The sequence below is a fragment of the Stomoxys calcitrans genome, chromosome 4 (assembly GCF_963082655.1).
Source record: "Stomoxys calcitrans chromosome 4, idStoCalc2.1, whole genome shotgun sequence".
NCBI lineage: Eukaryota > Metazoa > Arthropoda > Insecta > Diptera > Muscidae > Stomoxys > Stomoxys calcitrans.
Window position 1 is genome coordinate 152,214,584 of NC_081555.1, and position 72,089 is coordinate 152,286,672.

Consider the following 72,089-nt stretch of genomic DNA (forward strand, 5'->3'; position numbering starts at 1 on the left):
CTACTTACAAAATCCTTAATTTTTTTTCCATATCACTCCCCTATGTTGGTTAAATGTCTGGTATTGTGTATCCACTTAAGTAGCGGTATCTGTAAGACGCGAAAGTCGAGCAATGACAAATGAAATGCTTCAACGTCTCATCATATTCCCCGCATACCCTACACATGCTCTCACTTGCCGCACCGATTTTACATAAGCGAGCTCGTAGTCCTATGTGTCCCGTTATGATACCGAGAGCTATACTGACCTTCTTCTTACTTCCTTTCAGTAATATCCTTGTCTTCTCAGGATCAGGATCTCCCCATAGGGGGAGACCCATGCGCATGCATTCGTCGCCCAAGCACGCATTCGTCGACCAAGCACGCATTCGTCCCCCAAGCCCTTAACTCGAACTGCGTCTACCCGGAAGGCTGTGGGTTTATTAACGGCATTTCTCTGTCCTGCACCACCAAATCGTTTACCCTATCATTCCCCCTTACTACGTTATGGTCGGGCACCCAAACGATGCGGATTTTGCCATCCTCAGAGAATATTTCTCCCATATTTGTTTGTTTGTTTGTTTGTTTGTTTATTGATACCAGACATCACAAGATAAAAATCTTATAAGTGACGATGCCGGTTTAAGGAATGGATTACATCGAATATGTGTTAAAAAAAATATAAATAAAAAAGTAATTATATTATAAAATTTATCATAAGAGAATTTTTTTAGGAATTATACTTTAAATATAGTGTTTGAAAATTGTTTTCTTGAAAAGAGTAGCATTACTTATGGTTTGGATGTTGGATGGCAAATTGTTCCAAAGACGAATACTGTTGATTAAAAATTGTTTTTCAGAGTTTGAGGTTCGGAAGCGTGGTAGAATGATTTTTAGTCCTCTGCCAGATCGAGCAAAATGGAGATGATCATAAAGATATTTTGGCTGCTTAAGATAGATTATTTTTTGCAGTAAAATAACGCATTTCGCTTTGAGGAGGTTTTCGAAACTAATGTCGAATATTTTGTGGGCGAATTGAGAAATTCGGTCTCTCCTTTTCTTATTAAATATGTAGCGAGCAATGTTATTGTAGCTTACTTTTAGTTTGTTGAAGTCTCTCGAATCACAATTTGCGAAAATTTCACATCCATAAAGTAGAGTAGGTATAAGGTAAGATTTCGCTAAAAGCATACGTACTTGAAAAGGTGTAGAAGTCCGCACAGACCACAAACTTCGCAGCATTCCTTGAACTTTACCAACAGCTTTGTTTATATGATTAGTCCAAGTCAGTTTGGAGTTGAATATTACACCAAGGTTGCAGGATGTATCAACAGTTTCTATTACCGAGTTGTTCAAAGTAGCTCTTACAGGAGGAATCTGGGTGGTTGATCGTTTTAAAATTTTCATCAGTTTAGTTTTTGACGGATTTAGACAGAGACTATTTTTACTCGCCCAGTTCTGGATTTCATTCAGATCGCAATTAATATTATTTATACATGATTGTACGCAATTTGGTTTAGCGCTGGAGAAAAGCTGAACATCGTCAGCGTACATTTGCACATTACAATGCATTGGAATATCAGGTAGATCATTTATGTATACAGAAAAAAGTAAGGGACCAAGGATAGAGCCCTGCGGAACACCTCTAGGTACATCAAGTGCCGCAGATGTTGTATCACCGACATTGACGGATTGACGGCGTCCGGTAATGTATGATGAAATCAGTTTACAGGCCGGTTTGGAGAAAAAGAAAAGTCTGTCAAGCTTCGAGATAAGAATATCATGGTTCACTGTGTCAAAGGCTTTACTGTGGTCCAGTAAAACCAGAAATGATACCATATTATTATCCATATTTTGTCTCAATTCTTCCACAACGTCAATTAATACAGTAGAGCAGTTTCTTTTTGTTCGAAAACCAGATTGTCTATCATTCAAAAGACCTCTGAAACTCAGGAAGGCATCTATTTGAGTATTTATAATACGTTCCAAAGCTTTAGAGAAAAACGGCAGGATAGCAATCGGACGGAACTCTGAATTCTGTTTGGGTATCGGTATAATTTTTGCCAATTTCCAGTCTGTTGGGAACGTTGACTTTGTAAGAATGTTGTTATAAATGTGTGTAACAAATGGAAGTATTTTCGGCAGTACCAATTTGGCAAATCTAGGATGTATGCCATCAAATCCCATTGCGTCAGACTTTATGGTTGCAAAACTTTGTAAGACTTCTTCGGGACTAACACATCTAAACGAGAATGTGTCTTCAATCTGTGCTGTAGAAATATTAGAATAAGTGTTTGTGCCAGGGTCCACAGTATTTATTTTCAAAAAGTTTTCATTTATCTCATCTAGGTCAGAGATAGAAAGACAATCAGTGTTGGTATTGGATTTCGATCCAATTCCGATGTTCCTTATTTCTTTCCATTTTCGCTTACTATCAATTGCATTTTCGAATTTCCTTTTATAGTACTGCTTTTTGGACTCGTTAGTCTTTTTGAGCACATCTCTTCTAGCGGATTTAAACGTGTCATACAGTGTAGGCAGTCTATAACGTTTCCATCTTTTATATGCCAAATTTCGAACGCTGATCAAGTGCTTGATTTCAGGAGTAAACCATGGCTGTTGTTTTCTGTTAGTATAAATGACTTTGACAGGAACGCATGTGTCGTAAATTGAGCAAAGGTTATGATTTAGGAAGGAAACTTGTTCGTCAACACCTTCCATATAGAAAATCTCTTCCCAAGGTACTTCATCTAAACTTTGATGCAGAAGTGGCCAGTCAATGTTTTTGAAGTCGCGATATGTCGATGTACAAACAGTGGGATTAATTTCGAAGTGGTATGTGACGAAAAGCAAATCATGCTTGGAGAATGCGGGGGCATCTAGCTGATTGTAGAGAGATATTTTGGACAAATGGCTGACAAAGAACACATCTAGCAGACTCGCGTTACTTCTTGTGAAGTGAGTTGGTGCGGAATCATTCACAGGAAGTAGCCCTAGGGTTTGCATTGAGTCGGCAAGACAGCGCTCAACAAGCAAGTTGCTATTAAAATCACCAGCTACGATTATATTGTCGTACTCGATGGAAATTATATCAATAGTTTCTATTAATTCTTCAAAATCTATTGATGAATTTGGTCTGTAGACGCAACCCAGCAGTAATCTTTTCTTGTCATCAGATAAAAGTTCCAGAAATAAGTATTCAATGCGGGAAGAGCGGTTTGACATACATTTGAGAGAGCAGCTTATACCATGTTTGATATATATAGCTACCCCGCCGCCATGAGTATGACGATCCGCTCTAAACAGTTTGTATCCCGTAACATGAAAAATGCTGCTATCGATTTCAGGATGAAACCACGTTTCAGATATACAAATGGCGTCGATGTCGGAGTTAATAAATGTATCGCGAAACTCATCCATTTTGTTATTTTTATATTAGCCGATCTATCGTTTTGACATCTTCAGCCCCTGGAAGCCGAAATTTCTGTCCGATTTGGCTGAAATTTTGCACATAGTGTTCTGGTATGACTTCCAGCAACTGTGCCAAGTCGGGCCAAATAAGTGTATATCCTGATATAGCGCCCACATAAACCAGTCTCTCGATCATCCTTGTTGGGTTCCTAGAAGCTTTAATTTTTAAGAGTAATCGTGCGATCGGTTTGCATCAGGTCATAGACGGATTAAGACCATATTTCGTACGTATGTTGCAGGTCATAAGAGAAGTCATTGTGCAAAATTTCAGCCAACATCGGACATTGCAGAATAACAAAGTGTCCGTTGGCGTAAATGACCAAATAGAAAGCTCACTTAGCCTCACAGCTGTGGTTGCAGCAATTTACCTCGCCACAACATCCAGAGGCATTAAGTGTAGCATAAAATTCAGTGCATCAGATGGTGTCGTCCTCAGTGCGGTGATGGACTTTTGGAGCGCCGTCCACCAGACCACTGTACCCTATACCATTGTAGGTCTGACAACTGCAGTATATACCTGTGCATGGCACGCGGTTTAAACCCCAAATTTTTGCCAATGGCTCTCTTGCAGGTGTATAGGGCAAAAGTTTCCCTTCTCTCCCTTTCCAAAATGCTATCGTCATCATACAGCTCGTGGTTCATACGTCGCGTATATTCTCCATTAACGCCAACTGGTCCATATATTTTACGAAGAATCTTTCTCTCAAATACTCCAAGCACTGCTTCATCTGCTTTCACAAGTACCCATGCTTCAGAACCATATAACAGCACGGGTAGTATGAGTGTCTTGTATAGTGTAATCTTCGTCTGTCAAGAGGTGGCCTTGTTTCTAAACTGCTTACTTAGTCCAAAGTAGCATCTGTTTGCCAGTATTATTCTTCGCTTAATCTCAAAACTGGTATCATTCGTTTCGTTTGCGGCGGTGCCGAGCGGTAGATAAAGTTACTGACTGTCTCAAAGTTGTGGTTCCCAACTTTCTCCATTTTCTTTATCTGGTCGGTTATGCAAGGCTTTTTGAAAGTTGAAACCATCCATTTCGTCTTATCTCCATTTACTGCCAGACCCATTTTCACTGACTCTCTTTCGATTCTTTCAAAGGCTGCAGTTACTACTTCCGGTGACCGACCTATGATATCGATGTCGTCGGCAGGCGAGTAGCATGTGTTCTCTTGTGACTAGTGTGCCATGAGGTTCCAATCATCGGGTATGCGTTCTTCTAGACAGATTGTGCAGATAAGCTGATGCATACGCCTTATCAGCGTGTCGCCCACGGTATTAAATAGTTCAGCGGGTAACCCGTTGGCTCCTGCTGTCTTGTTGTTCTTTAGTCAGATCACTGCTACTTGGACTTCATTCTGGCTAGGAGGTAAACATTCTACATCATCATCAGGGATTGGTTCTGCGGTATTCTCCGAATAAGGATCCGAATTAGCTATGTAGAAGGGCAGAAAGAGTCTTGGAGATGGCAAACAACTAGACTGAACTTAGGGGTTTCATAACGCTGCCTGTTCACAAGGAAGACGAAAGTGGCCCAATTTGACGCACAAAGTTTCATCAATAGAATGATTTCGATATCTGTCAAGGTCAAATATTTATGAGCGATCTTGGACAGGAAACTTAATTGGAAGTGTCACCTTCCGGAGTGTACGGAAAATGCCCATAGGTTTTGGGCATTGAAATTGGGTCTAAATCCGAGGATAGATCACTGGCTCTACAGGGGCGTGGTGAGACCATTACTTTCTTACGCCTCATTAGTTTGGTGGACTGCGATGCAGAAAAGGTGCAACATAAGGATAATACAACAGGTTCAGAGAACAAGTTGTCTTGGCAAAAACGAAGCGATGAGAACCTCGTGCGCTAGAGCACTGGAGACGACCCATAAACATACGGATTAAGAGTGAGGCAGCCACTGCGGCTATGAGACTATGAGGCGATGGGGAAATATATAAAGGATAGGAGTAGGTCAATCCGTTGCGGTAAACAATTCAAGGTTTCCGATCTGATACTTGACACTTGAGGTCGAGTGCGAGACAATGCTGGCAGAGGCACAGTTATGGATTGACGGAACACTGGTATTGCCATCTGGAAGATCATGCTACACAAATGGATCAAAGCTAGAGGACAGAGTGAGCTTGTGGATCTACATTGAGAACCCTGTTTTCGACAGTAAGCTGGTCATCAGGGCAATAACAACCCTAACAGTCTTGAAGTGAAAGAAGGAGATTAACGCATTGTTTGAGTGTCGGGCTATAGCAAAGTAAGCAAAGGAAAGGGGAATGAAGGCGCTGACAAATTGGCAATGCAGGACGACAATAAACTTGATTAACCCGAAGCCTTTCAGGTCGACGTGGTCCGACGACGAACGCGCATATTACACTGTGGAACAGCGGAACTGTACGATAATCCTATGTTCAGATCTGGATTGTGTGACGACGAGCTGACTTTTGCAAAATAGATGTGGCAAGGGGGAAATATGATGAGACTTTAGAGATTTTCCTATGTCATTGCCCGTCTTTCTAACTGGCACCGACACTTAGGTGGGGACACAATACCAGACATGAATCAACTTAGGGTGGTGGCATGGAAAACGATTGGGGATTTTGTAAGTTACACGGATTTCCTGGCTTAGGTTTTATCTTTCGAGGTTTAGTGTTTAGAGCGCCCAATAAGCCAATTACTGGCTTAGGTGAATGTGGCATAGTGACATGAAGCGGATAAATATCGGCACCCTCTTACAATGTGTCTAGCTCTATATTTGGGTGGTGTTGTGGTGGTGGGGTGGCCCTATAGACACTTTTCCCGAATATTGATAACAGGTTTGTGCTTTACTCCCAAAGGCCTTTCATTTGAGCCCCATATGGCTATGGTCGTAAGTGTGTCCCCTTTGGAGGAGGTTTTTGGGGAGAGGCGGCCCCACAAACAATTGGTCTCATATTTGGATATCAGATTCGAATTCTACACTCAAATACCTTTTATTTAAGCCCCATATTCCCATGGTCAGTAAGTAAGTCCTGTTTGGGGGAGGTTTTGGGGAAGGGGTGGACCCCCAGAAACATGGTCCCACATTTGGATATCAGATTCGGATTCTACTCGCAAATACCTTTCATTTGACTCCCATATTGCCATGGTCGGTAAATATGTCAGATTTAGGGGTCTATTGGGGGTTGGGTGGTGTTGTGGGGGTGAAGTGGCCCCATAAACACTTTTCCCGAATATTGAGATCAGATTTGTGCTTTACTCCAAAAGACCTTTCATTTGAGCCCCATGTGGCTATGGTCGTAAATGTGTCGCCTTTGGGGTAGGTTTTTGGGGAGAGGCGGCCCCCCAAATACTTGGGCTCATATTTTGATATTAGATTCTAATTCTACACTCAAGTACCTTTTATTTAAGCCCCATATTTCCATGGTCAGTAAATAAGTCCTGTTTGGGGGGTGTTTTGGGGAAGGGTATGCAGAATGCGACTATGCCCTTCAACTAAATTTATTAAGTATACATTTTTCGCAGAATCCATGGTGGTGGGTTCCCAAGATTCAGCCCGACCGAACATAGCACACTTTTATTTGTTTATTATAAGTTCTTTTATCAAATTCTGTCCTAATTATACCCTTCACCATAGGATGGGGGTATACTTATTGCATCATTCTGTTTGTAACTACTCAAAATATTCATCTGAGACCGCATTCTTAATCGTCGTGACATTTTATGTCGATCTAGCCATGTCCGTCCGTCTGTCTGTCGAAAGCACGCTAACTTTCGAAGGAGTAAAGCTAGCCGCTTGAAATTTTGCACCAATACTTGTTATTAGTGTAGGTCGGTTGGGATTGTAAATGGGCCATATCGGTCTATGTTTTGATATAGCTGCCATATAAATCGATCTTTGGTCTTGACTTCTTGGGTCTCTATAGGGCGCAAATTTGGTCCAATTTGACTGAAATGTTGCACGTGGTGTTTTGATATCCCTTCTAACAAATGCGCTATGTATGGTTTAACTCGGTCCATGTTTTGATATATCTGCCATATAAACCGATCTCGGGTCTTGACTTCTTGAGCCTCTAGAGTGCGCAATTCATATCCGATTGGAATGAAATTTTGCACGACGTGTTTTGTTGTGATATCCAACAACTGTGCCAAGTATTGTTCAAATGGGTCCATAACCTTATATAGCTGTCATATAAACCGATCTTGGGTCTTGACTTCTTGAGCCTCTAGAGATCGCAATTATTATCCGATTTGCCTGAAATTTTGTACGACGGATCCTCTCATGACCATCAGCATATGTGTTTATTATGGTCTGAATCGATCTATAGCCTGATACAGCTCCCATATAAATCCATCTCTCTATGTTACTTCTTGAGCTCCCAAAGGGCGCAATTCCTATTCGAATTGGCTGACATTTTACACATAATTGTGGTCCAAACCGGACCATATCTTGATACCGCTCCAATGGCAGAGCAAATCCTTTCTTATATCCTTTTTTGCCTAAGAAGAGATGCCGGGAAAAGAACTCGACAAATGCGATCCATGGTGGAGGGTATATAAGATTCGGCCCGGCCGAACTTAGCACGCTTTCACTTGTTTTCCACTACCTCAAATGTCCCAAAAGTTCATTGCCTGCTTCAAGGGTGCTTAATGAAGAAATTTATAGAATTTTTTAAATCCACCTTAATCATAATAGATAACATTTTTCTATTGATTACAATTTTAGACAAGATTAGATGAAAGGCTATTTCTAAGCAAATTTATGAGGCAACCACCTATCATCATCACTCTATTAAAAGATATGACTTGAATAGTTAAAAAGTATCACTATATATGAGTGTAAATGCGTATATTACCCCACTTATCAAAGCAGTCTACCCCCTAGCTTTAACCTAACACTTTTGTTCTTTGATAGAATCTTAAAAAAAAAAATTTATAGAGATTATATGTCTGTATTGTTTAATACTAAGAAAGTATTTGTCAGAGATATGACAACATATGACGTTTTTGTTTTCGACAAACGTGAGTGATAAGACTTTATTTCTAAAATGTGTTATTCATTTTAAGTCATTTATACAGAATTTTAAGTTAATGAGAATTTTCAGTGTGTTTCATTGACTTCCGTTTCCTTTGAAAGTAAAAGAATTCGTTAACATTTTAAAAGTCATTGCTTTATTTTTGGAACTCTGATATATTAGATATGAAAATATCAATGAATGATATGAGTTTGTTGCAGTATGCTAAATTGTTATTTTAGTTATTTGTAATGAGTAAGAATGCTTATCGCAGGCCACCGTAGCGCAGAGTTTAGCATTTCCGCCTAAAAGGCTAAACGACTGGGCTCCTGGCGAGAACATCGGAAAAAATTTTTAGCGGTTGTTATCCCTTCCCAATGATGGCGGCATTTACGAAAATTTAAGATTTTTCTTTATTCGTAGGACTTAAGCAATAAAAACTAGGCAAAGAACCAAAACTTTAAAATAAATATGGTATTATTTTATTAATTATATATTATTTAATTAATTATATATTATTTAATTAATGCTTTAAATTAAATTTTCTATTTACTAACGAACATGACCATCCGTTGCTAATTTTTATCGCTGATTGATTTATATTTTGTCTTCATAAATTTTTAAATTTAACTTTGGCATCAGTGAACAAGTAAGAGCGTGCTAAGTTCGGCCGGGCCGAATCTTATATACCCTCCACCATGGATCGCATTTTTCGAGTTCTAGGCGAGGTATCTCTTTTTAGGCAAACAAAGAATATTGAATAAGAAATGTTAGAGATATTACCCGCACTTTAATTATAAGAATTTTATATTCTTGTTGTGCGGGTGTAAATAAATAAATAAATTACAAAAAAAAAAAAAAAAAAAAAAACAAGTAAGAAGGCGTTAAGTTCGGCCGGGCCGAACTTTGGATACCCACCACCTCGGGTATATATGCAAACCACATTTCGTCAAAATCCAGTGAAAATGCATACCTTATGCACCATAGCAGCTCTATAGATATCATCCGATTTAGACCAAATGCTTATAAGTACAAGTCATTGTTCAACCGAGAGATCGGTCTATATGGCAGCTATATCCAAATCTGTACCGATCTGAGCCAAATTGAAGACAAATATCGAAGGGCCTAACAAAAGTCATTGTCCCAAATTTCGGCGGCATCGGACAATAAATGCGCTTTTTATTGACCCAAAACCTTAAATCGAGAGATCGGTCTATATGGCAGCTATGTCCAAATCTGAACCGATCAGGGCCAAATAGAAGAAAGATGTCGAAGGGCCTAAGGCAAATCACTGTCCCAAATTTCAGCAAAATCGGATAATAAATGTGGCTTTTATGAGCCTAAGACCATAAATCGGAGGATCGGTCCATATGGCAGCTATATCCAAATTTGGACCGATCTGGGCCAAATTGACGAAGGATGTCGAAGGGCTCAACGCAACTCACTGTCCCAAATTTCAGCAAAATCGGATAATAAATGTGGCTTTTATGCGCCTAAGACCGTAAATCGGAGGATCGGTCTATATGGCAGCTATATCCAAATCTGAACCGATCTGGGCCAAATTGACGAAGAATTTTGAAGGGCCTAACACACCTCACTGTACCAAATTTCAGCAAAATCGGATAATAAATGTGGCTTTTATGGGCCTAAGACCATAAATCGGAGGATCGGTCTATATGGCAGCTATATCCAAATCTGGACCGATCTGGGCCAAATTGAAGAAGAATGTTGAAGGGCTTAACACACCTCACGGCACCAAATTTCATCTAAATCGGATATAAAATGTGGCTTTTATGGGCTTATGACCCTAAATCTGAGGATCGGTCTATATGGCAGCTATATCCAAATTTGGACCGATCTGAACCAAATTGACGAAGGATGTCGAAGGGCCCAACGCAACTCACTGTGCCAAATTTCAGCAAAATCGGATAATAAATGTGGCTTATATGGGCCTAAGACCCTAAATCGGCGGATCGGTCTATATGGGGGCTATATCAAGATATAGTCCGATATAGCCCATCTTCGAACTTAACCTGCTTATGGACAAAAAAAAGAATCTGTGCAAAATTTCAGCTCAATATCTCAATTTTTAAAGACTGTAGCGTGATTTCAACAGACAGACGGACAGACGGACGGACATGTCTAGATCGTCTTAGATTTTTACGCTGATCAAGAATATATATACTTTATAGGGTCGGAAATGGATATTTCGATGTGTTGCAAACGGAATGACAAAATGAATATACCCCCATCCTTCGGTGGTGGGTATAAAAATGCATACCTTATGCCCCATAGCAGCTATATAGACATATCAAACGATTTAGACCAAATGCTTATAAGTACAAGTCATTGTTCAACCGAGAGATCGGTCTATATGGCAGCTGTATCCAAATCTGGTTCGATCTGAGCCAAATTGAAGACCAACATCGAAGAGCCCAACACACCTCACTGTCCCAAATTTCGGCGACATCGGACAATAAATGCGCTTTTATGGGCCTAAAACCTTTAATAGAGAGATCGGTCTATATGACAGCTATATCCAAATCTGAACCGATCAGTGCCAAATTGAAGAAAGATGTCGAAGGGCCTAAGGCAACTCACTGACCCGAATTTCAGCAAAATCGGATAATAAATGCGGCTTTAATGGGCCTAAGACTCTAAATCTGAAGATCGGTCTATATGGCAGCTATATCCAAATCTGGAACGATCTGGGCCAAAATGATGAAAGATGTCGAAGGGCTCAACACAACTCACTGTCCTTAATTTCAGCAAAATCGAATAATAAATGTGGCTTTTATGGGCCTAAGACCTTAAATCGGAGGATCGGTCTATGTGGCAGATTTATACAAATCTGGACCGATCTGGGCGACATTGACGAAGGATGTCGAAGGGCTTAACACAACTCACTGTCCCAAATTTCAGCAAAATCGGATAATAAATGTGGCTTTTATGGGCCTAAGACCCTAAATCGGAGGATCGGTCTATATGGCAGCTATATCCAAATTTGGACCGATCTGGGCCAAATTGACAAAGGATATCGAAGGGTCTAACACAACTCACTGTCCAAAATTTCAGCAAAATCGGATAATAAATGTGGCGTTTATGGGCCTAAGACCCTAAATCGGAGGATCGGCCTATATGGCAGCTATATTCAAATTTTTACCGATCTGGGCCAAATTGACGAAGGATGTCGAAGGGCCTAAGACAACTCACTGTCCCGAATTTCAGCAAAATCGGATAATAAATGAGGCTATTATGGGCCTAAGACCCTAAATCGGCGGATCGGTCTATATGGGGGCTATATCAAGATATAGTCTGATATAGCCCATCTTCGAACTTAACCTGCTTATGGACAAAAAAAGAGTCTGTGCAAAATTTCAGCTCAATATCTCTATTTTTAAAGACTGTAGCGTGATTTCAACAGACAGGCGGACAGACGGACGGACATGTCTAGATCGTCTTAGATTTTTACGCTGATCAAGAATATATATACTTTATAGGGTCGGAAATGGATATTTCGATGTGTTGCAAACGGAATGACAAAATGAATATACCCCCATCCTCCGATGGTGGGTATAACAAGTAAGAGCGTGCTAAGTTCGGGCCGGGCCGAATCTTATATACTCTTCACCATGGATCGCATTTGTCAAGTTCTTTGCGCGGTATCTCTTTTTAGGCAAACAAAGAATAATGCATACGAATTGTTATGCTATTTGAGAAATATCAGGTTATAGTTCGATTCGGATCATAATTCAATTGAATGTTGGAGACCATAGTATCAGTCATTGGGAAATAATTCAGTCCATTCCGGTAAGAATTACGCCTTGTAGGACTCAAGAAGCATAATCGGGAGATCGGTTTATATAGGAGATCAGTTTATATGAATGTGTATATTGAAGGTCATGGCAGAAGCCGTTGTTGAAAATATCAGCCAAATCGGTTAAGAATTGCGCCCTCTAGAGGCTTAAGAAGTCAAGACCCAAGATGGGTTTATATGGTAGCCATATCAAAACATGGACCGATATGGCCCATTTGCAATCCTACACAAATAGGAAATAATTGTCAAAATTTTCAAGTTGTTAGTTTTACTCCCTCGAAAGTTAGCGTGCTCGACAGACGGACGGACGGTCATGACGAACAAGGATATATGTATTTATGGGGTCTTAGACGAATATTTCGAGGTGTTACAAACGGAATCACGAAATTAGTTTACCTCCATCCTTAAAATAAAACAAGTAAAAGCGTGCTAAGTTCGGCCGGGCCGAATCTTATATACCCTCCACCATGGATCGCATTTATCGAGTTCTTTTCCCGGCATCTCTTCTTAGGCAAAACAGGATATAAGAAAAGATTTGCTATGCTATTAGAGCGATATCAAGATATGGTCCGGTTTGGACCACAATTAAATTATATGTTGGAGACCTGTGTAAAATGTCAGCCAATTCGAATAAGAATTGCGCTCTTTGTGAGCTCAAAAAGTAAAATGGAGAGATCGATTTATATGGGAGCTGTATCGGGCTATAGACCGATTCAGACCATAATAAACACGTATGTTGATGGTCATGAAAGAATCCGCCGTACAAAATTTCAGGCAAATCGGATAATAATTGCGACCTCTAGAGGCTCAAGAAGTCAAGATCCCAGATCGGTTTACATGGCAGCTATATCAGGTTATGAACCGACTTGTATTTTATTTGACATAGTTATTGAAAGTAACAATAAAAAACGTCTTGCGAAATTTCAGCCAAATCGGATAGGAATTGCGCCCCCTAGAAGCTCAAGAAGTCAAGTCCCCAGATCTGTTTATATGACAGCTATATCAGGTTATGAACCGATTTGAACCATATTTGGCACAGTTGTTGGATATCATAACAAAATATTACGTGTCAAAATTCATTCAAATCGGATAGGAATTGCGCCCTCTAGAGGCTCAAGAAGTCAAGACCCAAGATCGGTTTATATGACAGCTATATAAGGTTATGGACCGATTTGAACCATACATGGCACAGTTGTTGGATATCGTAACAAAACACGTCGTGCAAAATTTCATTCCAATCGGATAAGAATTGTGCCCTCTAGAGGCTCAAGAAGTTTAGACCCAAGATCGGTTTATATGGCAGCTATATCAGGTTATGAACCGATTTGAACCATACTTGGCACAGTTGTTGGATATCATAACAAAACACGTCGTGCAAAATTTCATTCCAATCGGATAAGAAATGCGCACTCTAGAGGCTCAAGAAGTCAAGACCCAAGATCGGTTTATATGGCAGCTATATCAAAACATGGACCGATATGGCCCATTTACAATACCAACCGACCTATATTAGTATACCCCCCATCTTATGGTGGAGGGTATAAAAATCCTAAATCGGACAGAACATTCCTTAATAGAATGTTCAGGGTCAAATTTGCATTTGCATAAATGGTGCATGTTATTTTTAATTTCCGCCGCCATTTTTATACCCACTACCATAAGATGGGGGTATACTAATCTAGTCATTCCGTTTGCAACACCTCAAAATATTGATCTAGGACCCCATCTTATATATTGTATAAAAATCAATATGTGTTTGTTTGTAGATTTGTTTGTTTGTGTGTTCCTTATAGACTCAGAAACGGCTGAACCGATTTTTGTTTGAAATTTTCACAGATGGTGCATAATGATCCCGTGGTGAAAATAGGGTACTAAATTTTTTGATATTTGAAGCGGGGGGTGGGGTGGACCCTCCCCCTTTCCCCAATTTTCAGAAACGCCAGATCTCGGAGATGGGTGTTGCGATTTATGCGAAATTCTGTGTGCTCTCATATAGAACCCTAAAAATAAAAATTTTGTTTCCAAATTGCGGATGGGGTACCTAAGGAGGCTGCCCCACCCTAAAACCTACCAAACATATATTTAGACCAATCACGACCATATGGGACTCAAATGAAAGGTATTTAGGATAAGAAAACGTATCTGATATCCAATTGTCGGACCAAGTGCTAGGGGGACCACCCCAAGCCCCAAAACACCCCTAAATCGGACATATTTACCGACCAAGGCAATATGGGACTCAAATGAAAGGTATTTGCGAGTAGAATACGAATCTGATATCCACGTTTCTGGGGGTCCACCCCTTCCGCAAAACACCCCCAAACACGACTTATTTACTGACCATGGGAATATGGGGCTTAAATAAAAGATATTTGAGTGTAGAATTCGAATCTGATATCCAAATATGAGACCAAGTGTTTGGGGGGCCGCCTCTCCCCAAAAACCTCCCCCAAAGGAGACACACTTACGACCATAGCCACATGGGGCTCAAATGAAAGGTCTTTGGGAGTAAAACTCAAATCTGATATCAATATTCGGGAAAAGTGTCTATGGGGCCACCCCACCCCCACAACACCACCCAAATAGTAAGTATTTGCTGACTTTGGCAATATGAGGCTCAAATAACGGGGTTTTTAGAGTGGTACATGAATCCGATATATATTTTCAAAGCCAACTCACTGAGTGGCGGCCCATCCCCCAAACCGGTCACGTTTGCCGACTATGGAAATATGGGGCTCAAATTAAAGGTATTTGGGAGTAGACCACGTATCTGATATCAACATTAGGGACCAACTGTCTAGGGGACGTTCCACAACCATAACAACCCCCAAATAGGACGTATTTGCTCACCAAGACAATTTGGGTCGTAAAGAGAGTGGAACTACATATTCATAGTTTTTAGGGCCAATACCCCAAACCGGACATATTTGCTGACTTTTGCAATAAGGAGTTTAAATGAGATTTGAACACGAATTTGATATCCAATTTTGAGGCCAATGGCAATATGGGGTTCAAATAAATGATATATAGATATATGAGAATAGAGCACGTTGCTGATATATTTTCCGTGCTTAGTAATTGGGTGACCACCCTAATCCCCAAAAACACCCCTAAATCGGCCATATTTACCGACCATGTCAATGTGGTGATTAAATGAAAGATATTGGGGGGTAGAGCAAGATTTAATACTCACTTTCGGGACCAATTTTCTGGGGATCAACCCATTTCCCAAAATACCCCACAAGTAGCAACTTTTTAACGACCATCGCAAAATGGGGCTCAAATAAAGGTATTTGGGAGTAGAATACGAATTTGATATCCATGTATTTAGGGAATCCCAAAACAACCCGCATAGGGTAAAAAATGTTCGACCATGCCAATATGTGGTATTTAAGATTAGAAAACGAATTTGATAACTTATTTTGGGCCATGTGTTTGGGGGACGCCTCATCGTGTAAACTCCCCTAAACCAATGGCAATATGGGGTATAAATAAATGGTTTTTGAATGAAGAGCACGATGCTGATATATTTTCACGGTCAAGTGCCTGGGGGACCACCTCACCCCCGAAAACACCCCTAAATCAGATATCATGAGAGTAGCGGGCTGAAATAAAGTATTTTAAGAATGGAGTACACCTTACATCCAAACTCAAATTCGTAGACCAATAAAGATCATATGGGATTCGGACAAAGGCACATATATTGTTAAATTGTTAGTCAAGCAATATACTATTATCGTAGCATGGTATTTCACTAAAAGCTCTTTAATTGTCGAAAACAAATACTCCACGAAAACTTTTGTTCCATATAAAGTAAAAGAAGGCGCAGCGGAGCGGGCCCGGGTCAGCTAGTAAAGTATATATATTCTTGATCGTCTAGCCATGTCCGTTCGTGCGTCCGTCTGTCAAAATCACGTTAACGTAAGAACGGGTCAATGCGTCAATAATCAAGACGAAAGGAGATTAATATATATAACCGAGGCGGTGAACTTAATGCTTTTTTACTTGTTATATAAAGGGTGATTTTTTAAGAGCTATAGTAAAGTTAAAAAAAAACACACACACAACAAATTTATAAAAATACAGGAAATCTTTATTTGGATTGATAGTACATCCACTTAGTCCAATTTTGGCATACTCTTTCCAACATTTCGGCCGGTATCTCACAAATAAATGCTTCAATGTTGTCTTTCAATGCGTCAATTGAAGCGGGCCCACAAAAAATTGTCTCAAGCCTTTAAATCGCACGATCTAGGCGGCCAATTGACCGGTCCCGAACGTGAAATAAAATGTTCACCGAACTCGCCTCTCAATAAGTCCATTGTTATGCGTGCTGTGTGGCATGTGGCACCGTTTTATTGAAACCCCATGTAATGGAAGTCAAGCTCTTGCAATTTGGGCAAAACAAAGTTGGGTATCATCTTACGATAGCGCTCACCACTCACTGTTACATTACGATTCGCATCATCTTTGAAGAAGTACGGTCCAATGAGGCCACCGCACCAAACTTTGACTTTTTCTGTATGCATTGACAGCTCTTACAATGCTTCTGACAGATCTTCACTCCGAAATCGGCAATTCTGATTGTTTACGTACCCATTGGACCAAAAATATGAGCTTCGTCGTTTAATGGAAGAACCGCACGATGAACTTTCTTCTTTTCTTAACAGAGCACGCATTTTGATAATAAAATTCAACAATTTGCAAGCGTTGTTCGATACATGGTTAAATTATAGACCGAACTAAAGATGGTTGACAGTGAAACGAATCACGAAACGTACGTTTGCTGTTTAAACCAGTGTTGGCAAAAAGATAATAGCTAAAAAACAAGTTATAGTCCGATTCGGACCATAAATGAATGTTGAACATTGTATAAGACATTGTGTAATGTTTCGGCGCTCATATATATTTTCGTCCGATTTTGAGAAATACTGCAATTAAGTGCTCATTTATTAACCGTTACTATCGAAATTTGGTAGAAAGGATTTTCAGTTCATTCGGATTATAATTGCGCCTTGCAGGGGCTCAAGAAGCAAAATCGGGAGATAGGTTTATATGGGAGCTGTATCAAGCATTGATCATGTCATACCATATTAGACACGTTTGTTGAAGGTCATGTGAGAAACCGTTGAACATTGGAATTCGGCCATCGTACTTCACTTAAATCGAGGATGTGTAGGTTATTGTTTGACATCCCGTTCTGTACTTGATAAAGTCTCAATGATTCAGAGAAATTTCTGACGTTCCATTTTCGAATTATAAACCATTTTTTGAATCCATTGGTTCTCATAGAGGAATTATCAGCAGTGCTACTAGAGGAATTGAGGAATTGTCAGCAGTGCTACTTCAAAAATTTTCGAAAAATTTTCACTCTCTTAAATTAGTCTAAATCAATTAAATGGTACAATTTTCGAAGAATGGAAGGCAACTAGAATGTCTATCAATACCTTTACTTCAATAACAATATTGAAGCTTGATCATTTTTTTTAAATTTTTTCAAAAAAAAAACATAAATATCTTATTTTTTGTAAGGATATAATTTTTATGGTAAAAGCAAAATAAGCGATAACAAAGAATATGGAATTCAGACATCAATATGAGTGAGGTACTACGCCATGTAAAACTTCTCTCCAAAGAGGTGTCGCACTGCGGCACGCCGTTTGGACTCGGCTATAAAAAAGATTCCCCTTATCATTGAGCTTAAACTTGAATCGGACTGCACTCATTGATATGTGAGAAGTTTGACCCAGTTCCTTAGTGAATATTTTATATTTGAATTTGTTTTTAACTCCCAGAAGGGGGAGAGATAGACTAGATGAGTAAACCGATAGACTAAATATCACTTTCTGATTCGATTAAGCTGTCCGTCTGTCCATGTTAATTAGTGTACAAAGTACAGGTTACAGTTTTCATCCAATCGTCTTAAAATTTGATACAGGCATGTTTTTCGGCTTAGAGACGGAGCCTATTGAATATGGAAAAAATTGGTTCAGATTTGGATATAGCTCCCATATATTGGGTTGCCAAAAAAGTAATTGCGGATTTTTCATATAGTCGGCGTTGACAAATTTTTTCACAGCTTGTGACTCTGTAATTGCATTTTTTCTTCTATCAGTTATCAGCTGTTACTTTTAGCTTGCTTTAGAAAAAAGTGTAAAAAAGTATATTTGATTAAAGTTCATTCTAAGTTTTTTTAAAAATGCATTTACTTTCTTTTAAAAAATCCGCAATTACTTTTTGGGCAACGCAATATTTAAGTGTTTGTGTCCAGAAATGGGCTTTTATTGCCCCAATTCCGCCGTTACAGCGAGGTGCATATATCCATCAACTTTTGAGTATAGACCAGATTTGACCATATTTATATACAGCTGCCACATAGCCTTGTTTTCCGATTGAAGCCGCATTTTGTATCCAGAATTTACGAAGTTTGGAAGACATCCTTAAACACTCGCACCAGCAGTCACGGTTAATATCAACTTAGGCCCTTTTTCTTAAAATTTTAAGCAATGAAAACCTTTATAACCCCTGGCCCCTTAACGAATACACAGAAACGACACGAAGTGAATTAATTTGGAGTCATCCCGGCGATTTTTTCGGTAATTAATTTGGTGTTATTATGTTGGAAAAACCTACGAAAAATTGAGGTCAGTCTACCAACCTACCAAGAAAATAAAACCTACCAATTTCGGTAGGAACTTACCAAAAACGGCAACACTGCTCTCATATATATATATATAAATATATATACTAGCTGAACCAGGCCCACTCCGCAGCGCCTTCTTTAACTCTCTAAAATCTTCTTAGGGTGGGGACACTTCGCCCTGAATGCGGATATCGAATCCGTGTCATTGTAGCCTATGACGCTGAAAGCGTTCGAAGCCTGGCGAGAACATCGAACAAAGCGGTGTTTTTGCCCCTTAATGTTGGCGAAATTTGCGAGGTACAATGCCATGCATGGTCATTTAAAAAATTTTCATTAATTTTTTGCGCACTGCGGGACGCCGTTCGGACTCGGCCATAAAAAAGGTCTCTCATCATTGAGTTTAATCTTGAATCGGAAAGCACTCATTGATGTGTGAGAATTTGCCCCTTCTCGGTTCCTGGTGGTAATGTTCTTCCTTAGGGAAATGTTCTCATTAGGGGAGGGATGGTACCTCAGACATTTCGACTCAAATATGGATATCAAATACGTACTGCATTTCCAAATCCCTTTAATTTGAGCCCCATATTGCCATGGCCGTTATATATGAACCGTTTGGAGGGTGTTTTGGGGCAGGGGCGGCCACCGGCACTGTGCCGTGAAAATGGATATCAAATTTGTTTTTTATTCCCAACGGAAATGAAGTTCAGTTTAGGGGGTGCTTTAGGGCGTACCCCAAAACACTTGGCTTCAAAATTGGATATCAAATTCGTTTACTACTCTCAAATACCTTTCACCTAATGGTGTCTAATGGCGTTTTTGAGGGGTGTCATGACCCCCTATACTTCGATTTGATTTTGTATGCCAGATTCGAAATCTGCTCTCGAATACCTTTCGGTATTGATCCCCATATTAAAATGAACGTCCAATATGTGTGTTTGGGGAAGTTTTGGGGTTGGGCGTCCCGATGGGTACTTGGACTCAAATTTTGATACCATATTTGTATTCTACTCTCCAATACCTTTCATTTGAATCCCATATTGTCCCGATCGGTTCACTTTTAGTTTTGGATAGTACTTTTGGGGTAAGGGGGAGGGTCCGCCCCCCTCCCGATATCAAGAAATTATATAGCCTATGTTTCCTTCCAGACATACCTACACAATCTGTGAGAGTTTCAAGGTAATCGGTTCAAAAGTTTTTGAGTCTATACGGAACAAACAAACAAACACAAATTCATTTATATATACAATATACATAGATATTGGTTGCCCAAAAAGTAATTGCGGATTTTTCATATAGTCGGCGTTGACAAATTTTTTCACAGCTTGTGACTCTGTAATTGCATTCTTTCTTCTGTCAGTTATCAGCTGTTACTTTAAGCTTGCTTTAGAAAAAAAGTGTAAAAAAGTATATTTGATTAAAGTTCATTCTAAGTTTTATTAAAAATGCATTTTTTTTCTTTTAAAAAATCCGCAATTACCAATATATCGCCCGATTTCAACTTCTAAAATCACAGCAAGCGGATTTATTGACCAATCTTGCCAAAACTTTGTACAACGCTTTTCTCGTCAACAACCACCATATCTGAGAAGTTTACTCGAAGTAGGTTCAGATTTAGGTATATCTCTCATATATATTTTCGTCTGATTTTGCTCAATATTGCCATGAAGTGCTCATTTTGTAACCAATTCTCTCGAAATGTGGCAAGAAGGATTTTGCTATGACTCTCGACATTACTGGTGAATTTCATAAAAATCGGTTCAGATTTAGATATAACTGTCATAAATGTATATCGCCCGATTTTCACTTCAAGAGCCACTGCAAGCTCATGTATTGACCAATCTTGCCAAAAGATAGCACAACGCTTTCCTCGACGATTACCATAATAGCTGAGAGGTTTAGTCGAAATAGGTTCAGATTTAGATATATTGGGTTGCCCAAAAAGTAATTGCGGATTTTTCATATAGTCGGCGTTGACAAATTTTTTCACAGCTTGTGACTCTGTAATTGCATTCTTTCTTCTGTCAGTTATCAGCTGTTACTTTTAGCTTGCTTTAGAAAAATAGTGTAAAAAAAGTTCATTCTAAGTTTTATTAAAAATGCATTTACTTTCTTTTAAAAAATCAATCAATCGCAATTACCTTTTGGGCAACCCAATAGCTCCCACATATATATGTTCGTCAGATTTTGGGTAATTTGGAATAATGTTGTCATTGCTCAACCGTAGTTATTACAGTTTGAACATATTTGCTCGAAATTTGATAGGGATTGTTTAATAAACCATATGAAAACATCCTCCGAGGTCTATCAGAATTGGTTCAGAATTGCAAATAGCTCCCACATTGCCTTTATAGGGTAGGTCTAGGGTATTATACAGTTGGCACCGCCCGACTTTTGTCCTTCCTTGCTGGTTTGATCTGCTTTTATTGGAATATCCCAACATAACGGTTATTGATGGAATATTATGTCCTCCACATAGTTGTACCTGTTGACCTTTTATTAGCTTAACCTAAACCTAATGAACCAAATATTCAACTCATTTTCGATTGTGTGACCTTTTATAACTGCAATGACGTCTACAGCGGCTCTTCAACGCAATATAGGTGGGTGGAGTCAGGGAGTTCAATATGCAACCGCCAGATGGCAATATGACATACATATAACAACAAGATTAATCAAAAGACCGGCATATATGGTAGCTATAGGTATGGATATAGTGGATGTTGCTCATTACCAAACATACTCCATTTCACTTCAACAATTTTATTATGACGGTGGGGTGGGGCTACTAAAGTTACGTATCTTTGATCAAACAATCAGCAACTAAATTATCAACTTAGTTATCAACTTAGTTTGGCCATTGAGCAAGTTTCAGTACATCATTCGCTTTTCGCATTTAAAGAAAAATTTCTCAAGAAAATCAAAGCATAGCGGCAATTAAAACAAAAGTCTTTTCGCGTTCTTTTCTGTCTGATGTTTGTCTTTTAGCTCTTCTGCTGCTGAAGATATTATTCATACATTCAACATCTTGAAGACATGATTGATAAGTTTGTTTGTTGTTTCGTTCCATTTGCTTTCTGTTTAAAGTTTGTATCTTATCTTAGAATGGAAAAAACTGTTTATTTAGTGAATGATTGTTGTTGTGTACCCATTTCATTTCAGTTGAGTATTGCAACAGACATTTCTGAACTTCCTATAGCGGCAATGATGACAATGACGATGACATGGTTCATGTTTAGAGCATTCAAGGTGATGCCCTATTTTCGGTTGATTATAATTGCAACAACTAAAGTTAAAAAATAGAGTTTAATTAAAATTCACTATAATAGAAGCTTTGGATAGTAGGTAAACTTATCATTAACATTGCATTTCAATATTAATAAGATTAAAATTGGTATAATTCATTATTTTTATTTCTTACGACATTTTTGTTTAATCTCTTTGTTTGAGGTTAACAGCAATGAATTTATCATACATTTTACATTAATCTTCCATTACGAAGATTATATGCGAAACGATTTCACGCAATTCAATCAATTTGCGATTTGAAAGTTGATTTTATGACTTTGAGTGTGAAAATCATTGCAATGACATAAAAATCAAGAGATTGAAGATGAATGAAATAATAAACCAGTAAGAAAAGGTAAAAGTCGGGAGGTGCCGACTTTAAAATACCCTACACCTACACTATAGGTACAAAATGAGAGCTATATCTACTTCTGAATCAATTTTGATGGACCTCGGCGGATGTTGTCAGATGTGCTAATTAGCAATCCATATCAAATTTCTGGCAAATATGTTCAACTGTAACATCTACGGTTGACAAGTTACAACATTATCGAAAATTACTCAACACGTGACGAATATATATGGAAGCTATATCTAATTCTGAACCGATTTCTATGAAATTCACCAGTAATGTCAAGAGTCTGGAGAAAATCCTTCCTGCCAAATTTCGAGAGAATCGGTTAAAAACTGAGCTCTTTATTGCAATATTTCTCAAAATCGGACGATCGTTTATATGGGAGCCATACCTAAATCTGAACCGATTTCGAGCAAACTTCTCAGATGGTAATCGTCGAGGAAAGTGTTGTGCAAAATTTTGGCAATATTAGTCAATAAATGCGCTTGCAGTGACTCTAGAAGTGAAAATCGGGCTATTTATATATATGACAGCTAAATCTAAATCTTAACCGATTTCTATGAAATTCACCAGTAATGCCAAGAGTCTAGAGAAAATACTTCCTGCCAAATTTCGAGAGAATCGGTTAAAAAATGAGCACTTTATTGCAATATTTCTCAAAAATCGGACGAACATATATATGGGAGCCATACATAAATCTGAACTGATTTCGAGGAAACTTCTCAGATACTGTGGCAGTCGTCGAGGAAAGCATTTTGCAATATTTTAGGCAAGATGGGTCAATAAATGCGCTTGCAGTGACTCTAGAAGTGAAAATCGGGCGATATTCATATATGACAGTTATATCTAAATTTGGACCGATTTCTATGAAATGCACCAGTAAAGTCGAGAGTCATAATAAAATCCTTCCTACCAAATTTCGAGAGAATCGGTTGACAAATGACGATTTAATTGAATTATTGCTGCAAATCGGACGAACATATACGTATGGGAGCTATATCCATATTTGAACCGATGTTTCACAATTTCAATAGGCTTTGTCTCTAGGCCGAAAAATATGCCTGTACCAAATTTTGAGACGATCGGATGAAAACTGCGACCTGTAGTTGTACACAAATTAACATGCACAGACGGGCAGACAGACGGACAGACAGACGGACAGACAGACAGACAGACAGACAGACAGACGGGCAGACAGACGGACAGACAGACAGACGGACAGACAATCAGACAGACAAACGGGCATAGGTAAATCGAATCAAAAAGAGATTCTGAGTCGATCGGTATACTTATCAATGGGTCTATCTCTCTTCCTTCCGGGTGTTACAAACAAATGCACTAAGTTATAATACCCTTTACCACAGTAGTGGTGTATGGTATTAAATTCTTTAAAATTGTCTATGACAAATTTTGTATTGAATTCCAACAACTGTGTCAAGTGTGGTTCACGACTTTCTAAGTCGATCTAGCCATGTCCGTCTGTGCTTGCATCCGCCTGTCGAAAGTAACGCTAATTTGCGAAGCAGCAATTTTTTATTGATACTTCTTATTAATGCTGGATGGTTGGGATTGTAAATTGGACAAGTCGGTCCTTGCTTAGGTATACATCCCATATAAACCAATCTCCCAAATTTACTTCTTGAACCCCTAGAAGGCGCACTTCTTATCCGATTTGGATGAAATTGGCACAGTGGAATAGGGGAAAAAAGTGGAAATAAATCTGCCATTTTGGAACGGATAGAGATATCTTCATGAAATTTTACATGGTTATAGCTGAGGTGTTATCCAGTTGCGAGGCCAAAAAATACACTCTTCTTAAAAATAATATTCAAATTGAAAATATCATAAAACCAAAATTTCACAAATTTGTAGATGAATATCTTTTTAAAAAAATTAGTAAAAATTTTAGCCATATTTCTGAATGAAAACGACCAAAATCCCGACAAGTACCCCCCTCGAAATCGAACTTCATGTCAATATGGGACAAATATGTCATAAAACATTGGGTCCAAGTAATGGGAGGTCGCCTACCCCCAAATACCCCCAAATGGGCATATTAGGCGACCATGGCTATAGGGGGCTCAAATAAAAGGTATTAGGGAGTACATTACGAATATGACATTAAAATTTGCGTTAGAGTCAAGGTGGCGCTTTTCCTCCAAAAAAAAAATGTCAAATGGGTTATTTGTCCCATTATCACAATATGGGACTCAAATGAAAGGTATTTGAAAGTAGGAAACAAATTTGATATCCAATTTTGGAGTCAAGTGTTTTGGGATACGCCCTAAAGCACCCACTAAACTGAACTTGATTTCCGTTGAGAATAAAAAACGAATTTGATATCTATTTTCAGTAGACAGTGCCGGTGGCCGCCCCAGCCCCAAAACACCCCCAGCCCCAAAACACCCCCCAGCCCCAAAACACCCCCCAGCCCCAAAAACACCCCCAGCCCCAAAACACCCCCCAGCCCCAAAACACCCCCCCAACGGTTCATATTTACCGGCCATGGCAATATAGGGCTCAAATTAAAAGGATATGGAAGTGCAGCACGAATTTGATATCCATATTTGAGTCGAAATGTCTGAGGTGCCATCCCACTTTTCATTATAATCCAGTGAAAAATTCATAATTTATGCACCCATAGCAGCTTTATCGAAATAGGGTCCACGTTCGACACAGATATTGAGTGGTCTAATTAGTACAAGTCATTGTTCAACTTTGTAACGCCAAATATTGTTCTTTTTGGTAACCATATCCAAATATAGATCGATCCGAACCATATACGTCACGGATGTCCCAAATTTTGGCGAAGTCGGACAATAAATGCGCCTTTTATATGCCCAAGACCTTAAATCGAGAGATCGGTCTATATGGCAGCTATATCCAAATCTGAACCGATTTGGGCCAAATTGAAGAGGGCTGTCAAAGGGCCCAACACAACTCACTGTCCCGAATTTCGGCGAAATCGGATATTAAATACGGCCTTTTATGTGCCCAAAACCTTAAATCGAGAGATCGGCCTATATGGCAGCTATATCCAAATCTTGACCGATCTGGACCAAATTGCAGAAAGTTCTTGAAGAGCCTGACGCAACTCACTCTCCCCAAATTTTGGCGAAGTCGGACAATAGATGCGCCTTTAATGGGCCTGAGGCCCTAAATCATCGGATCGGTCTATATGGCAGCTATATCCAAATCTGGACCGATCTGGACCAAATTGCAGAAAGTTGTTGAAGAGCCTAACTCAACTCACTGTCCCCAAATTTTTGGCGAAGTCGGACAATAAATTCGCCTTTTATGGGCCAAAGACCTTAAATCGAGAGATCAGTCTATATGGCAGCTATATCCAAATCTGGATGTCGGATGGCCAAACACAACTCACTGTCCCAACTTTCAGCATAATCGGATGATAAATGTGGCTTTTATGGGCCAAAGATCCTAAATCGACGTCTTTCTTCAATTTGGCCTTGATCAGTTCAGATTTGGATATAGCTGCCATATAGACCGATCTCCCGGTTTTAGGTTTTGGGGCCATAAAAGGCGCATTTATTATCCGAAATCGCTGAAATTTGGGACACCGAGTAGTGTTAGGCTCGTCGACGTCCTTCCTCAATTTGGCCTAGATCGGTCCAGACTTAGATATAGCTGCCATATGGACCGATCTCTCGATTTAGGGTTTTGAGCCCATAAAAGGCGCATTTATTGTCCGATTTCGCCGAAATTTTGGACAGTGCGTTGTGTTAGGCTCTTCGACATTTTTCTGCAACTTGACCAAAATCGGTCCAGATTTGAATATAGCTGCCATGTAAACCGATATCTCGATTTAAATACTTGGCCCCATAATAGGCGCATTTATAATCGGATTTCACTGAAATTTGACACAGTGACTTATATTAGGCTTTTCGACATTCGTGTCGTATATGGTTCAGATCGGTTTATTTTTAGATATAGCTTCTAAAAAGACCAATATTTTGTTATACACAATTGAACAATAACTTGTACTTATTAGTATTTGGTCCAAATCGGAACAAATTTTGATATAACTGCTATGGGGCATAACGTATGCAAATTTCTCCGGATTTTGAGTAAAGGTGGTTTACATATGTACCTTAGGTGATGGGAATCCAAAGTTCGGCCCGGCCGAACTTAACGCCTTTTTACTTGTTCAAATTGAATTTTTGTTTTGAGAAAAATGCTATTTTTCCCAAAGATTTGGCATCGATGCTATCTATTGGGTTGCCCAAAAAGTAATTGCGGATTTTTCATATAGTCGGCGTTGACAAATTTTTTCACAGCTTGTGACTCTGTAATTGCATTTATTCTTCTGTCAGTTTTCAGCTGTTACTTTTAGCTTGCTTTAGAAAAAAAGTGTAAAAAAGTATATTTGATTAAAGTTCATTCTAAGTTTTATTAAAAATGCATTTACTTTCTTTTAAAAAATCCGCAATTACTTTTTGGGCAACCCAATAAATTCAAGGTAGTTTACGCTAGCCAAGCTTTAATATCTATTTCTTTCATTTTAAGCGCTAGAATTGCTATACAAATTGCAAATCTTGATGAATTTTTTTCCATTAACTCATAAAAAAATGCATATTCGCTTGACCGAGAAGGTGGTCGGTAGCAATACCTTAACATGCAAATCCAAATTGGCCCATGAACATTCGGCAAACTCTCATATATCAATTAGTGCTTTTCGATTTAAGTTCCAGCTCAATAATAAGAGGTCTCCTTTTCTATAGATAGGTCCGAACGGCGTGCCGCAGTGTAACATCTCTTTGAGGAGAACTTAAAACATGGCATAGTAACTCACAAATGTCGCAAGCATTGAAGGGAAAACCACCGTTTACATTTTTTTTCAGATGTTCTCGCCATGATTCGAACCGAGGTGTTCAGCGTCATATTCTGACATGCTTACCTCTGTGCAACGGTGCCCTTATAAATCTAGCGTTTTAAAAACACTTTCAAGGACAATGCTGGACGACAGTTAGTTACTGACTCTCATTTTCGCAAAGCCCTTTCTTGCAATATTGAATTGAAAGGGAGAGGATCCCTTTCAATTGAAGAAAAAAAATATTGAAAAAATATTTTTATTGCAACTTTGTGTACAATTACAATCTGCTTCAAACCCATCGACTCTAGTGAACATGCTCATGTCGTCTAAGAGTAATTCTGCTCAAATTTCACTGCAGGAAATGTTATCTTATCAAAATAGAGTACGACAATATTATTTCTTCAACAGCAATTCAACTCAAAACTAAAAAATTAAGTATGGAAATGGAAAAGTCGGGCGGAGCCGACTAAATAATAACCTACACCACTGTGTCTACATACTACGATTAATACAAAGAACCTACTTTGAAATCTGGTCAGACTCTTATGTTGCATACCTATCGAATTGAACTTTTTAAGATTTTCTTACGGCAGTTTAGTTTAGTGGTTACTACAGCCTTAAAGGTCATATTTGCCCATGAACATTCCACTAAGGAACAGGGGCAAACTTCTCACATATCAATGAGTGCAGTCCGATTCAAGTTAAAGCTCAATGCCAAGGGACCTCCTTTTAATAGCCGAACCCCAACAGCGTGCCGCACTGCGACAGACAAGTATTACATTGCATAGGGCCTCACAAATGTTGCCTGCATTAGGAGGGGAAAACCACCGCTGAAAATTTTTTTCTAATGGTCTCGCCAGGATTCGAACCCAGGCGTTTGGGGTCATAGGCGGACATGCTAACCTCTGCGCTACGGTGACCTCCTGATATATATGATAGCTTTATCCAAATCTGAACATATTTTGATGAAATATTGTACACATACTTGGTGTCCCTCGTAATTACGGGATGCGTCCATAGGTTGCGGATAGTGGAAAGCTCCATTTTTATGCGGAGTAGCTGCAAATGCGGCCACGGGCAGTCAGCGATTTTCGAGAGGAGAGTCTCAGTGAGGAGTCACGTGGCGCTGGCTCTTAAATAAATACTGAGTGCCGAGATGACAAAACGAGTTACTGGCGCCTTCAAATTACCAATGGTCTACATCAGCGTCTTTTCCCAGGGTAGGGGCCTCTGGAGGCGAGTGTCGGATCTTGAAGCAAGCGGCTTTCAACAACGAGGGATACATGTGCGATCCCACAAAACCCATGCGGTTGAGGCGTTGGGCCAGTAACCCGCCCCGAAAAACTATAAGAATCACTATGAGAAACAAATGAATTGTAAAAACGGACCCCCACACGAAAAAAGGACTCTGATTTGCGGATCTGTCCCTGGAATGTCCGTACTCTCTATAGAGAATGTGCAGTATGACGGATATATTGGAGAAGTACAAAGCAGATATTACCGCCTTACAGCAAGTGCGATGGACTGGGAATGGCGTCACATGAACACCAAACGGGGACGAACTATACAATAGCTGGTATAACATGAGGCATTCGTTTGGCTGTGGATTTGTGGGTAATCGGAGACTGAAAGACCTTAACTCAAGCTTTACTCCGAAGAATGAGAGGCTAGCCACAATCCGCATAGAAGCCATATTCTTCAGCATCAGCGTTATTTGTGCCCATGCCCCGAGGGAAGACAAGAACGAGATTTTTCTCAAGAGCCTAAAGAGAATATGGCCGCTCATGATATTAAAATCGTTCTGGGAGATTTAAATGTAAAGATAAGGAAGGAAGACAACTTTGGTCCAATAGTCGGAAAGTTTAGCCTCCTCGAGATAACGTCCGATAATGGGTTGAGGTTAATAGATTTCGACGCGGCAAAAAACATGGCAGTTAGCAGCACCAGATTTCAACATAAAAATATTCACAAAGCCTCGTGGCTGTCACCCGATCAAAACACGAGAATCCCATGGCTGGCGATTGTATGTACCAGATTGACCCGATGGAATCCTTCATCGGCAAGGGTTGCCGCCTCGCTGTACAACACACTGCTACAGCAACAACGAGAAACCTAATTGATTACATTAGCGATAGATGGAAGGCAATTATCCAGCGTGTTAGATATAGGATCGATCCGTGGAGCGAATATAGATTCGGATCATTACCTTGTTGCAGCAAAGATTCGCTTGCAGGTTCCAGCATGGCGAGGAAAGTACGATCTGACACTACACGGAAGCTGGACATGGAAAAGCCGCAATAACAACAGGTGGCAACGGCATACTCCACTCAACTGACCCAGTCGGAGCTTCCCCCAAGAAACCTATGGTACGACTAAGAGTGTCGAGATGCTTCTCCAGCCAAGACGACGTTGGCTGCGAATGGGATAACGCAGAACCAATCCCTGATGATAATATAGAATGTTTACCTCCCAGTCAGAATGAGGTCCAAGTAGCAGTGACCCGTCTAAAGAACAACAAGGCAGCAGGAGCCGACGGATTACCCGTTGAACTATTTAAGACCGGAGGCGATAGGCTTATGCATCTACTTGTCTGCGTAATCTGGGTAGAAGAACGCATACGCGATGAATGGAACTTTAGCATACCATGTACCGTACACAAGAAAGAAGACAAGACGGAATGTGCCACCTGCAGAGGAATATGTCTACTCCCCGTTGCATACGAAATACTATCGAGCATGCTGTGTGAAAGATTAAAACTTAAGATCAATGAGATAATTGGCCCTATCAATGCGACTTTAGACCTTGTAAATCCACCCTAGGCCAGATCCAAAATCCTGGAAAAGACCCGAGAAGGGCAAAGCAACACCTACCATCTTTTTGTTGACTAGAAAGCCGCTTTCGATACCCCCATACGTTCAAGCCATGCTTGAGTTTGGTATCCCTGCAAAACTAATAAGACTCTGCAGGATGACTCTAGCTGATACACGCTCTTCAGTAAGTTTAGAAAAATCTCTAAATACCATTTAATACCAAACGAGGTTTCAGACAAGGAGACAGCTTATCGTGTGATCTCTTTAATATCCTGCTAGAGAAGATTATACGGGATGCAGATGTGAATAGATATGGTACACAACTCACGAGAGAACACATGCTACTCGTCTTTGGCGAAGACATCGATATCATGGATCGGTCACCGGGAGTAGTAACTGCTGCTTTTGAGAGAATCGAAAGAGAGTCGTTGAAAATGGATCTGGCAGTAAGATAAGGAGATAAGGCAAAATGAAATGTTTCAACTCCCAAAACGCCTTTTACAACCGACTAGATGAAGAAAATGGAAAAAGTTGGAAAGCACAATTTTGAGATAGGCAGCAACTTTATCTACCTCGGCACCGCCGTAACCGAAACGAGTCACACCAGTTTTGAAATAAAGCGGAAAATAATACTGTCAAACAGATTCTTCTTTGGATTAAGCAAGCAGTTTAGAAACAAGGCCGCCTCTCGACAGACGAAGATTACACTATACAAGACACTGATACGCGGGTAGTGTTGTTATATGGTTCTGAGGCATGGGTACTTGTGAAAGCAGATGAGGCAGTGCTTGGAGTGTTTGAGAGAAAGTTTCTTCATAAAATATATGGACCAGTTTGGGAAATGTATAATATAGGAGAGTATGCCAAGATAACATGTTCTCTGAACCTGTTGCATGGTCCTTTTGTCTGCTAAAATTTTACTCAAAATAAATTTAGTTGATGCTCATAACTTTATTCTACATACCAAACTTCTGTCAAACCAGCAAAAATTAAAGCTTCTAGGAACCGAACAGAGATCGGGAGACCGGTTTATATGGGAGCTTTATCAGGTTATGGACTGATTGGGGCCGTATTTGTCACAGTTATTGGAAATCATAACAAAACACCGCATGCAAAACTTCAGCCAAATCCGACAAAAATTACGGCCCAAGGGCTCAAGAAGTCAAAGCGGGAGATCGGTTTATATAAGGGCTGTATCAGGTAATAGACCGATTTGGACCGCTCTCGGACCGTACTTGGCACAGTTGCTCTAAGTCAAAACAGAAAATCGGACAAAAATTGCGGCTTGTAAAGCCTCAAGAAGTTATATCGGCAGATCGGCTTATATGGGAGTTATATCAGGTTATAGACCTATTCGGACCGTACTGACCACAGATCTTGGGAGTCATAGCAGAACACTACATACAAAATTTCAGCCAAATCGGATAAAAATTGCGGCTTCCAATTGCTCAAGAAGTCAAATCGGGAGATCGGTTTATATGGGAGTTATATCCAAATCTGATCCCATATGGCTTATTAGCAAACCCCAACGACCTACATCAATTAGAAGTATCTGTGCAAAATTTCAAGCGTGTTCGAGTGCTATCATGATTTCGACATACGGACGGACGGACGAACGGACATGGCCAGATCGAATCAGAATGTCGAGACTATCCAGTATATATATACTTCATGGTGTCACAGATCAATATTTCGCGGTGTTACAAACAGAATGACTAGATTAGTATTCCCCCTCCTATAAAAGTTTAAAATAGGACCAAAATTGTAGCTTCTACAGCCTTAAAAGGCCATAACGGATGAAAGAATTATATGGGAGCTTTATCTAAATCTGAACCAATTTTGATAAAATTTTGTAGACATACCTGGACGGTAAGTAAAACACCTCACGCAAAATATTGTTAGGATAGGACGAAAATTTTAAGTTCTACAGCCTCAGAAGGCAAAATCGGATGAAAGATGTATACATAGGTGCTATATCTAAAGACCAGCGTAGTGAGAGGTTATCATGTCCGCCTTTGACGCTGAAAGCCTGTGCTCCAATCCGGGCGAGAACATCAGAAATAATTATAAGTAGTGGTTTTCCCCTCCTAAAAACTCCTCCCCAAAGAGGTGTCGCACTGCGGCGCGCCGTTCGGACTAGGCTATATAAAGGAGGTCCCTTATCATTGAGCTCAAACTTGATTCGGACAGCACCCTGTTCCTTAGTGGAATGTCCATGGGCAAATTTGCATTTGCATTGCCACATCTAAATCTGAATCGATTTAGATGAAATTTCGATCACATATGTAAGGACGTCAAATGAAACTCCTCACGCATAATTTTATAAAGATCGGACCAAAATTGTAACTACTACAGCATCAAAATATCACTTCTGATGAAAGTTCTAAAGGAGCTATATCTAAATCTGAACCGATTTGTAAATAAAACCCCTTACGCTAAATTTTGTAAGGATAGGACCAAAATTGGGGCTTCTGCAGCCTCAGCAGGCCTTATCGCATGGGAATATATATGGGAACTATATCTAAATCTGAACCGTTTTTCATCAAATTTTGTACATACGCTTGGACGTTACACAAAACACCTTATGCTAAATTTTGTAAAGATATGATTAAAATTGTGGCTTCTGCAGCCAGAGCAGAATCGATTCCAATCGATTTTGATAAAATTTTGAACACATGTAAGGACGTCAAATGAAACACCTAACGCAAAATTTTGTAAAGATCGGACGAAAATTGTAGCCACTACAGCTTTAAAAGGCAACATCGGATAAATATCAACATCGGATAAAATTCTCCTTTTATGAGCTTAATACTCTATATCGGGAGATCGGTCTAAATGGCAGCTATACCCAAATATAGTCAGATTTGGATGATGTTCGACACAAAGGTGTAGAGGTCTATCAAAACGCACTGTTTCAAATGTCATCAAAATATGATGAACAAGTAAAAAGGCGTTAAGTTAGGCAGGGCCGAACTTTGGATAACCACTGCCTCGGGTATATGTGTAAACCACTTTTCGTCATAATCCGTTGAAAAATGCATAATTTATGCCCACATAGCAGCTTTATCGAAATATGGTACGATTTGGGTAAAATTCGACACGGATATTGATTGGTCTAATAAGTACATGGCACATTGTTCAATTTTGTAACGCAAAATATTGGTCTTTTTGGTAGCCATATCCATATATAGACCGATCTGAACCATAAACGACACAGATGTTGAAATGCCTAACATAAGTCACTGTATCAAATTTGAGCTAAATCGGATTATAAATTTGCCTTTTATGGGGCCAAGCCTTTAAATCGAGGGATCGGTCTATATGGCAGCTATATCCAAATCTGGACCGATTTCGGCAAAATTGTAGAGGGCTGTCGAGGGGCCCAACACAACTCACTGTCCAAAATTTTGGCGAAATCGGATATTAAATACAGCCTTTTATGGCCCCAAAACCTTAAATCGAGAGATCGGTGTATATGGCAGCTATATTCAAATCTGAACCGATCTCAGCCAAATTTAAGAAGAATGTTGAAGGGCCTAACACAACTCACTTTCCCAAATTTCGACGATATCGGACAATAAATGCGCCTTCTATGGGCCTAAAACCTTAAATCGAGAGATCGGCAGCTATATTGAAATCTGAACCGATCTGAGCCAAATTTAAGAAGAATGTTGAAGGGCCTAACTCAACTCACTGTCCCAAATTTCGGCGAAGTCGGACAATAAATGCGCCCAAGCCCTAAAATTGAGAGATCGGTCTATATGGCAGCTATATTCAAATCTGATCCGATCTGTGCTATATTGCGGAAGTATGTCGAATGGCTTAAATTAACTCTCTGTCCCAAATTTCGGTGACATCTGACAATAGATACGTCTTTTACGGGCTTAAAACCTTAAATCGAGAGATCGGTCTATATGGCAGCTATATCCAATTCTGAACCGATCTGCGCCAAATTGCAGAAAGATTTCGAAGAACATAACACAACTCACTGTCCCGAATTTCAGCAAAATCGGACAATAAATGTGCCTAAACCTGCTTATGGACAAACAAATAATCTGTGCAAAGTTTCAGCTCAATATATCTATTTTTAAACACTATAGCGCGATTTCAACAGACAGGCGGAGAGACTTATAGACGGATAGACATGGCTAGATCGTCCTAAAATTTTACGCTGATCAAGAATATATATAGTTTATAGGATCGGAAATGGATATTTCGATGTGTTGCACACGGAATGACAAAATAAATATATCCCCATCCTTCGGTGGTGGGTATAAAAATGCTCCTTTTATGGGTTCAATACCCTATATCGGGAGATCCGTCTATATGGCAGCTATATCTAAATATGCCCTGATCTGATCGATATTCAACAAAAAAGTGTACCAAAATGCACTGTTTCAAATGCTTCTTTTAGGGGCTCAATACTCTATATCGGAAGATCGGTTTATATGGCAGCTATTTCCAACTTTGGTCCTCGAATTCGGGTAATAATTTTATGGCCTCAATACCCTATATCGGGAGATCGGGCGGTCGTCTATAGGGCTGCTATATTCAAATATAGTCCGATCTGAACAGCACTTCACAGAAATTGGAAGGGGTCTACCAGAACTCACTGTGCCAAATTTCATCGAAATTGGATGAAAAATTACCAATTTATTGCCGTAAGACTTTGAATCTATAAATCGGTCTAGATCCGATTTTATAAGATCAGAAGTTCAGGTTTATATACAAAGAATACGAAATCATCAAAAAATTGTTTGGAAAATGTTTTTATACCCAAGATATCTGCGAAATTATAAATACCCAAAAAAGGTATTTATTGGGTATTTACCCAATAAATACCCAAGCGTTGGGTATTCACCCGCTAGAAACCCATCTCTACAAATGCGACCTGTATCCTGATCACAAAAATACATGTGGACTGACGGAAGGACAGACGGACATAGCTAAATCGAATCAGGAAGTGATTCTAAGCCGACGATTAGTATGCTTATCAATGGGTCTACCTCTTCTCCTTCTTAGCGTGGCAAACAAATGCACAACGTTGTAATGCCCTGTATCACAGTGGTGGTGTAGGGTATCACAATACTTGGACAATCATGCGAGTTTATGTATACATACAATACCATATTCCGTAGAAGATTTTATCAAGTTTGTGTTTTGTTACGCCAACCAAGTATTGAAGAATACTCACTCCAACTTTTGAGGGACAATCAGGGCTGATATGGGATATTGAGAATAATAAGTCAGTAAACGAAATGTATTTCGAACGACATGAGGAGGCGATAATTTCAACCGGCTGATTTACTACGTGAAAAATCGAGAAAGAAAAATAGCACGGAAAAATATTTTTTTTTAAGAAAATTAGAATAAAACAATAAGTGATTGCAAGTGAAATCCATGAAATTGAAGAGCGAATTTTGCCATCATTTTTGTTTTTTTTTTTGTTGAAATCAAAGTGAAATTGTGTTGAAAGCGCAAAGTCAACAAAATGTTGAATACATTTAGTTCAGTGACACCATTCTTGAAATTCAATCCCAAACGGGTAACCATCGATAATTTTGTATTTAAACTGCATTATCGCTGGACTTTTATAATTCTAATAGTGGCCACAATATTGGTTTGCTCTCGCCAATATATTGGAGAGCATATTAAGTGCATATCGGATAGTATACCTTCCAATGTGATCAATACTTATTGTTTCTTCACTCCAACATTTACTTTGGTATGTTGTTGTATGGTGCTGGTGGTGGCGATGGAATGCAACAACAATAATGTTTGATCTCATATTCTCCCTTAGGTAAGACATTTGAATAACACCGCCTTGGCATCGGGTGCCATATTTCAACCTGGCATTGGCCCCTATGAGACACAGGAGGAACCCATTAAACGTCATGCCTACTATCAATGGGTACCCTTTGTGCTCTTCGGTCAGGCTTTGTTCTTTTATATACCCCATGCTTTGTGGAAGTCATGGGAAGGTAAGTTGGAAGAAGGGTTAGTATTTTCTTTACTGCAACATGTTTTCAAAATTTCTCAAGTCTTTTACGTCAAAAACTCTGCGCACTATAACTTAATATTTTCCTTTGGAAATGGAATTATTTCTGCAGCTTTTCAACAGTTATTGAACAACTTTACCATAGAAAAAGTACGAATAATAAAGAATTGAAATTGATTGATTCAATCATTGTATTCAACACAGTTGCTGTTGTAGGCCAGTGTACGATACTGATTATAACGATAGTCTCACTCTTGATAGAACACTAGCTGGACGGGGCCCGCTCCTCTGCACCTTCTTTAACTCTCTAATATCTATTCAGGGTAGGGAAACTTCACCCCGAATGTGGATATCGTGATACTGTAGCCTATGTTCGCCTATGACGCTGAACGCCTGCTTTCGAATCCTGGCGGAACTTTGGACAAAATTTAAAGTGGTGGTTAACCGATCTTAATGCAGGCGACATTTGCGAGGTACCATACCATGCATGGTCATGTGAAAAATTCTCCCCAAAGAGGTGTCGCACTGCGGCACACCGTACGCACTCGGCTATAAAAAGGTCCCTTATCGTTGATAAACTCAACTTGAATCGGAAAGCACTCATTGATGTATGAAAAGTTTGCCCTGCACGGTTTCTAGGCAAATTTTTACTTTACTCCCAAATACTTATGATCCCCATATTACTGCATTGGTAAATATTTCGGGTTCAGGGGGTATTTCGGGGGTGGTCACTTGGCCATTTAAGTAAGATTCGTGCCCTACTTGCAGAAACATTTCGTATGAGACCCATAATGGCATGATTAGTAAATAAGTTGTGTTTAACTGTGAGGTGGGCACAGGGGTCTTTGTCCTGATAACGAATAAAAATGTCTCCAAAATCAATAAATTTCCACACCAAATAGCTTTTATATAATAGGGAGGTATTATGAGGTGGGGCGGCTCCCCAAACACATGGCTCCATATTGTCGTGATTGGTCTGTATATCCATTTGGAGGGTTTTGGGCGGTATCCGCTGCACCCTTCCCCAACAATAAAAACCCTGTTTTTCTTTGGTGACTGTTAGAATGCAAAAATTTTCGAATGAATCGCATTACCAATCTCTGAGATCTAATATTTTTGAAATTTGAGTAGTGAGAATTGCTTTTTAGGGGACACATTTCGTCTCAAATATGGATATCAAATTCGTATCCACTCCCAAATTCCTTTACTTTGAACCACCATATTGTTATGGTCGGTAAGTATGAACTGTTTGGAGGGTCTTTTGGGGCTGGGGCGGCCACCGGCACTTTGCCCTGAAAATAGATATCAAATTCGTTCTTTATTCCCAAATACCGTTGATTTGAGTTCCATATTGCTATAGTCGGACATAAAGTTCAGTGTAAGGGGCAATTTAGGGCGTACCCCCAAAATTGGATATCAAATTAGTTTTGTACTCTCAAATACCTTTCATTTGAGTCCCATATTGCCATAATGGGTCAATAAACCAATTCGACATGTTTTTAGGTGGAAAAGCGCCACCTAGACTTGAACGCAAATTTTAATGTCATATTCGTAATCTACTTCCAAATATCTTTCATATGAATCCTATGGTCGGCTGAGATGCCCATTTGGGGATATTTGGGAGGAATTCTGTTCAGCCGTTTTTGATTCTACGAAACAAACAAAAAAAAACCGAGTCCCATATAGTCATGATAGGTCATAAGCCTATTTAAGGCGTTTTTGGGAAATGGGGAGATCACCTCCCATTACTTGGACCTAATTTTTTATGCTATATTTGTAATCTACTACCGGATACTATTCATTTGAGTCCCATATTGAAAGGAACATCGAATATATATCTCTTTAGAGGAGTTTTGGGGTTGGGGCGGCCCGCTGGGTACTTGGTCTCCAATTCTTTTCTAGTCTACAATGTCTTTCATTTGATACCCATATTGTGCCTATCGGTTCACTTTTGGTTTTGGATGGCATTTTAGGGGTAGGGGCGAGGGACCGCCCCCATTCAATATCTAAAAATCTTATAGCCTTCGTTTCCTTCCAGACAAACTTACACAATCTGTGAAAATTTTAAGAAATTCTGTTCAGCCTACGAAACAAATAAAAAAACCGAGCCCCATATAGTCATGATAGGTCATATGCCTATTTAAGGCATTTTTGGGGGGTGGGGTGATCCCCTATACTTCGATCTGATTTTGTATGCCTGATTCGTAATCTACTCCCAAATACCTTTCATTTGACGCCCATATTAACATGAACGCTCAATATGTCTGTTTGGGGGAATTTTAGGCTTGGGGCCGCCCGATGGGTATTTTAATTCCAAATTTTAATACCATAGTCGTATTCTATTTTCCAATACCTTTCATTTGATACCCATTTTGTCCCGATCGGTCCGCTTTTGAATTTGGGTGGTGGTTTTTGGGTAAAGGGGGAGGGTCCGTCCCCCTTCCGAAATCAACAAATTATAAAGCTTGTTTCTCCTTCCTGTCCATATTCGCAATCTATTCCCGAATACCTTTCATGTGAGTCCCATATTGTCATGATCGTCAAATAAACCTATTTTAAGGGGTTTTGGAGCTGGGGCGGCCCATTCATTTGAGGCCCATATTGACATGAACGCCCTATATGTCTGTTTGGGGGAATTTTAGGTTTGGGGCGGCCCGATGGGTACTTAAACCCAAATTTTAAAACCATAGTCGTATTCTATTTTCAAATACCTTTCATTTGATACCCATTTTGTCCCGATCGGTCCACTTTTGATTTTGGGTGGTGGTTTTTGGGCAAAGGGGGAGGGTCCGCCTCGTTCCGAAATCAACGAATTATAAAGCTTGTTTCTCCTTCCTGTCCGTATTCACAATCTATTCCCGAATACCTGTTGTGAGTCCCTTATTATAATGAGCGTCAAATAAACCTATTTTAAGGGGTTTCGGGGCTGGGGCGGCCCCCAGGTACTTGCACCCAACTTTTATTATGAACTTCGTACTCTACTCGTGAATACCTTTCATTTGAATCCTATATTGTCTCGATCGGTCCACTTTTATTTTTGGGTAGTACTTTTGGGGTAAGGGGGAGGGTCCGTCCGTAAAAGCAACAGCTGATAACTGACAGAAGAAAGAATGCAATTACAGAGTCAAAAGCTGTGAAAAAATTTGTCAACGCCTACTATATGAAAAATCCGCAATTACTTTTTGGGCAACCCTATCATTCCATTTTTTTTAAGGTTTGAGGGAGTGGAATGAACTTTGGAATCAATCGAAGCATAAATCATGCTTATATTTCTTCATAATGATTCATTTGTGACGCTATGCGTTTTCATCATAATACAGTAACTCTTCTGTTCTTTAATGAAATTAAATGAAATTTTAAAAATTCGTTGCACTAAAGAAAGCTTTCCTAAACCCTTGTCAACCTTTTACAGCTTCACAAATCACGCTTAAATATTTCTTTCTAGGTGGTCGCATTAAAGTCCTGGTTTTTGGACTTCGCATGGTTGGTCTCACCAAATATCTAAAAGATAAAAGTCTAAAAGTAGGCCGACTCGAAATCCCATCACTGGAAGAAACCGATTCACGTGTCAAAGACATACGTCGCACCATGATCGATCGCATGCGTTTGAATCAATCGTGGGGTGCACATTTGGTCTTTGCGGAGATTCTCAATTTATTGAATTTGATTTTACAAATCTATTGGACGAATGCATTCTTGGGTGGCGCCTTCTTGTCTCTGGGTCCCAAGGTGTGGCGTGAGCGTTGGGATAACGATATGGATGCCCTGGATGTGGTTTTCCCCAAGGTCACCAAGTGTCATTTCCACAAATATGGTGCTGGTGGTTCGCTGCAGATGCATGACACCCTATGCGTTATGGCCTTGAACATTATCAATGAGAAGATTTACACGATTTTGTGGTTTTGGTATTTGTTTGTGTTGATTGCATCAGTATTGGGTCTAATTTGGAGAGCTTTCACATTGATGTTCTATAAAAGGTAAGTGGTGTGTGCAAGTATTCTAAGTTATAGCGATAAAATTAACCCATTAACTTCGGACTTTGGACTCCCTTGTTAGATTTTGATGAAATTTCATATACCAGCCATTATACCCTATGATAAGTTTGTGCAGTTGTTTGCAAAGCTAAGAAGGAGAAGAGCTAGACCCATTGTTAAGTATACCGATCGGCTTAGAATCACTTCCTGATTTAATTAAGCTGTGTCCGTCTGTCTGTCCATGTATTCTTGTGATCAGGGTACAGGTTGCATTTATACTCCGATTATAACGAAATTTTGCACATGTCACTTTTTAGGCCCAAGGACGAACGTTATTGATTTTTTATGTCTATTCGTAGTCTACTCCCGAATAGCTTTCATTCGAGTCCTATAGGGTTGCCCAAAAAGTAATTGCGGATTTTTTAAAAGAAAGTAAATGCATTTTTAATAAAACTTAGAATGGACTTTTTTTTTCTAAAGCAAGCTAAAAGTAACAGCTGATAACTGACAGAAGAAAGAATGCAATTACAGAGTCACAAGCTGTGAAAAAATTTGTCCACGCCGACTATATGAAAAATCCGCAATTACTTTTTGGGCAACCCAATATCTATTTGGAGCAGTTTTCGGGCTTGGGCTACCCCTTGGATACTTGAAACCAAGTTTTTAGACCACATTCGCTTTGTACTCTCCAATATCTTTCATTTGATACCCATGTTGTCCCTATCGGTCAACTTTTGATTTTGGGTGGTGTTTTTGTGGTAACAGGGGAGGATTCGCCCCCTTTGAACATCAACAAATCACTTCCTGATTCGATTTAGCTGTGTCCGTCTGTCTGCCCATATATTCTTGTGATCAAGTTACAAGTCGCATTTATACTCCGATTACCATGAAATTTTGCATATGTGACTTTTTTGGCCCCAGGACGAACGCTATTGATTTTGGAAAAAATCGATTCAGATTTAGATATAGCTCCCATATATATCTTTCATCCCATATGGAATTTTCGGGCTGTAATAGCCACAATTTTGGTCCGATCTTTACAAAATTTAGCATGAGTTGTTTTATTTGGCGTCTACATATGTGTGCAAAATTTTACGAAAATCGGTTCTGATTTAGATATAGCTCCCATATATATTTTTCATCCGATATGGCCTTTTAAGGCTGTAGAAGCCACAATTTTGGTGCGATCTTTACAAAATTTAGCGTGAGGTGTTTTATTTGGCGTGCTAATATGTGTGCAAAATTTTATGAAAATCGGTTCTGCTTTAGATATAGCTCCCATATATATCTTTCATCCGATATCGCGTTTTAAAGCTGTAGAAGCCACAATTTTGGTCCGATCTTTACTCAATTTAGCGAGAGGTGTTTTATTGGGCGTCCTAATATGTGTGCAAAATTACATGAAAATCGATTCAGATTTAGATATAGTTCCCATATATATCTTTCATCCGATATGGCCTTTTAAGGCTATAGAAGCCACAATTTTGATCCAATCTTTACAAAATTTTTCGTCTACACATGTGTGCAAAATTACATGAAAATCGATTCAGATTTAGATATAGCTCCCATATATATCCTTCATCCGATATGGCCTTTTAAGCCTATAGAAGCCACAATTTTGGTCCGATCTTTACAAAATTTAGCGTAAGGTGTTTTATGTGGCGTCCCAATACATGCGCAAATTTGCTATAGGTTAGGTTAGGTTGAAAAGAAGGTGCAGATATTAATCCGCCTCATGCCCCTATGGACATACACCTAAGCCAGTAATCGGCTTGTTGTGCGCTCTAAAAACTGTAAACTTACCTCTAAAAAGAAAATTTTAAGTTAGGAATTCCGTTCCGCCTCACACTTAATCTGTATATCCGACCCATTGCCATACAGATTAAGTGTGAGGCAGCCACTGCGGCTATGAGACTTAAGGCGATGGGAGAACGGATTGAGGATGGGAGCAGCTCATACCATCGCGGTATAATCGAGGCGACGATAGGAAACCTGGAAGGAAGGGGAGAGGTTTCCGATCGGATATATGAGTTGAACCTTGAGGTCGGGAGCAAGGCACTGCTGCCATCGGCACAGTCTTGGATTGACAGAACACTAGTATTGCCATCTGGAAGATCATGTTACACGGATGGATCACAGCTAGAGGACAGGGTGGGTGGTCTACATTGAAAACCCAGGGACTGAGATCTGTTTTGGACTGCCTAATCCTAATATAGTCCTATAGGTGGAGATCCGGACGATAACGGAATGCTTGAGGTGTGGTGCTAACGCGAGGAAGTCGAGTGTGAACATCTTTACGGACAGTAAAATTGCCATAAGGCCAATACCAAGTAGGACGATATGGTCACGAACAGTCTTGCAGTGTATGAAGGAGATTAACGCCTTCTCTGAGGATGAGAAAATCCGCATCGTTTGGGTGCCGGGCCATAGCGGAGTAACTGGGAGTGAGAAAGCAAACGATTTTACGGAGAAGGCCAGAGGAATGCCGTCAATAAACTTGATTTCGGGTCGACGCAGCCCAGTTAAGGGCGTGGGCAATGAATGCGCATGCAACCCTGCGGAACAGCGAAACGGTCGGCGAAAATCCTATGGGGAATCCAGATCGTGAGAAGACGAGGCGACTACTGAAAGGAAGTAAGAAGGAGTTCAGCATAGCTATTGATGATTTGGTCATATATTATGCGGTTCTCACGAAACTTATGACCTCCGGCTCTGCTGGTCATGGTGAATTGCAAGGAAATCGGTTCAGATTTAGATATAGCCCCCATATATGTATCACCTAATTTTTGCTCATATAATAGCTCATAGCTCTAAATTTGAATCAGATTGTTTTTTAACACATTTGAAAACCTCTGCGGAAGTCCATCAAAATCGGTTCCAATTTAGATTTAGCTCCCAATTTCTTTAATAAGCTATCTGCAGGGTGTTATATAGGCGGCGCCGCCCGACTTTAGCCCGTTCTTACTTCATTTTACATAAAAACATGTAAAAGTGTGTTAAGTTCGGTCGAGTCAAACCTTCGGAACCCACCATCATGGATTCTGCTAAAATATGGGAGCTATATCTGGTTATAGACTGAATTGAACCGTACTTGGCGCAGTTATTATGAGTCATAACAGAACACTATATGCAAAATTTCAGCAAAATCGGATAAAAATCGCGGCTTGTAAGGGCTTAAGAAGTCAAATCAGGAGATCGGTTTAAATGGGGGCTATATCAAGTTCTCGACCGATGTGAACCGTACTTAGTTGAAAGTCGTAACAGAGCACGGCATACAAAATTTCAGCCAAATCGGACAAAAATTGCGGCTTCCAGGTGCTCAAGAAGTTAAATCGGGTTGATATGGGAGCTATATCAGGTTATACAAAGATTTGGACTGTACTTAGCACAGTCGTTAGAAGCCATAAAATAACACTATGTGCGTGAGTTTCAGCCAAAATGGATGAAAATTGAGGATTCTAGTGGCTCAAGAAGTCAATTCGGGAGATCGGTTTTTATGGGAGCTATATAAGGTTATATACCGATTTAGACCGTACTTGGCACAGTGGTTGCAAGTCATAACGGAACACTATGTGCAAAATTTCAGCCAAATCGGACAAAATTGCGGCTTGTAAGGGCTCAAGAAATCAAATCGGGAGATCGGTTAATATGGGAGCTTTATTCAAATCTAAACCGATATGGCCCATTTGCAATATCTGTGCAAAATTTCAAGAGGCTAGTTCTACGCGTTCGACCGCCATCGTGATTTCGGCAGACGGACGAAAATCGAAACGATCAAGTATTGGGTTACCCAAAAAGTAATTGCGGATTTTTCATATAGTCGTCGTTGACAAATTTTTTCACAGCTTGTGACTGTAATTGCATTCTTTCTTCTGTCAGTTATCAGCTGTTACTTTAAGCTTGCTTTAGAAAAAAAAAGTATATTTGATTAAAGTTCATTCTAAGTATTATTAAAAATGCATTTACTTTCTTTTAAAAAATCCGCAATTACTTTTTGGGCAACCCAATATATATACCTTATGGGGTCCTAGATCAATATTTCGAGGTGTTGAAAACGCAATGACTAGATCCTATGGTGGTAGGTATAAAAGTCCTTCTAGTCCCATTGTAGTTGTGGACTTTTGCCCGGCGGACAAGGCCTTGTTAAGTCAGCTAGAATGAGAAATCCTCCTTTTCATTGAGCTCAAAACAGCGTCAAACAACAATTCAAGTGAAGTCATCCCCATTTGTTCTAAGTGGTATATTCTCTTCTATTTGTAATTTGACGTAGATTTAGAGTGAAATTGCAAAAACAGTTTTCTTATCCCTGTCCCTACTTTGGACAGTGATATAAACAAATATTTATTTAACTTATTCCGACACAAAATTTATGCAGCCAGCTTTTATTTGTTTAGTCCACAATAAACACCAACCAGTCTTATCACCAAATGACGTCATGAAACAATTTTCACGTGAAAGATTTTTGGAAATACAATATTTGAAATCAACTTCAAAATCATAGTAATGTTATTTTTTAAGAAATAACATTAAATAAATGTAGTAAATTTTAAATATTAAATATTCAAAATAAAACTATTTATAAAAGTGAATAGTATTTTAATAAAATTAAAAATTAAGAAAAAAGATAAATAAAAATTTAAAGCCTAAAATTTTTAATTAAATTTAAAAAAAAAACAATTTACAATATACAAATTTATAAATGAATTACAATATACATATTTATATATACTATATCCTACACCATTTAAAGTGGGCATACTAAGTATGTCATTCCGTTTGTAACACCTCGAAATATTCGTCTAAGACCCTATTAAGTACATATATTCTTAATCGTCATGAAAGTCGATCTAGACATGTCCGTCCGTCCGTCCGTCTGTCGAAAGCATGCAAACCTTCGAAGGTGCAAAGCTAGGCGCCTGAAATTTTGTATGGATGCTTCTCATTCAGTCAGTTGGGATTGTAAATGGGCCAAATCGGTCCACGTTTAGGTATAGCTCCCATATAAACTGATCTCCCGTATATACTTTTTGAGCCTATAGAGGGCGCAATTTTATAATTTAAGCTATATAATTTTTTGATATCGGGAGGGGGCGGACCCTCACCCTCACGCCAAAAGTACTACCCAAAAATAAAAGTGGACCGATCGGGACAATATGGGATTCAAATGAAAATTATTTAAGAGTAGAGTAAGAATATCATCAAAAAAGTTGAGTCCAAGTACTTATGGGGGCCGCCCAGCCTCAAAACCCCTTAAAATAGGTTTATTTGACGATCATGACAATATGGGACTCACATGAAAGGTATTCGGGAGTAGATAACAATGGTCAGGAAGTAGGAATAGGCTATACAATTTATTGATAACGGAAGGGGGCGGACCCTCCACCGTTACCCTAAAAACACCACCCAAAATCAAAAAGTGGAACGATTAGAACAATATGGGTTTCAAATGAAAAGTATGCGGGAGTAAATAATGAATCTGGCATACAAATTCATGTCGAAGTATAGGGCGTCAAATTGTTCCGTATAGACGGAAAAACGGCAGAACCGATTTGCTCGAAATTTTCTCTTATTGTATACGTTAGTCTAAGAAGAAAACATAGGCTATATAATTTTTCGGTATCGGAAGGGGGGACGGACCCTCCCCCTCATGCCAAAAACACCACCCGAAATCAAAAGGTGACCGATTTGAGTCTAAGTACCCATCGGGCCACCCCAACCCCAAAACTCCCCCAAACAGACATATTGGACGTTCATTTCAATATGGAACTCAAACGAAAGGTATTCGGGAGTAGATTTCGAATCTGGCATACAAAATCAGATCGAAGTATAGGGGGTAACACCACCCCTTAAAAACGCCATTAGAATCATTATGACTATGTGATACTTGGCTGAATCGATTTTCGTAAAATGTTCATAGATTGTGTACGTTTGTCTGGAAGGAAAAATAGGCTATATAGTTTATAGATATAGGGTGGATACCTCAACTTACCCAAAAAACGTCTCCCATATCCGAAAGTGGTCCGATGGGCACAATAAGGGTATCACATAGAAGGTATTGGGGACCAGAAAACGAATATGGTATTAAAATTTTGGGTCCAAGTACACAGCGGGCACCCCCCCCCCCCCCCCCCCCAAACCCCAAAACTCCTCTAAACATATATATTCGAAGTTCATGTCAATATGGGACTCAAACGAAAAGTATTAGGCAGTGGATTCCAAATATGGCATACCCCCAAATACCCCCAAAATGGGCATATTAGCCGACCATGGCTATATGAGACTCGAATGAAAGGTATTAGAGAGTAGATTACGAATATGACATCAAGTTCAAGTCTAGGTGGCGCTTCAAGTCTAGGTGGCGCTTTTCCTCCTTAAGATACGTCAAATGGGTTATTTTACCTATTATGACAATATGGGACTCAAATGAAAGGTATTTGAGAGTAGAAAACGAATTTGATATCCAATTTTGAAGCCAAGTATTTTGGGATACGCCCTAAAGCGCCCACTAAACTGAACTTGATTTCCGTTGAGAATAAAAAACGAATTTGATATCTGTTTTCAGTGCAAAATGCCGGTGGCCGCCCCAACCCCAAAACACCCTCCAAACGATTCATATTTACCGGCCATGGCAATATGGGGCTCAAATTAAAGGGATTTGGAAATGCAGCACGAATTTGATATCCATATTTGAGTCGAAATGGCTGAAGTGCCATCCCTCCCCTAATGAGAACATTACCCTAAGGAAGAACATTACCACCAGGAATCGAGAAGGGGCAAATTCTCACACATCAATGAGTGCTTTCCGATTCAAGTTTAAACTCAATGATGAGGGATTTTTTTTTATAGCCGAGTACGAACGGCAACCCGCAGTGCGACACCATTTTGGGGAACATTTTTTAAATTACCATGCATGGCATTGTGCCTCGCAAATGTCTCCAACATTAAGAGGGCATAAACACCGCTTTGCCCGATGTTCTCGCCAAGATTCGAACGCGTTCATCGTCATAGGCTACAATGGCACGAATTCGATATCCGCATTCAGGGCGAAGTGTCCCCACCCTAAAAATATAGTAGAGAGTTGTAGAAGGCGCAGCGGAGCGGGCCCGGTTCGGCTTGTAATGCAATAAAATGCTTATTTGTTAACCAATTCTCTGGAAATTTGATTGAAAGGATTTTCTCTTGACTGTCGACATTAATGGTGAATTTCATAGAAATCGGTTCATATTTGGATATAGCTGTCATATATGTATATCGGCCGATTTTCACTTCCAGAGCCACTGCAAATGCATTTCATGACCAATCTTGCCAAAATTTTTTACTACTCTGAGAACATCCATCGAGGTCCATCAAAAATTAGTTCAGAATTAGATGTAGCTCCCAATTTGTACCTATAGGGTAGGTAGGTGTAGGGTATTATAAAGTCGGCACCGTCCGCATTTTGCTTTTCCTGACTGAATTTTTTAATTAAAATAGATTGAAAGCTGTAAGCTATATTTTAATGAATTCGAGTTGACTTTGTTTAATCCTTGTTTTTGTTTTTATTTCAGCTTACGATTCACCCGCTTTTCATTATACTGGGCCAAACCTGGAAAAATGGATGAAAATCAACTGTCAGCCGTTGTGAAAAAATGCAATTTCTCCAATTGGATGTTTTTGTTTTTCTTGAGAAGTAATCTTTCGGAGTTCCTCTTCAAGAAAGTAATTTTCCATTTGGCAAGTGAATTTCCCGATGAGCAACGCGAAAATACTTCCAATGCTGCCATAGATCCATCGGCTATGCGAACGATGCGCATAGATGAAGTCGACAGACCTTTACTGACAACAAAGCCAAGTGGCAGTAAATCAGACTAAGTGCCAGCCACTCCAAGATAGAGAGCTACAAAAAAGCAGCAACCATGAATTTTCCCATGGGAAGTTTTTTTTTTTTGTTTTTATTAAGTTAACCTATATTTTTTATAATTAAGAAAAAAAATTGTTTAGTTTAAGTATTATTATTGTTAGTATTTTATTTCCATTTTTTTTAACCGCCTTAAACCAAAAATAAATGTATGAATTATTTTTCAATTTCGTTTAGCATTGCATCATAATTACATTTTGATTATGAAAGAATTAGAAGTGATTAGATATTTAAAACTTCAACTAAAGATTAAGGTAAGACAGAGTGAAACAAAGCTTTATTTGTTGTTTTCGTAGTATTACCTCAAAATACTTAAAAAAATGACATTATAATTTGCTGACTTGAAAATTGCTGACAATGTTTTTAAAGAAATAAATGTCAGCCTTCAAAACTAGTCTCAAAGTAGGGGAGTGTCTTAAAATGATTTGCCCAATTTTCGCTAACAAGCTTAGTTATGATTTTTGTTTGCTTCATGTTTTTGCAGAAGAGAGTATAAATTTGAATATAATAGCTAACCTTATTTCAAACCAACACTTTGTAATATTAGTGCAAAAAAACTTTAATTTGCCAAAACAAATTGGCTAGAGTGTTAAGAAATGAGGTAAGTGTCTAGAGGACATAGGTAGCGCAGTTTATGAGCATGTTGCTTATACTGCGCCATTTACACCTGGACACCGCGACATTACAGGTGTAACCAACACATCGGGAAAACGAGAAAAGGTTGGATAGAAGTAAACCCATAAACAACCTATTCATTCTGTTGTTAACTCACTATAATTCAAGTCTATCGTTTACTCATTTTTATATACACCACTGAAGGACGACGAAGTATATTTAATTTGTCATTCCGTTTGCAATACATCGAATCCATTCATTTCCGACCCTATAAAGTATATACGAGGCATTCTATGGAAAAAAAAAACAAATTTTGTATACCCACCACCATAAGATGGGCGTATAGTAATCTTGTCATTTCGTTTGTAACACCTCGAAATATTGATCTAAGACTCCATAAAGTATATATATTCATGATCGTCTCGACATTCTGAGTCGAACTAGCAAGATCCGTCCGTCCGTCTATCGAAATCACGGCAGCGGTCGACCGCGTAGAGCTAGCCTCTTGAAAGTTAGCACAGATAAAGAGACGGGTTTCTACCGGGTAAATACCCAACGCTTCGGTATTTATTGGGTAAATAAAAGATTCATCTATTACCCGACTTCGATAAAATTTGGCACAGTGTATTCTGGTAAATCTCTACCCATTCCTGTCAAATGTGGTCGAGATCTTACCGTATTTGGATATAGCTGCCATATGGACCGATCTTCCGATATAGAGTATTGAGCCCATAAAAGGAGCATTTTTCATCAGATTTGGATGAAATTTGAAACAGTGCGTTTTGGTACCCGTCTAAACCTTTTTGTTGAATGTCGTCTAGATCGGACCATATTTGGATATAGTTGCCATATAGACCAATCTTCCTATATAGAATATTGAGCCCTTAAAAGAAGCATATTTCATCCGATTTAGATGAAACCTATCCAGAATTACCGTGTTGATTTTACAATTGCAATGCATCAGCTTATAAAATATTTTCTTTTAAAAAATCCGCAATTACTTTTTGGGCAACCCAATAGTTTTTAATGGTTGATTGATGGATAAAATAGTTTGTTTAGTTTGTTTGCTATTTATCTTTAACGGATGAACCTGGGGCTCTATTCAAATATGGTCATATCTGCACAACATTTGCAAATAATAATCTTCCAAATCTTACTGCTGCGGATTTCGTAGCAATAAGGTGAGAAATTCGACTTTTATGTACTCAGTACCTAAAAGTCAACACAAAGTGTAAAAGTCTATCAAAACTCACTGCTTCAAAACTCATCATAATCGGATGATAAAATGCTCCTTTTGTGGGCTCAATACTCTATATCGGGAGTTCGGTCTACATGGTAGCTATGATCCGATCTGGACAATATTCAACAAAAGTTCATCCAAATCGGATGAAAAATGCTCCTTTTATGGGCTCAATACATTATATCGGGAGATCGGTCTATATGGCAGCTATATCCAAATATGGTACGATCTAAACGACATTCAACAAAAAGGTGTAAAGACGTACCAAAGCTCATTGTATCAAATTGCCAAATTTCATAGGATTCGGGTAATAAATGGATCTTTTATGGCCTCAATACCCTATATCGGGAGAACGGGCGGTCGGTCTATAGGGCAGCTATATCCAAATACAGTCCGAACCGGACCACACTTCACAGAAATGGGTAGGGGTCTACCAGAACTCACTGTGCCAAATTTCATCGAAATCGGATGAAAAATTACCGATTTTTTTGGCTCCAGACTTTGAGGCTTGAAATCGGTCTATATAGCGGCTATATAAAACTAATATCCGATTTTACGAGATCAGAAGATCAGGTTTACATACATAGAATACGAAATCATCAAAAATTGTTTAGAACATGTTTTTATACCAAATATATTTGCAAAATTGTAAATACACAGTTTTTGGTTTTAAATGGGTATTTACCCATACCCGGGTATTAACCCAAGTTAAATACCCTGGTATACCGGGCAAATACCTTTTGGGTATTTAGCCATCGCCCATCTCTACACTGATTCTTTATATTGATGTAGGTCGTTGAGGATTTCAAATGTGCCATATCGGTTCAGATTTGGTTATTGTCAAAGCGGTTCAGATTTAGATTAGCTCCCATATAAACAGATATCCCGGTTTGATTTTTCTTGAGTCCCTGGAAGCCTCAATTTTCATCCGATTTGGCTGAAATTTTGCATATAGTGTTCTGTTATCACTTTCCACAACTGTGCCAAATACGGTCCAAATCGGTCTAAAACATGATATAGCTCCCTTATAAACCGATTTGACTTTCTGATCCTCTGGAAGCCTCAATTTTTGTCCGATTTGGCTGAAATTTTGCACATAGTGCTATGTTAGGACTTTCAACAACTGTGCAAGTACGGTCTGAATCGGTCTATAACCTGATATAGCTCCCATGTTTTAGCAAAATCCATGGTGGTGGGTTTCCAAGATTCGGCCCGGCCGAACTTTTACGCTTTCACATGATATCGTTTTAAATTTGTTTCTTTTGTAAATTTATTTGTATACCCTACAACACCACCGTGGTACATGGTTTTATAACTTAGTGCATTTATTTGTAACACCCAAAAGGAAGAGACCCATTGATAAGTATACCGATCGCCACAGAATCACTTTCTGATTCGATATAGCTATGTTCGTTTGTCTGTCCGTCCGTCTGTCCATATTAATTTATGTACAAAGTACAGGTCGCAGTTTTCATCCGATAGTTTTAAAATTTGGTAAAAGCATGTTTTTATACCCTCCACCATAGGATGGCGGTATACTAAATTCGTCATTCTGTTTGTAACTCCTCGAAATATTCGTCTAAGACCCCATAAAGTATATATAATCTTGATCGTCATGACATTTTAAGTCGAACTAGCCATGTCCGTCCGTCTGTCTGTCAAAAGCACGCTAACTTTCGACGGAGTAAAGCTAGCCGCTTGAAATTTTGCACAAATACTTCTTATAAGTGTAGGTCGGTTGGGATTGTAAATGGGCTATATCGGTCCATATTTTGATATAGCTGCAATATAAACCGATCTGGGATCTTGACTTCTTGCCACTAGAGGGCACAATTCTTATGCCATTTGGCTGAAATTTTACATGATGTGTTTTATTATGACTTCCAACAACTGTGTTGAGTATGGTTGAAATCGGTCCATAACCTGATATAGCTGTCATATAAACCTATCTGGGGTCTTAACTTCTTGAGCCGCTAGAGGGCACAATTATTATCCGATTTGCTGAAATTTTGCACGAGGTATTTTTTTATGACTTCCAACATCTGTGTTGAGTATGGTTCGAATCGGTTCATAAGCTGATGTAGCTGCCATATAATCCGACCTGGGGTCTTGATTTCTTGAGCCTCTACAGGGAGAAATTCTTATCCGATTTGGCTGAAATTTTGCACGACGCGTTTTGTTATGACTTTCAACAACTGTGTTAAAAATAGTTCAAACCGGTCTATAACCTAAAATAGCTGCCATATAAACCGATCTGGGATTTTGACTTCTTGAGCCTCTAGAGGGCGCAATTGTCATCCGATTTGGGAGAAATTTTGTACAACGCCTTCTCTCATGACCTTCAACATACGTGTCTAATATGGTCTGAATCGATCAATAGCTTGACACAGCTCCCATATAAACCTATCTCCCAATTTTGCTTCTTGAGCCCCTACAAGGCGCAATTCTTATCAGAATGAACTGAAATATACCACAATGACTTCTACAATGTTCCGAATCGGACTATAACTTGAAATAACTCCAATGGCATAACAGTTCTTATTTAATATTCTTTGTTTACCTAAAAAGAGATACCGTGCATAGAACTCGACAAATGCGATCCATGGTGAAGGGTATATAAGATTCGGCCCGGCCGAACTTAGCACGCTCTTACTTGTTAATCCTCCCGTCATCCGACACAAATATGAATCAGATCAGACTATTCAGATATAGCTGTCATATAGACCGAACTTAAATTTTTAGGTCTTAATCCCAAAAAAGCGGATTTCTTGTCTGATTTCGCTGAAACTGAAAATATGAATTCTTAGGACCTGAATAAAATACAATATGATCGAGACCAGCACCTATCTTCTTATATTGTATATAAAATTCAATTTGTGTTTGTTTGTTTGTCGGTTTGTTTGTTTGTTCCGTATAGACTCAAAAACGGCTGAACGGATTACCTTGAAATTTTCACAGATTGTGTAGGTTGGTCTGGAAGTAACCATAGGCTATAAAATTTTTTGATATCGGGAGGGGGGCGGACCCTCCCCCTTACCCCAAAAATGAAAGTGGACCGATCGGGACAATATGGTATTCAGGAGTAGAATACGAATTTCATATTCAAAATTGGGTCCAAGTAACTGGGGGGCCGCCCCAATCCCAAAATAGGTTTTTTGGACGATCATGATAATATGGGATTCAAATGAAAGGTATTCAGAAGTAGATTGCGAATATGGTCAGTAAGGACCCAAAAATACCACCCAAAATCAAAAGTGGACCGATCGGGACAATGTGGGTATCAAATGAAGGGTATTGGTAAAATAGAATACGAATATTAATATTTGGATCTAAAATTCCCCCAAACAGACATATTTGGCGTTCATGGGCCTCAAATTAAAGGTATTTGGGAGCAGAGTACGAATGTGGCATACGAGTGCCCAGCCCCCAGTATATTCGAAGTTCATATGAATATGGGACACAAATAAAAAATATTCGACAGTAGCTTACAAATATGGCATAAACCATTAGGTCCAAGTAATTGGAGGTTGCCCACCCCCAAATATCCCCAAATGAGCATATTAGCCGACCATGGCTATTTAGGACTCAAATGAAAGGGAGTAGGGAGTAAATTTCGAATATGACATTAAAATTTGCGTCCAAGTCGAGGTGGCGCTTATCCACCTAAAGATACCTTAAATGGTTATTTGATCCATTATGATCAATGGGACTCAAATGAAAGGTATTTAAGAGTAGAAAACGAATTTTATATTCAGTTTTGGAGACAAATGTTTTGTTTTCATTTCCGCTGGGAACGAATTTGATATCTATTTTCAGTGCAAAGTGCCGATGGCCGTCCCAGCCCCAAAACACCCTCCAAACGGTTCATATTTACCGGCCATGGCAATGTGGGGCTTAAAATTTGATATCCATATTTGGGCCGAAATGTCTGAGGTGCCATCCCTCCCCTAATGAGAACATTACCCTAAGGAAGAACATTAACACCTATAACCGAGGAGGGGCAAATTCTCACGCATCAATGAGTGCTTTCCGATTCAAGTTTAAACTCAATGATAAGGGACAAGGGATAAAGGATAAACACCGCTTTGTCCGATGTTCTCGCCAGGATTCGAACGCGTTCAGCGTCATAGGCTGCAATAGCACGAATTCGATATCTGGATTCAGGGCTAAGTGTACCCACCCTAAAAAGATCTTAGAGAGTTAAAGAAGGCGCTGCGGAGCGGGCCCGATTCGGCTAGTTTAAATATAAATAAGGATATATTGGGTTGCCCAAAAAGTAATTGCGGATTTTTCATATAGTCGGCGTTGACAAATTTTTTCACAGCTTGTGACTCTGTAATTGCATTCTTTCTTCTGTCAGTTATCAGCTGTTACTTTTAGCTTGCTTCAGAAAAAAAGTGTAAAAAAGTATATTTGATTAAAGTTCCTTCTAAGTTTTATTAAAAATGCATTTACTTTCGTTTAAAAAATCCGCAATTACTTTTTGGGCAACCCAATAGTAGTGGAGTTATAATAAAATACGATGATTATTATATTCTAGGTGGTGGGTATCCCAAGTTCGGCACGGCCGAACTTAACACGTTTTTATCTAAGATTAATATCTAAGATAAATGTCATAAAAATTTCTAAAATCTAAACTGATTTCAATACCCCTACTATTATGTATGTCGAAAACAACAAAGAGTTGGTAATGGCGAAATGTTGTTGCCTTGGGCTAATGTTAAACAAGGGATCATGACTTACCTGCGTAATAGTTAATTACACCCTGTTTAACTTATCTACAGTGCCTATTAATAATAGTTATTTAAAAACATGTTTAAACTACGTATGACTGCTATTAATTTCGAATATCCATTAATTGATCTTAATGCAAAACACAATTAAAATGGAATTTCATTGCGCATGGTTTGCTCTACTCGTAATACTATTCGAAATGGTAATAATTTATCATTGACAACGTCATATTAGAATTTATTAGTTTCTTAAAGTAAAAACTAATTCATTCATGCGCCTGCAATTAGTCAAGAATTAGTTAGTAAATGCAAATAAATGGCAACTAACTCATATGCAAAATTTCCACCTTCTAACCTTTCTGAAATGCGAATGAAATACCGAATGTATATTCCAGTTGAAGATTAAAACCTTTAATGGAGCAATTAAGATCAATAAAAGATGCAATGCAATGCATCAGTAATAAATTTCAAGAGCATTTTTCATGTTATTTATATGAGCTTAAATCGATGCACTCTACAATGGGTTGACAAGTAGTCATTGAACTGAAAACAGTTTGCCATTATTACAGGAAGAACGACAAAATTGATAGGAGCCACGCTAATACTAAAACACGTCGCTCCAAATTGGTTCCCAATTGAAGAACCCAGAAAATGAATGTGTAACTTTGCAGCGAATGAAAACAAAGTTGTGTCACATGGAGGATGTGGAAACCAAGAACGGTTTTGATTTTGGATACAGCTGCCGTTTAGACCGATGTTCCCTCATTAGGCGTCTTGATCATATAGGCCACATACCAACCTTGCTCATAACTGATCTTACGATTTAGGGTCTTAGACTTATTTATACCCACCACCATAGAATGAGGGTAATACTTATCTAGTCATTCCGTTTGTAACACCTCGGAGTATTCCTCTAAGACCCCATAAAGTATATATATTCTTGATCGTCCCGTCTTTCTGAATCGATCTAGCCATGCCCGTCCGTCCGTCTGTCGAAATCGCGTTAAAGGACGCACGCGTAAAGCTAGCCGCTTTAAATTTTGCACAGATACTTTATATTGATAAAGGTCGTTACGGATTGCAAATGGGTCATATCGGTTTAGATTTAGATATAGCTCCCATATAAACCGATCTCCCGATTTGACTTCTTAAGCCCCTGGAAGCCGCAATTTTTATCCGATTTGGCTGAAGATTTGCACGTGGTGTTCTGTTATGTCTTCCAACCAAGTAGTCGGTCTATAACCTGATATAGCTCCTATATAAACCGATCTCCAGATTTGACTGCTTGAACCCTTAAAAGCCGCTATTAGCTCCCATATAAACCTGATATAGCTCCCATATAAACCGATTTCCCGATAGTGTTTTGTTTCCAACAACTATGCCAAGCACGGCTAAAATAGGTCTGTTACCGAATATAGCTCCCATGTAAACCGGTCTTTCGATCATCCTTGTTCGGTTCCTAGAAGCTATAATTTTTGCAGGTTTGGCAGAAGTTTGGTATATAGAATAAAATTATGCCCTTCTACTTAATTAATTTTGTATAAATTTCTGGCAGAATCCATTGTGGTGGGTTCCCAAGATTTGAACCGGCCGAATTTAGCACGCTTTTACCTGTTTTCATTTTATATTTGATTGCAGCGAAAGCCATAAATACAACTTCCAAAAGATGCACAAATGACATGGAAGCAAGGAAGTCGTATAGTAAATAAATCGATCACTACAAAAACATATGCGGTGGAAGAGAACAGCTAGTGTGAAGGGTGTCAAATTTGTGCTATTGTCGTGCTTAGGTTAGGTAAGGTGCTACTATGGACATAAACTTTAGTCAGTAATCGGCTTGTTGTGCGCTCTAAATACTAAAAAGTAACTTCGAGAAAGAAAATCTAAATTAGGAGTTCCGTGCTACTCACAATCTCATCATCTTCCCCGCATTCCCTACACATGCTATCACTTGCAGCACCGATTTTACATAAGTGAGCTCGTAGCCCTATGTATCCCTTTATGATACCGAAAGCTATACTGACCTCCTTCTTAATTCATTTCAGTAATAGCATTGTCTTCTCACGATCTGGATCTCCCATAGGATTTTTGCCGTTCCACCAACCGTTTCGCTGTTCCACAGGGTTAGATGCGAATTCATCGCCCACGCCCTTAACTCGGACTACGTCGACCCGAAAAGCTTCGCGTTAACCAAGTTTATTGATGGCAGTGCTCTGGTCTTCACTGCCAAATCGTCTGCTTTCTCACTCCCAGTTACTACGCTATGGCCCGGCGCCCAAACGATGCGGATCGTGCCATCCTCAGAGAAGTCGTTAATCTCCTTCCTCCATTCCAAAACTGTTCATGATCTTACCGTTCTGGTCGTTATTCCCCTTGTGGCCAGTTGACTGTTTGCAAAGATGTTCATACTCGACTTCCTTGCGTTAGCACCACAACACCACACGCATTCCGTGATCGCCCGGATCTACGCCTACGGGACCGCATAATGGTCAGGCAGTCTAAAACAGATCTCAATCCCTGGTTTCTCAATGTGGACCCTCAGGCCCACACTGCCCTCGACCTTTAATCCATCCGTGTAACATGATCTTCCAGATGGCAATACAAGGATTCCGTTAATCCAACACTGGGCCGTTGACAGCAGTGTCTCGCACTAGACCTCAAGTGTCGTCTCAGGTATTAAATCGGAAACCTTTTCCCTTCCTTCCAGGTTTCCTATCGTCGCCTCGATTATACCGCGATGGTGTGAGCTGCTCCCATCCTCAATCCATTCTCCCATCGCCTTAAGTCTCATAGCCGCAGCGGCTGCCTCACACTTAATCTGTATGTCAATGGGTCGGATATATAGAATAGTCTCCAGTACCCTAGTGGGCGTGGTCCTCATCGCTCCTCCTATGCCAAGACAACATGTTCTCCGAACCTGTTTTATTAACCTTATGTTGCACTTTTTCTCCATAGCAGTCCATCAAACTACTGAAGTGAAAGTAAGTATAGGTCTAACCACGCTCCTGTAGAGTCAGTGGAGTATCCTCGGATTCAGGCTCCATTTCGAGCCTACGGCCCGTCTACAACATCTATGAGCCTTCTCACTACGCTCCCGAATGTTACACTTCCTTTTCAGTTTCCTGTCCAAGGTCACTCCAAAGTATTTGACCTTGTCAGATATCGAAATAGTTCAATTGAGGAAAAGTGGTGCGTTAAATTGGCCCACCTTCGTCTTCCTCGTGAACAGGCAGATATCAGTTTTCTCTGGGTTAATATTGAAACCTCTGGGTCTAGCCCAGTCATACGCCATATGCAAGACCCTTTCGGCTCTTCTGCATAGCTGATACGTATCCTTACCCCTAAGAAGTACTATAACATCGTCTGCGTTGCAGACGGGTTCGAATACCTCCTCAGTCAGCATCCGTAAAAGGTCATTTATGGTGGTCACCCATAGGAGTCGCCAAAAATTCCCCCCTGTGCCACTTTCTCCCTTAGGTTTATGTTATCGAACACGCAATATGTCCACCTGTTCCTTAGCATATTTATACAGTCTCTAAGGACCCGGTCCAGCCGATATTGGTGTAAGGATTGGATCAGTATGTCGGTCCGCACATTGTTAAAAGCCCCCTCGATGTCAGTGCATCCTTACCCCTTAGAAGTATTATAACATCATCTGTTTAGCAGACGGCTTCAAATCCCTCCTCAGCGAGCATCCGTAATAGGTCGCTTATGGTGGTCACCTATAAGAGGGAGATAAAATGCCCCCTGTATTTGAGCCCTGTGCCACTTTTTCCCTTATATTTATGCCATAGGACACACAATTTATCCACCTGTTCCTTAGCATATGGTATATCCAGTCTCTAAAGGACCGGTCCATCCGATACTGGTCAAAGTATTAGATTAGTGTGTCGGTCCGCACATTGCTCAAAGCCCCCTCGATGTCAATGCCTACCGCCAGTGTGTACGTTTTTGGCATTGAAGCATTCTTCTATTTTATGCACAACCTCGTGCAGGGCAGTCTCCACCGACCTTCCCATGACATAGGCATGCTGTTTGTATTTGAGCATTTCGCTGGATACCCTACTCTTTATCATGGTGTCCACAATGCGTTCCATGGTTTTGAGTAGAATGGACGTAAGGCTTCTAGGTTTGTAGGCCTTTGGTGTTGTCTAAATTGCTTTGTTGGACTTGGGTATAAATACCACCCTTGCCTCCTGCCAGGTTTTCGGAGCATATACAAGTCCCAGACACTGTAAAAATATTGGCCTGGTGGGGCGCCAGATAGTCTGCCTCCTTCTGTAGTAACGCCGGAAATATTCCATCAGGTCCGGGTGACTTAAATGGTTTGAAGCTCCTCAAGGAATCAGGAACAGGGGCAAACTTCTCACATATCAATGAGTGCAGACCGATTCAAGTTTAAGCTCAATGATAAGGGGCCTCTTTTTTATAGCCGAGTCCGACCGGCGTGCCACAGTGGGACACCTCTTTGGAGAGAAGTTTTACATGGCATAGTACCTCACAAATTTTGCCAGCTTTAGGAGAGGAAAACCACCGCAGATTTTTTTTTTCTGATGGTCTGGAACCCAAACGTTCAGCGCCATAAGTCGACATGCTAACCTGTGCCCTACGGTGGCCTCCGGAATCTTACAAGGAATCTTTCCCCCTAAGTTGTATAATGATAAGCCTTCGATCTCCGGGAGTCCCGTCGTATCCTGTGTAAAATGGGCTCAACATGTTCTTCGTCGTCTCTGCTCTCACTCCCATGTCATCTACCAGTTTGAACATGGGTTTTAAGGAGTACATTTTTCATCTTGACGGCGTCATTAACACTATCGACCTGTTCGCAGAAAAGCTTCCAGGATCCATGTTTCGCCGCTCTGGTTGTTTTATTGTAATCCTTGAACCGTGTGTAATACATACGCCAATATACTTTACGATGTGCTCTATTGAAAAGTTTTGGGACCTCTTTCCCAATATTGCGAATCTCCCCGGTTTGGTCGTGCTTGAATCGTGGATACGTTTCCGCGGTATATTCGATATAAGTACGACCTACCACAATGTATGACCCTTGAAGCCTCCACACCTAATATGGTTGAAAACTCTTCTAACCAAAGTCGAAACGTCTAGTGGTTGGTGTGTTGTGATCTTTGGCTTTCCTTTTTCATTGCAAAAAATTTCCGATCATTGAGCTCGTCTCGAAAGAGAAACAAATGAAAAATTTTAAACAATTTATTGTTGTGGAACCCTTCGGCATCCCTGCACAATATGGCCTAGATCGAAACAGATTTGATTGTGGGTCTATAAGAGATGCATATACATCAGCTGATATCGAGAAAATTATGAAAGAGAGGAGCTTTGGTACCATCAAGTTCTTTTCCCGATTGGTTTAGATTGGACTATTTTTGAATGTAGCTGGATATTGACCCACCCTACCAATAAAGTCTTTGATTCACAAATATTTAAGAAATTTCTTCCTCAGGTCCCTAACTTATTTTCATCTTCTCTGTATGGTATCTCAATGTCCACTTCCTCTGCCATTCTAATATTTTGTCTAGCCAAAAGATAATTTGTAAATATTTTTATTCCCTTTGTAAAAGTGCGGATTTAATTGAAAACATTTTTTATGATATTTACAACGATGGCTTTTCGTAATGCACAGCATGTGGAATGTGGGTGTTTTAATTGATATTGAAATAAATTTATGCTATTTTAATTAGTCTATCTGCCTCATTTGTTTAATTAAGAACACTTTAAAAAGGTTAAATAACGGCGCGTGCATGTAAAGCCAAAACAATGGGGAATAGTTTTTTTGAAAACTATAATTATGTACATAATGTTAGATTTAGATGGAATGAATTAAATCAAATTTTACAGTGGTAAAAGAGTTTATTATGGCAGTATAAATGAAAATAATTTTTTAATTGTTACAAATGTTTATCAACAAATTGCTATTTTCATCAAATCAGTAGATATGTGTATAAAAAAAACGATTTATATTATAACCGAGTACTAACGGTTTGGAACTGATAAACCCCCGACGACGGCCTATGGATTCTGAACACGGTTTATGATTGGAGCATGGAACGTCAGAACTCCCTCAGAAGCATCGACCTCCTTTCGGGTCGACAGTAAAAGACCGACCCCATTTATACGATGGATCCTTGATCCTTGAAGATCCATAGTTCCGGATTTCGGCCATCGTACTTCACTTAAACCAAGGATGTCTGAGGTTGTAGTTTGACATCTCGTTAGGGATTTGGTAAAGTCTCGATGCTTCTGAGGAGTTCTGCTTCTGAGCGAGCTCTTCTATCATACAATATTATATCTGGTTCAAAGGATCAATTCTATTCCCAACTCGACTCAGTGTCACGCTCTCTACCAAAAGGAGACATTAAAATTGTTATGGAAGATTTTAATGCAAAGGCGGGCAATAACAACAATAATCTACAATCAATCATGGGAATGCAAGGACTTGGCTATACCAAGAATGACAATGGGGACATATTGGTTGATTTCTGCGCAAGAATTCGGCTCTTTATTGGAGACACAAATTTCAAAATAAAAATATACACAAATAAATTAAGACCTATAGAAAAGTTAAAAAAAAACAAGTAAGAGCGAGCTAAGATCAGCCGGGCCGAATCTTATATAACCTCCATGGATCCCATTTATCGAGTTCTATGCGCGGTATCTCTTTTTAGACAAACAAAGAATATTGAATAAGAACTGTTATGCTATTGGAGCTATATCAAGTTATAGTCCAATACGGACCATAAATGAATACTGTACACTGTAGAAATCATTGTTTAATATTTCAGTTCATTCGGATAAGAATTGCACCTTGTAGGGTCTCAAGAAACAAAATCGGGAGATCGGTTTATATGGGAGCTGTATCAAGGTATTGATCGATTCAGACCATATTAGACACGTACGTTGAAGGTCATGAGAGAAGCCTTTGTACAAAATTTCTTCCAAATCGTATGAGAATTGCGCCCTCTAGAGGTTCAAGAAGTCAAGATCCCAGAGCGGTTTATATGGCAGCTACAATATATCACGTTATGTACCGATTTGCGCCATACTTAACACAGTTATTGGAAGTCATAACAAAAAATACCTCATGCAAAATTTCAGCCAAATTTGATGAGAATTGTGCGCTCTATTTGCTTAAGAAGTCGAGATCCAAGATAGGTTTATATCACAGCTATATCAAAACATGGACCGATTTAAAGCATACTTAGCGCAGTTGTTGGAAGTAATACCAAAACACCACGTGCAAAATTTCAGTTAAATCGGACGAGAATTGCGCGCTCTATTGGCTCAAGAAGTTAAGATCAAAGATCAGTTTATACGGCAGCTATATCAAAACATGGACCGATTTGGACCATATTAAGCGCAGTTTTTGGAAGTAATACCAAAACACCACGTGCAAAATTTCAGTCAAATCGGACAAAAAATTGCTCCCTCTTGAGGCTGAAGAAGTCAAGACCCTAGATCGATTTATATGGCAGCTATACCAAAACATGGATCGATTTGAACCATATTTAGCGCAGTTTTTGGAAGTGATACCAAAAACCACGTGCAAAATTTCAGTCAAATCGGACAAAAATTGCGCCCTCTTGAGCCTGAAGAAGTCAAGACCCAAGATCGGTTTATATGGCAGCTATATGAAAACATGGACCGATTTGACCCATTTACATTCTATATCCTACACTAATAAAAAGTATTTTTGCAAAATTTCAGGCGGCTAGCTTAACTTCGAAAGTTATCGTGCTTCCGACAGACAGACGGACGGACATGGCTAGATCGACTTAAAATTACATGACGATCAAGAATATATATTCTTTATGGGGTCTTAGACGCATATTTCGAGTTGTTACAAACAGAATGACGAAATTAGTATACCCCCATCCTATGGTGGAGGGTATAAAAACAAGTAAAGAGGCATTATGTTCGTCCCGGCGGAACATTGGATACCCACCCCCACAGGTATATATGTAAACCCCCTTTCGTCACAATCCAGTGAATATTGGATAACTTATGCATCCTAATTCAGCACGGACATTGAGTGGGCTAATAAAATCACTGTTAAATTTTGTATTTCAAATTTCAACAAAATCGGGTAATAATAAAGTTTTTATAAGCTTCAGTCTATATACAGTCCGATCTTTGCCATATTTGGGTCGGATGGCATGAGGAATAAAACTACTCACTGTTTCAAATTTCAGCGTAATCGGATAATAAATGAAGCTTTTATGGGCTTCATATCCTTTATCTGGAGATCGGTCTATATGGCAGCTATATCTACATATAGTCCGATCTGTACCATATTTGTGTCGGATGTTCGGAAGATTGAAACTGCCCTCTAATCCAAATTTCGACGAAATCGGATAATAAAATAAGACTATTATGTCCTTCAGACCCTTTATCGGGAGATCGGTCTATATCGCAGCTATATCCAAATATGGACCAATCTAAGCCATATTTAGGTCAGATGTCGGGAGGTTTAAAATAACTCACTGTTTTAAATTTCAGTGAAATCGGGTGATAAATAAAGCTTTTATGGCCTTCAGAACCCTTATCGGGAGATCGGACCATACAGCAGCTATATCTAAATATGGACCAATCTAAGCCATATTTAGGTCAGATATCGGGAGGCGTAAAATAACCCATGGTTGCAAATTACAGCGAAATCGGGTAATAAATAAAGCTTATATGGTCTTCAGACCCTTTATCGAGAGATTGGTCTAAATATAGTCCGATCTGAACCATATTTGGGTCAATTATCTGAAAGCCTTAGACTACTCACAGTTTCAAATTTCAACAAAATCAGATGAAAAATAAAGTTTTTATGGGTATAAGACCCTTTATCGGAAAATCGGTCTATATAGCAGCTATATCCAAATATGATCCGATTCGACCCGTTCAAGAACTTAACTAGCGTGCATCAAAAAGATGTATCTGTGCCAAATTTCAGCTCAATATCTCAATTTTTGAAGTCTCTAGAGTGATTATAACATACGCACGGACAGACACACGGACATCGTTAAATCGTCTTAGAATTTTACGACGATCCGAAATATATATACTTTATAGGGTCTGAAATTGATATTTCCGATGTGTTGCTAACGGAATGACTAAATGAAGATACCCCCTATCCTACGGTGGTGGGTATAAAAACATTTCTTATTATAACCGAGTACTAACATATCGGGCGAACCATCTTTATGGAGTAGCTGTACACAGTTGAATACCTCGCAAATGTCGGCAGCATTTGTCGGCGGATAACTATGGCTGAAGTAATATTCTCTTGATCCCACCAGAATTCGAGAACCTTACAAATGTCACCACCATTAGTGAGGAAATAACAATGCTGTCAAATTCTTCTGCTGTTCATGGCAGGATTCGAACCCATGTGTTGAGAGTCATAGGCTGATATGCTTTCCAAAATGGTCTCTTTCATACATAATGGTTCATTTAAACCACTTATCTTAAAAGAACCAGCTAAAGTTATAAAGTTAAATGGTGATTTTGATGTTAGAGTCAACTTTTAAGGATCTAACTCTAAATGAATATGCAATGAATTGATATATCCAATGTTCCAGAATTGCGATGGGCTACATGGCGCCCAATTTGTTAAATTTAGAAAAAGGGAAAACCCAAAGCGACACATCGTCTAGTATAATAACCCCAAAATATTAATCATAAAATTATTTTCAAACTGGTTGCTCTCTTGTTCCAATTTGTCAGTTAATCTATGGTAATGAGTATGCAAAAATTTATATTTTATTCCAAATCAGTTCTTTTAAGTATTAATGCAAAAATCCCAAATGTGTTCATTGACATTACAAACAGGTTCCGATATTCATTGATATGTTCAGATCTATAGTTTTTAAAATATTCTCATTAATGAATAGGCCATATATTTAAACGGTAGTAAACAAGACAATTAATGGCGAAAGAATATTGAAATGAAAGATTTGAAAGAATCTGAAATTAGGTACTAAAACTAGCCAAGGTTGCTAGTCGCGTGCTTTTCAACCCAATCTTGCCTGACCTACTTCCATGATGCTGAATGCCCCTTGATATTCAGGAACGGCATCATAGCATATTTATTTTGAGAAGGAGACATCCTCTTCAACTTCAACGTCCCTCCACTGGCAAACCCTTGAATATATTGGGTTGCCCAAAAAGTAATTGCGGATTTTTTAAAAGAAAGTAAATGCATTTTTAATAAAACTTAGAATGAACTTTAATCAAATATACAGTTTTTACACTTTTTTTCTAAAGCAAGCTAAAAGTAACAGCTGATAACTGACAGAAGAAAGAATGCAATTACAGAGTCACAAGCTGTGAAAAAACGAATGAGCCCATAATCGTTTGCAATGCTTTGGTTTATTTTTTCCATCTTGGGAATAAAATCCACCCTGGCCCCTCCACTTCCACTTTCACAGATACTTGATATTGATGTTGGTAATTGGGAATCACAAATGGGCTAAGATTTGGATACAATATGTTACCCATTTATACCGATATGCCGATTTCGTTTCTAGCAGCAACAAAACCTTAACTTTTCCGATTTAACACCTACGACCCGAATAAACTACCTGAATTTATTTTTCCGAATTAGTTGCAATTAGGTTGTATGAGACAGGTCGAAGTCCTTACTGCTAACACGATATCGCCATTATTATCTTCTATTATATAAAAATTAAATTGTTGCCCTTTGTTTGTTTGCTTGTCTGTTCCGTATCGACTCAAAAACGGCTAAATCGATTGTCATGAAATTTTCACAGGTGATAGAATTTGGGCCCCCGGTGAAAAAATTTTACTACATTTTTTGATATCCGAAGGGGGAGCGGACCCTCCCCCATAACCCAATTTTCAAAAACGCCAAATCTCCGAGATACTTCCACCGATTTAAGCGAAAACTAGTATGCCACCTTATGGTACCACGACATTGGTATAAAATTTTTGGGTCCAATAACATGGGTGAGTTTTTGGATGGGGTTTCCATCCAAAAACCCACCCGGACGGACATGTTTACCGATTGGGACAATATGGATATCAATTGAAAGGTATTTAAGAGTAGAGTACGAACTTGGTATAAAAATTTCCAACAGGATTCTGTCTTGATATTGATACTGATGAAAGGTATTTAAAAGTAGAGTACAAATCTGACATAAAAATTTATTTTTTGGGGTCTGAGGCGCCTCCCCACCCTCCAAAACCCCTTAAACGTGCCTGAATGTCCAACGTCACACAATGCGTATCAAATGAAAGGCCTTTGGGAGTTGACTACGAATCTGGTAAACATATTTGGGAAAGAGTCCCGGACCGGCCCATCCACTAAATACCGTTCAATAGGACGTGTAATTCGAGCGGGATAATATGTAAATTAAATTAATTAATGTTGATATAAGGATTCAAGAATCTGGGTCACGTCCAGCCGTCCTCCCGTTCAGCAGGACATGTATATTGCGACAATAAAGGACTCAAATAAATTGTCTTTTGGATCTTAGCGTCGGGAGGAACGACCATCTCCTCCCAATAAAAACAACACCAAACTGTCACGTTGGACGACCGAGAAAGGAATGGATGTGTCAGAGGGCAATCCCCTCCCTATCCTACCCAAAACAAGGAATTAAAAACTAGTAAAAAGGCGTTAAGTTCGGCCGAGCCGAACTTTGGATACCCACCACCTCGAGTATATATGTAAACCACCTTTCGTCATAATCTGGGGAAAAATGCATACACGGATATTGAGAGGTCTAATAAGTATAAGTCATTGTACAATTTTGTAGAACAAATTATTGGCCTTTTTGGTAGCTATCTCCAAATATAGATCGATCTAAACCATTTAAGACATGGATGTCGAAAAGCCTAACATAAGTCACTGTGTAAAATTTCAGCGAAATCGGATTATAAATGTGCTTTTTATGGGGCCAAGACGACCTGGGTCAAATTAAAGAGGCCTGTTGAAGAGCCTAACGCACTTCACTCGCCTATTATGGGCCTTAGACCTTAAATCGGGAGATCGGTTTATATTGGGGCTATATCAAGATATAGTCCGATATAGTCCATCTTCGAACTTAACCAGCTTATGGTGAAAAAAAGAATCTGTGCATAGTTTCAGCTCAATATCTCTATTTTTAAAGACTGTAGCGTGATTTCAACAGACGGACGGACATGGCTAGATCGTCTTAGATTTTTACGCTGATCAAGAATATATATACTTTATAGGGTCGGAAATGGATATTTGGATGTGTTGCAAACGGAATGACAAAATGAGTATACCCCCATCCTTCGGTGGTGGGTATAAAAAAATATGAAGGCCGATCAGAATAGAATAGAACAGCAACAAAAAGTCTTTGGTAGGAGAGTACACTTTTTACCCTCAAATTGGGATTGGCACAGGAGGACCTTCGGATCTTTAAAAATGTGGTATCCCAAGTGGTAGCTTTGAAGTATGATTTTGAATATAGATAACCAATCAAGAAAAAATAATTAGTGTGGATCTGAACGACAACCGTAGCCTTGATCTTGATCTTCATCGCCACCTTCAAAATGCTTCACATTATGGGGCTCAAACAAAATCGTTCTCTAGCACGATGCTGATATTATTATAGGGTCCGCCCTCTAAACTCCCTCTAAACCGGCCAAGTATTGCGTACTATGGCAATTAGGGGCTCAAATAATAGGTATTTTAAAGTAGAAAACGAATTTGATATCCAATTTTGAAGCTAAGTGATTAGGGGTCGTTTCAACCCATAAACTCCCCCTTAACCATTGGCAATTGGGGCTGGAATTTGAGAGTAGAGCACGATGCTGACATTTTTCACGACTCAACCTATACCACACATATTAACCGACTATAGTAATATGTAGCTCAAATGTGGTTTTGGGAGTAGAGTATGAGTCTGATATTCACTTTTGACCCAATGGGTTTGACTACTTCAATCCACCACCAAAACCAAGAGAATTAAGTAGATCCAAAACCAAGAGAATTAGGTAGATCGGGCTCTCCCCTTACCCTTTCTTCAAAAACGCCAGATTTCGGAGATGGGTGGGACGATTTACTCGAAGTTTAGTTTGTTTATGATAACTCAGAAACAGAAATTTGGTATACTTATTTAAGGTGGGCGGCCCCCATCTCCAGAGTCCGCAAAAATTGAAATTTAAATCAATAATGACAATATTATGCTCAAATGAAAGGTGTTTTAGACTAGATCTCGAATCTGATACATGAGGGTCCACCTCACCCCCATTCCGGACATATTTAGCACCATTGCAATATAAGGCTCAAATGAAAGGTATTTGAGAATAGAGCGCCAATATGATATCCACATTGGGGCCAAATATCTGAAAGGCCGTACCAGGACCACCAAACAGGACTTTTTACCAAACCCTGCCTTAACACACTGAACTCTTTGAATTTGTATAAAAAAACCCATATATATAAAATGGCATAGATATGTCAACATACATTACATAAGTAGCAGCTACGTAAACTAACAGAAACGTAGTTGGAATAAGATTTTACCCTTAACATTTTAAATAAAAATTTAACTGGGAATCATGGTAAACAATTTTACCAACAAAAGAGATTTGACAGAAAAATTTTTCGCAAAAAAAAAGTTCCTTTGAGAGACGTATTTTTTGAGTGGTCATTGTAGACTTTTTTATGCCGCTGTTTAAACTTCAAATCCATTTCGTTCGTACTTCAATCCAAACATTAATTGTGCTCATGGCTTTTTCAAACCATCGAAACACCGCTCGAAACATAATTTCACGAAAGTCTATTTTTTCCAAAAATTCAATTTGAATTGTTTAAAATTGACGTGAGTGCTTGTATAATGGACTTGGCTTTAATTTGATGCCAATGCTATACAATTTAGTATTACAAGTACTTAGAAATCATACAAGACCTCTTTAAATCAATCACATGTTATATAGTGGTAGAGTGGTACATTTACCTCACAGTTAATTGGGACTTCGAATCAATTTTGGTTATTGTTCGAAACAAGTTTTTTTGAAACCCCTTTTTTGGGGAGGTGCCGCTGTTTCTGACACGTTTGATTTGGCTATTTTATGAGACGAAATGAAGTTGGACACTGAGAGAAATTTTTTTTGCAGAAACTGTTCAAGGATTTGTCATGAGTAACAAAGGCTGGTATAGGACGATATATACATAAATAGAAATAAGTTTTTTTACTGAATGTGTATTCTACAGCATGAAAAAGGTCAAAGTAACAACAACACTGCTTAAGGTAATGTGGCAGTGAGAGCCGATGGGTTGCTAGCTGATCAACTAAACATCGAAGGCGACATGATAAATCGTTAACTTTAACTTGTTTGCATTTTCTAGCTAGGTTAGGTAAGGTTGGAGGATGACACCAGACATTAGAGTCTTAGTATCCGCCAAGGCCAAATGTGGCCCATTGTGATTCTTCAATTGCCATTCCCTCTTCGATCTGGGTAGATTTACTGACGACTCCACTGAATAACGATTTTGATGATACCACAATAAATAGCAGATAGCAAAGGGATACAGTCCAGAGAGAGAGAGAGACTTTAATAGCCTTTCCTTCTTCGATCTTTTTGGGTTGCCCAAAAAGTAATTGCGGATTTTTTCACAGCTTGTGACTCTGTAATTGCATTCTTTCTTCTGTCAGTTATCAGCTATTACTTTTAGCTTGCTTTGGAAAAAAAGTGTAAAAAAAGTATATTTGATTAAAGTTCATTCTAAGTTTTATTAAAAATGCATTTACTTTCTTTTAAAAAATCCGCAATTACTTTTTGGGCAACCCAATAGATTAACTTGAGCCGTCACTGATTGCTTCACCATTGATCACTGTACCTTCCCGTACCATTTTGGTGATAGGACAAAATACTTCAATCTTCCTAGATTTAGTCCACTTAATTCCTCCAATGCCTAAAAGAAAAAGCAGCCCGGTATATTATTCCCACTATGACTTAAGGCCGGACATTGGCAAAGAAAACCAGTAAGGAAGGGCAACAGTTGGGCGGTGCCGACTGTATAATAACCTACACCTACCCCATAAGTACAATGTGGGAGCTATATCCAATTCTGAACCAATTTAATGGACCTGGCGGATGTTTTCAGATGGGTTATTAAACAGCCCGTATCAAATATAGAGCAAATATGTTGAAACTTTAATAACTACGGTTAACAAATGAGTACTTTAATGCATTATTTCCCAAAATCAGACGAACATATATATCGGAGCTATATCTAAATCTAAATCGATTCGGAGCAAGCTTCTCAAATAGAGTGGTAGTTGATAAGGAAAGCGTTGTACAAAGTTTTGTCAAAATTGGTCAATAAATGCGCTTGCAGTGGTTCTAGAAGTGAAAATCGGTCGATGTACCTATATGGCAGCTATATCTATATCTGAACCGATTTCTAAGAAATTCACCAGTAATGTCGAGAGTTAAAAGAAAATCCTTCTTACCAAATTTCAAGAGAATCGGTTAACAAATGACAATTTTATTGCATTATTACTGCTAATCGTACAAACATATATATGGTAGCTATATCTAAATCTGAACCGATATCTATGAAATTCACCAGTAATGACGAAAGTCATTACAAAACTTCTTCCTGCCAAATTTCGAGAGAATCGGTTAACAAATGACCATTTTATTGCATTTTTACTGCAAAATCGGACATACATATATATGGGAGCTATATCTAAATCTGAACCGATTTCGAGAAAACTTTATGGATATTATAAAAGTCGTCGAGGAAAGCGTTGTACAAAGTTTTGGCAAGATTGGTCAATAAATGCGCTTGCAGTGGCTCTAGGAATGAAAATCGGGGCGATATATGTATATGAGAGCTATATCCAAATTTGAACCGATTTCAATGAAATTCACCATTAATGTCGAGAGTTGCCAAATTTCAAGAGAATCGGTTAACAAATGACAATTTCATTGCATTATTACTGCAAATCAGACGAACATATATATGAGAGATGTATCTAAATCTGAACCGATTTCTATGAAATTCACTAGTTATGTCGAAATTCATTAGAAAATTCCTCCTGCCATATTTCGAATCGGTTAACAAATGACCATTTTATTACAGAATTACTGAAAATCGGACGAACATATATATGGAAGATATACCCAAATCTGAACCTATTTTTATACCCTCCACCATAGGATGGGGGTATACTAATTTCGTCATTCTGTTTGTAACTCCTCGAAATATCCGTCTCAGACCCCATAAAATATATATATAGTCTTCCAACAACTGTGCCAAGTATGGCTCAAATCGGTCATATAAACCGATCTTGGATCTTTATTTCTTGAGCCACTACAGTGCGCAAATTTTATCCGATTTGGATAGAATTTTGCGTGAGGGCCCCCAAAAGGGCCCTCCAAATGGCAATTTTACTCTATCATAGCTATATAAGACTCAAATAAAGGTATTTGGGGGGTTGATTACGAATATGACATTAAACTTTGTGTCCAAGAATCTATGTGGCGCTATACCTCGAAAAATCGGCTTCAATAGATTATTTTACCAATTAAAACAATGTGGGATCAAAGGATAGATATTTTTGAGTAGAGTGCGTCATTAAAATATGCACAGAAGTGACAGTTAGAGTGTGGCGCACAACCCTCATATAGACACCTTCCACCAAACGGATGTTTACACCAACAAGACAATGTGGGATTAAATTAAAGGTATAAGGTTGTGGACTGCGAATCTGATATCTTCATTCTGCTCATATATCTAGCGGACCACCTCACCCCAAAACAGTCGATCAATCAGATCAGAGGTTAGCATGTCTTCCCCCTTACCCTAATTATCTGAAACGCAAAATCTCTGAGACGTGTGGTGCGATTTAAGTAAAATTTTGTGTGCTCTCTTATAAAGAACCTAAAAATAAAATGTTGATGTCCAAAATTCGGATGGGGTACCTAAGGGGGCCACCCACCACCAAAACTTACCAAATATACACATGGAGATTAAGATTAGAAAACGTATCTGATATCCAATTGATTGGCTAAGTGTTTGGGGCATATTTTTCGGACATATTTACCGGCCATAGCAATATGAGAGTCAAATGAAAGGTATTTGCAAGTTGAATACGAATTTGATATCCAAATGTTCGACCAAGTTTCGGGGGGTCCACTCCTTCCCCAAAAACACCCCCAAAGAGGACTTATTTACTTACCATGGCAATATGGGACTCAAATAAAAGTTATTTGAGTGCAGAATACAAATCTTATATCCAAATGTGGGACTAGTCCCATGAAAAGTGTTTGGAAGAAGACCACGAATCTAATATCGGCATGCGGTATCAACTGTCTAGGGGACGCCCCATAACAACCCAAATTGGACATATTTTGAGATTAGAAAACGAATTTGATATCTAATTTTCAGCCCAATGGCAATATGTGGTTCAAATAAATTAAATTTGAGCACGATGCTTA

At 39.1% G+C, this 72,089-nt stretch overlaps 2 protein-coding genes across 2 annotated transcripts in view; one reads left to right on the plus strand and one right to left on the minus strand.

The window, feature by feature from the left end:
* The window catches only part of LOC131997050 (uncharacterized), an 8,665-nt gene extending 5,267 nt beyond the window's left edge, over positions 1–3,398 (minus strand). The window contains exon 1 of the mRNA XM_059367316.1: positions 1,176–3,398. Coding sequence (XP_059223299.1) covers positions 1,176–3,398 — 2,223 coding nt within the window. The remainder of the gene's footprint in view (positions 1–1,175) is intronic.
* A 32,054-nt stretch (positions 3,399–35,452) lies between these two features.
* On the plus strand, positions 35,453–48,220 carry LOC106087014 (innexin inx7). The gene is made up of 4 exons (XM_013251886.2): positions 35,453–35,909; positions 35,985–36,165; positions 39,628–40,159; positions 47,704–48,220. The coding sequence occupies exons 1-4, from the start codon at positions 35,676–35,678 to the stop codon at positions 48,005–48,007; spliced, it is 1,251 nt and encodes a 416-aa protein (XP_013107340.2). The 5' UTR covers positions 35,453–35,675; the 3' UTR covers positions 48,008–48,220.
* The last annotated feature ends 23,869 nt before the right edge of the window (positions 48,221–72,089 follow it).

Excerpts from the sequence above, each read along its gene's own strand:
- LOC106087014 (XM_013251886.2), top strand. The coding sequence starts at position 35,676 with ATGTTGAATACATTTAGTTCAGTGACACCATTCTTGAAATTCAATCCC. Across the intron at positions 36,166-39,627 it reads TTTGTGGAAGTCATGGGAAG|GTGGTCGCATTAAAGTCCTG; the intron begins GTAAGTTGGAAG and ends ATTTCTTTCTAG. Across the intron at positions 40,160-47,703 it reads ACATTGATGTTCTATAAAAG|CTTACGATTCACCCGCTTTT; the intron begins GTAAGTGGTGTG and ends TTTTTATTTCAG.